Source organism: Diabrotica undecimpunctata, chromosome 4 (assembly GCF_040954645.1).
Source record: "Diabrotica undecimpunctata isolate CICGRU chromosome 4, icDiaUnde3, whole genome shotgun sequence".
Taxonomy (NCBI): domain Eukaryota; kingdom Metazoa; phylum Arthropoda; class Insecta; order Coleoptera; family Chrysomelidae; genus Diabrotica; species Diabrotica undecimpunctata.
In genome coordinates this window covers 143743359-143815447 of record NC_092806.1, presented here as the reverse complement: position 1 = coordinate 143815447, position 72089 = coordinate 143743359, and the positions used below count along the sequence as shown (strand labels likewise).

Here is a 72089-nt window from a genome sequence, read left to right as displayed (position 1 = left end):
TCGTTCTCAAATACACAACAATAATAAATTTGAAATTTATGGTATACAATTGTTGCAATTGTTTATGCATTTCGCATCTTCGATAGTTAGTTGGATTGTTTCCTTTGCAGTTTATGCACTTTGGGTTTTCATCTCGAAGTTTTCTTGTACAGACCATAAGCCTAGCATTTTGTGCATTGTGGAATTTCACTTTTTGTATAAGGAGCTTTAATTTGCGCCCCGTTTTTGGCTAAAGTTTTAATTTCAAATATTTTTCTATTATTATCTGCAGGTTTAAAGTTTATGCACAAAAATTGGTAGTGGTGGTTTATTTGTTTTATGTTTGATATTGTAAATGATGGTCACTTCGTAATTCAATTCTTTAAATCCTTGATCTTTTCAGCATTCGTTCAAAGTACTTTTTTCTCATTTAATTTCTTTATTACAGGCTCGTAATATTAGGCTTGATTGAGTTGAATTTTCACTGTGTCGGTGCATAATCATTTTTTGCAATTTTTTAATAAGTAATGTATATTGTTTGCAGTACCTACATTGTAGATGGTTATTAGTTTATTCTTTATTTTCGGTGCTTTCGTTCTCTTGTTTAATTGATTCCTTATCTTCTTTTATCAGTTTTTTAAAGCGATTTTTTGTTTTAATAGGCTTTTGAAGCCAGTAGTTTGATATTTTTTGTTTCTTGCTTATTTCATCTTCGTCAAAAGATCTTAATCTTGTTTTACTTTGTACAGTTTGCCATTTGTTTTTTATTGTGGTTTTTTTATTAAAGCTACCAAGTATAATTGTATTTGGGACACTTGGGCAAGACAGTGTGATGTCACTGTCGGTAAGCGTTGAATCTGTATTACCGTCCGAGCATGAACCTTAACTCAGACCGGAAATATTTGTTAACTGAAAATTCTTCTGCTTTTCACTCCGTCCATTCTTCTTCGTCTGTTAAGTGTCAATATTAATTAGACACAGAAAATGATCAAAGTTATGTTTTGATCACTAATACCATACATATTTTACCGTTTAGGGAATTAACAATAAATATCCTTCCGATTTTTGAACTGATCACAAGCGCTTGCAGCACAAATTATTTAACTTATGAATTCAAATAATTCGCCTTGTTTGCAAGTGATTTATAGTCCAGAAATATACAAATTTAATATTAAAGACAATTTACCTAACAAATGGTTTAGCATGTACGCTGCCACTTTAATGACTTCAAAGTTTCTAGTTGCATTATTTTGCCACCAACAGCGTTGTGAAGGAAGACGATTTTAGTCATAACGAGAGATACGGATGCGGTGGAAATTGATTATGGATGTACGAGGTGAAGCTTAGATCCGGTAGCAATTTAAAGGACAGGGACTTTGACACTTACCACGCTACTAAATAATTTATTATATGACGGGAATTGTAGCGTATTTATTTAAAATAGTTGCAATACGCTGACCAGTAAGCTTGTAGTATTAAACTTAATGTTGAATATTCATTCGAAGAAATATTTAAAAATAACATTACAATTTTACAATAAAAAAACATTAAATTGTAATTTAACTTTTTTTACATAAAATGCTTTATTGTGATTTATAATTTTTTTAATACATTAAATCCAATTATCAAATCATGTTTGCATTTCTCTTAGATAACAACCGCTTAAGCAATATTTTAAATTTATCAACGGCATTTTCTACCCTGAAAATCGATGTGGAAGCAATTTGTTGATGTTTACTATTAGGGAATAACTATAAGAAGTACGTGAATATGAGACCACCTGAATTCACATAGACTTTATAACCGTTTATCAGAGATATTATAACGCAAGTACCACTCTTATTTTAACCAAATTTCACCATGAATGTAGTTAGTAAAACAGCTTTAACCAACAACAAAATATTCTTTAAAATATAAACAAGATAAACCCTCTAATGACATAAATGGCAGACATAGTTTAGAGTTTACCTTTCTCAAACTACGAAAAATTTTACATACCTAGCTGAAACCACAGGAATACAACTCCATTACAAATTAGCTACGTTTTGGGCCAAAGCGTGAATATTCAGCAAAAGATGTGTACATTTGTATGATCTATAGATGTGTGATATAGTTAATTATGAGTGGTAGTTGTTTATAAATTAAATAAAATTTTTAGAAAATATAGAATCGAATTTTTATAATTCTAATCTCCTTAACCCTCTTAAGATAAAACGCCGTGACGGAACTCGGCTATGATTTTTCCACCAAACATATTTGTGGCAAAACCTCTATGTTTCGTTGAAAACTAAATGAATTTAATTATTTTTCTCAATCCAACACAAAAATTATCCATCAACATGTTGAATAGAACTAACATTTTTAGCTGTACGTTTAGACATCTGCCTAGTTTCGCTCTAGTGCTCTAGTTTTTCAAATGATGATGGACAGTATCAATCTTATCAAAACTTCCAAAACCATTTTAAACAAAAACGGATTTAGGATATGCTTCATGATACTGATACATGCATTTTGAAATCGAAGGCTGCCATTATTTGCGATTTGCAATTGTTACATACAACTTAGAATATAGTTTATTTGATAATAAAAAAAAGCATAAAACACAAATCTTTCTTTTTGTTAACTTCCACATATTATAAGTTAGGTTTAGAAATTAGTTTCTAAAGAAGGTACTGTTACAGAAAAATATGTAAAATAATTGTCTCGTGTGAATATTAAAAAAAAAGTGGAACAGGAGGCGCTACTGTAGACTAGCGCGAAGCTTCATACGTATGTTTTCTGTATTTTTTTTTAAATAATATATCGAGGGGTTCGAGCGAAAACCCGATAACTAACAAAATCATTGTTCGGAGATAATCGCGAACATTGAAGAGGCTTTAAAATCGTCATAGGAAGTTGTTTCAAATATTTGTTAAAGCCAAACAGTAGAGAATTTAATGTTTAGTTATAATTGGTTTCAAATGAGTGTAGAGTAATAAATCATGAAGTGTCATAAAATTTGCCTGAATTTCGGTGTCGTCATGGGCGTAGGCAAATGGACGGATGTCAACTTCGTCGTCAAAAATTGATGTACCTCAAAATATCATATTTTGGATATTTTGTGATAACCAATTTTATTTAATTTTTCGATTAACTTATTCTTCAAACTCGTATTCCATTATATGGTCATTAAAGCTAATTACATTTTTATTTATAAAAACAAATTCACTTCCTTACTGAACGAATAAAAGCATTAGAAGAAACTGATAAGGGTATGACGCACCTCCTAATATTATTAAGAACTAAAATAAATCAACATGAAGACTAATAACGCGTAATGAGGTTTTACTTACACTTTCATTATAATCCCTCTTTTATTTTATTATTATCATTCGACATTCGACATTCGAGTTAGTAATTGTTACTACACCAATTAAACGTACAGTAATATTGTGATATAGAAATAGTGAAAAAGTTATAAAATGGCGACATTTACTCCAAAGAAAAGAGGTGTAAAAAATTCTCCGCTATCTGTTAGTGAAAAAGTTATAATTTTAAATGTATATGATTGCATAAAACACGATCACCCTAGTTTGTCTGTGCAAGAAAGTGTTGAGCGATGTGCCCGAATGACTGGAATTGGACAGTCCACGATTTTTATATTATTGCGAGAAAGAAAGATATCAGGCCAGTTAAGTCCATGCAAGAGAAAATCAGGAAGACCAATAAAAATCTTAGGTGAAGACACCAAACGTGACATTCGAAGAAAAGTTCATTCGTTTTATTTTAAAAAGGAAATACCCACCCTTGACAAAATACTAATGGAGATAAGCCAAGATAACGATATTCCTTTGATATCCAGAAAACTTTTATGGAAAACTTTAAAAAGTATGAATTTTTCCTGGGAAAAGCACAATCGAAAGGCACTATTACTGGAAAGTGATGAAATCATTTGCTGGAGACGAAAATATTTGAGAACTATAAAACAGTACCGCAGAGAGCACAAGAATATTTTTTATCTTGATGAGACGTGGATAAACGAAGGTTATATAGTCCAAAAAATGTGGCAAGATAAAAATGTAACAAGTGCTCGCCAAGCTTTCATAGAAGGCTTTTCGACGGGTATTAAAGTGCCTTCGGGAAAAGGGAAGAGGCTTATAATTGCTCACATTGGAAGCGAAGAAGGATTTTTAAAAGAAGGTTTGTTAAGCTTTGAGTCGTGTCGGACGGGAGATTATCATGAGGACATGAATTCGGATGTCTTCGAAGACTACTTCGGGGAAATGTTAAAATTTCTTCCAGCTGATTCGGTCGTGGTTATGGATAATGCAAGCTACCATTCAAGGCGCATAGAGAAGGTACCAACTTCAGCTTGGAGAAAGCAAGAAATTATTAACTGGCTGTCAAATAAAGGTATTCAGTTTGAGACGAATTCAATAAAGAAGGAACTACTAGCCGTAGTAAAACAACATAAATCTCGCTTCATAAAATATGCCGTAGAAGATGTAGCAGAAAAGTATAAAGTAACTGTGCTACGCCTACCGCCATATCATTGCGAATTAAATCCCATAGAACTTATATGGGCACAAGTTAAAGGATATGTTGCAAGGCACAATACCACATTTAAAATGAAAGATGTCAAGGTATTGTTTGATCAAGCCATTATGGAAATCACATCAGAAAACTGGCAAAAAGCAATCCAGCATGTTTTAAAAGAGGAAAATAAAATGTGGGAACTGGACAACTTGGTCGATCAGGTGGTTGACCCTATAATTATAACACCAGGGGATGATGACAGTTCTTCGGATGAAGACTATAGTGATGTAGAATTGTAATAACGTATCCAGTAAAGTTTTTTTAGTTTTTGTGAATAAATTGATTTAAACTCCCCACAAGTGTTTCAATATGTAAAGTTCATTCGTGTGTGTTTGTGAGTATTTCCCGATTTCGGTTCGTATATATTTTATTGTTACATTTTATATTTTTTTAATAACACTGTTCTGCTGTATTACATTTTTATTTCCTTTAATATGATTTTTAAGAATGCATATTCTTTTGTCAATTAACCCACTAGCGCGCCTCTGGCTCAGTGTTTATCTGTCGATAACAATGGACTAATCCCTTAAAACAGGGTGATACCTACCTGCTCTTTATGAAACGACAGAATTTTGCAATGCGGACGGAATTTATTGACGGATTATTGACGGATTACCCTGTAGCGCTTTTGAATACTTCATGAGATTTTATTACTCTACACTCATTAGAAATAGATTATAGAATAATTTATTTTTAGTTTAACTTTTTAAAAGGTATTTACAAAAAAAATAAAACTGATAAAAATGATTTTTATCGGGTTTTTCCTCGCTGAATGAGTACAACATTTGATTTTATTGGTTTTTATTTTTAATTTTGTTAATTATAAAATAAAAATGAACTGTATTTTATTCAAATAAAACAGATAATAATCTACATTCTTTTTAGGAAATTAAAAGGTAATATCTTCTTCTTCCGATTCTTCTCCCATCATTACGTCTGGAATTCGATCTAAGACATTATTCCCTGTTTTTAAACTTGATATCCAAGCATGCAGCTCTTCCGGAAAAATGTTTTCTTGGCACATCTTCATTAAATCCTTTTTTTTGCTTCGCTTATTGAAAGAGTACTTTTGTATAACTTTGGTAAATTACCCGGAGTTGGTAAGTCTAGGGTTGCTTTTTGGGATAAAATTTGTTTTTGCTTTTTAGACCGTAGAGTAGGAGTTTTTTTGAAATTCAAACCAATATCTTCTGATATGTTTAAACACTTTAATTCTTCTGAGAGATCGTAGTTGAAAAAAAATTTCCTTCTTTAACCTTTAATATATTTTAGTCTCTTGATTTTTAACCACTGCACAGTATTACCGTCAGAATCTACTGTTCTGTTTTGTAATATATTTGCTGCAAGTGACTTTAATTCTAAAAATTCATTAAATTTTATTTCTTTTACCTTGTATGGGCCTATATTATGTTTCACATTGTCTACTGTCTACACTTTCTGTTTTCTTGCTGTTTGAAATATATTTTTCGTCATTCATGCAAGTTACATTTACATGTTTACTTGCAGATTCTATTGCCGAGTACATAGAATCCACTTCCATATAAGTATGTCCTGCTTCTAAGAACTTTTGTTCTATAATTTCCAATTGGTCGATATTTTGTACGATCTACAACAGTAGTAAGGCTATAAATTGATTGCGGTTTTGACCGCTACAAGTATCTGAAAAAATTGTTACATGCTTAACCTCAGGTCTTAAGCATTCACTTAAATAGTAATACATACAAGTTCCGATTTTAGAACTACCCTTTTTGCCATGCATTTCATTCCAGCAGAAGCAATATGCGTTATTGGGTGGCGGTGATTCCCAAATATGTAGTAATATTGTAAACTACCAATTTTTTACGATAGTGTAATTGACTAATAGATCCTTTGGGTATTTGTAAAATTGCTTGTAAATCCAATGTTACAGACATAAATGTCTTGTCTTTATTTATTCTTTTAGCGGCCTGACAAATTTCGTTTCTTTTTTTATGTTCTTCGTAGATTATTTCAAGGTTTTTTCTCTGCTGCTCTAGATTAGCCTTAGCATATTTGGCACAGATAAAATACTGGTCCTTTTATGGAGTGAAAAACTTATGATTATACTCTTCACAAAAAATAGATCGATATTTACGTAAAGCAACAGGGTCTCGATTATTTTCGATGCAGTTATCTAAGTAAAGCTGGTACATTTTTTTGATATTTAGAGTGGGATCTAAGTATTTTCTAATGGTATCCTTTCGGGTATAATGAGATTCCATAACCGGAAAGGATTCAATACGACTTTTAACAAATTGAACATCTTCAGCCTTTGTTGTGTTAACTGGTTCCTGTTTTCCGCGATTGTCTTCTTTAAAATAGCAACCAGTAGAATCACTGTTAGCTACAGCATTTATTATAACATCTGGGGATATACACAGCGTTTTTGTAAAAAAACTTTTGGCACACTGGAATCCGTTCGTTATTAACTAGTGGAAAAAAACATTTCTTGCTAAATTTTCGTTCCTTTCTTTTGGAAGTTTTAAGGACAAGTCTAGTCATAATTTGTTTTACAGTTATATTGTGCAAAATAAAATTTTTCCTAGATTTAAAATGTAGACTCCAGTAATTTCTACAGAGTTCATCACAATTCAACATCAAACTATACTTGTTAGAGAACGCAACGTCCGTAATCAAGTCCAGACATGAGCGAACTAATCAGAACTACCGACCCAAAAAGGTAAATCGTTGTACTTCGTGTAACCTAAAATTGATTTACTGTTAATTGATTTTGTTAAAATTAACAGCTTTGTAATCTTCATATCCGATAAATGTATTTATATATTTTTAAAATCTTAACTTGTGAATTTATTTTAAAAAGAAAGCAGTTAAGTTGTTCTAGCTTATTTTTCCTAGAACTGATTTTATATTTCAGACATTTATTATGAATTTCTATTTCCGATAAAATTAATTATCTGTTCTTAACTCAGAAATATTTTTAATAAAATTAGTAACTTTACACAGGAAAAGAAGATAAATGATTCTACCGGATTCTCATATTATAAATATATTTACTTCAAAGTATTTTGATCAGTAAAGTTATATATCGGGTTTTTATCAATTATTGTGCTTAAAATGTTAATATCAATTTAAAAAATTTGTCAGTGATAGAAGACGTGTTTTTAATACAGAAGAAATAAAAATACCGGATTTCATAATTTTGTCATTTATCGGGTTTTCGCTCGAACCCCTCAAATTTAAGATTATTGGATGGAATTTATGACTTTTATTAAATTTTGACAATCCTTACCAACCGAATCTTTTAGTAACAGATAATCTTTTAATTTTTTACTTCTCATTTAATTTCTATATTTGTTTACATTCTTTAAGTCAAACTCAACATCATTTTTTGTTGTGTACCTCATAGTGGCAATATTGAAACTGAATTAGCATAAATACGGAACAGCGTTGGATCAAGTATTGACCCTTGAGGAACTCCACACTTAATATTAAACAATTTACTATTCACCCTGTTAACAAAGGTAAACTGTGTTCTTCCTGATAGGTCCTCATTAAACCACTTTAACACTATACCTTTTATACCTAAAGTTTCCAATATAGATAATAACAGCATGTGATCAACTGTATCAAAGGCTTTCCGCAAGTCAAAGGATACAAATATACAAGATTAGCCTTTATCAACTTTATCAATAATATTTGTTAAAAGATCAGCTGTTGCTGTTGTCGTGCTGCTGTTTAAATCCATATTGGCCTTTATACAGTATGCCCGTAAAGTATGGAATACATTCGATATTTCCTAAATGAAAAGCCTTTTTAAAAAAATCTAAAATACGTCGATTTTTAAATTTATTGTTATACATTTTACAATAAAATTTCATTATACAAGGTAATGCACATTACAGTGATGACGTCATCGGCTCCTTTTTTAAATGAAACACCTTGTAGTTTAGGACATTTTTAGATCGATAGAAATGAGCTAATTCCAAAAAAGTATAATACTGGAGGTCTAACGGATAAAATTTGAAAGATATGCGCTTAGAAAATAAATTTTTATTGATTTATAATAACTTGAAAGTAATTAATACTTGACTTAATCTTAAATGTTCGAATTGTAGCCCTTGTTGTATTTGGCAGTAACCCAAACGTTGTACAAATTTTTGTAGAACCTTGTTTATGCTTTCTTTAGAAATATTGTTTATTTCTTTACGAATTCTTGTTTTTAAGTCTCCAATATTTGCAGGTTTCGTTTTATAAACAACATTCTTTAAATGACCCCACATAAAATAATCCAAAGGATTGAGGTCTGGTGACCTCGCTGGCCATTTAATATGTCCACGTCTTCCAATCCACCTGTTCGGAAAAATTTCATTTAGGTACCTTCGAACATCTAAAGCATAATGAGGAGGCGCACCATCCTATTGAAACCATAAACTTTTATCAAAACCTCCAAGATTAATTGTACTGGGGAATAAATTAACTAAAGTAAGTACGAGATACCCACTTAAAAACTGAAGGTATGCTGGCCCGTTTAATTACCTTCGAAATAGTAGGGTCCAATGATTTTATTTCTTACAATGCCAGCCCATACGTTTATCTTTTGCGGGTATTGTGTATGATGTTCCGCATCCAGTTGGAGTTTTTTTGTGCCCAGTATCTACAATTCTGACGGTTGACCTCGCCATTTAATTTGAATGTAGCCTCATCAGAAAAAATAATATTTTGAACCAAGAGAGGGTTTCGTTGGCTGTTATCCATCATTATTTCGCAAAATTGTATTCTTTTATCTGGATCATCCTCGTTTTATTCCTGTAGAACTGTGCATTTTACTTACTTTTATGTACTTTGTGTACCGTTGTTTTGCCAACATGGAGATCACTACTAACCTTACGAACAGAAGTGTGCGCATCTTCTTCAAAAGCGAGTAGAACATCTAATGTTGTAACATAATTTACAATTTTCTCACATTTTATTCGTATAAGAGGACTTTCATTCTCTTTTATCAAATAGATTTTCCCATTTCTAACATTGCAGATCCATAGCAATCTCCAAAACTACAGAATTAGCACTAACCTCTTCCTTTAATTGTGAACCCATAAATTCAATATTGCATAAGATTCTGGCACACTCTAAATCATTTATTTTTTCTTCAAGTATTTTGACATTGGATTTTACCTGCATATTTATATTTTTATGCTTTCATTTCAGCCAGGAAACTTTTCAGAAATTAGTTTACCAAATTTTTCGGACATGAAGTCAACAGACTCCTGTAATTTTTCCACAGATCGCTGTAATGAGTTATTAATAACAGGGATTTTATCATTTTTTTCACTAATACTCTTTCTAGAAGTAAGTTTTATACTGTTTCCAGGTACCATAACCTCGCTTTGTTTACAATTTAAACATCGGATAATATTATTTGTTATTTGACATGCCCTTTCAGCACAGCTTTTCTGGATAGCACTTTACTTGCAAATACTGCATAATATAGCTTTTAATACTGATTTATTACAATAATCACACACTTAAGTTGTATTGCACATGCTTAACCTCCAAAATCTTCTTCTCTTTTCTTATTTCGTGAAAAAGGAGAAAACGTAACGGTAATTGGTTCCTGGAATATTGAACTGGTGGTTGTGATACATACGTATAACATACGTACTACTTTTTCCAGAGCTAGATTAAACAGTATACAGAAGAGGGTGTCTCCCTTTTGCAGCCCGTTATTTGTTTTAAAAGGTTCAGACAGTTTCCCCTGGAGTCATACTCTACATTAAATTTTTTCAAGGGTTAGTTTTGTTAAATTTCCATCATAGTAAATAAAACAACAAAAAGAAAAAGATTACATTCTAACACAAATCAGTTCCATTGATTTCCATGGTGCACAGCTGTAGTCTTGACCTTGAGCTATAAACGAGCCATATTATGCAAGGAAATGCCTAACACCATCGCCGTCTATTTGCCCATTAACTACATTATATGCATAATTAATATATCTAAATTACACGCAACGCTAACATGAACTTGCATAAAAATTTAATCAGACAGTCTATCTACAGAATAAAATTAATCCATCGCGGTCAATTTTAAACATCCAAGCTGCAGGTCACGAATAATGTCGCGAAGTTTTCGTGATGTAAACACTCTATTCGGTCGTGTTGTACACTTCAGCTGTCTTGTTTACATAATCTTAGGGAAATTTATGTAGTAGGTCAGGAGGTTTATAAACAACTCGATTAAACGGGAAGGGAAATTGCAAGGACGGAAAGTCATTTGGGAAATTAGGCTAATTTGAATTATATTTTGGCCACAAATATGAGACTTGTTTTTTATTCAACAAAGGGATGGGAGCAAGTGAGGAAACGTGAGTCCTCAATGTTTGATTTTTATGAATGTTAGTAAGGTTTCACTTAAAAGACAAGGATAATTTTATTTAATAAGAAACTGCCAATATTTGCATCGATATGAAACAATATCAATTGTATCAAAACTGTTAGCAATATAATAGTGCTTTATATGGTAGCATTCATCCATCATCTGCGTTTTTTTATTTAGAAAAAAACATATAATCCACATCAACCACGCAGGGTTATTAGTGGAGTAACGTACACAAGAGTTCATTTTATTTACATTAAATAGATGTATATAAACGTAAATCTTTTAAATAATTTATTACATGGTCAGTGTTTATGGTTAAAGCGGTTTTGATGTCATCTGAGATTCCATATTTTCTTCTTGTTTCTTCGTGGTACTGGCAGTCAATCAGAATATGCTTCACCGTCAATGGGAGAGAACAGTTTCTGCAGGTTGGAGAAGATTCTTTGTTGATAAGGAATTTATGGGTCAGTGCAGTGTGTCCAATTATTAGTCGGTTAGTTATTACTTGGTCCCTTCTATTGAATGGATTTATCAAGATGGTCTTCACAAGGGGATAAATCTCATATAGTTTGGTTCCTGAATCTTTCCAGTAGTTATGCCATATGTTCATACAGTGGTCTTTAATTAAGTTTTTGAGATCGAAGTGTGGGTAATTTCTTGATTTGGTTGTGTATTGTGTTTATTCGACTTGTGTTTGCTAGGTTGTCCACATTCTCGACGGTACCCAGATAAATGCTACTTGTTTTGGAGTTGATTGAATTATATTTATCTAATTTTTTATAGCCCGAAATATTGGATTTGTAGGGTATATTTGTTTTAAACCTAATAGAGCTTTTAATGAGTCAGTGATGATGACACATTTATTCTCACTACGCGTTTTGAAGAAAATGTCTGTAGTCTCGCCTGTGAGGATGCAGAAGTTTGTAGGTATGGATATAGTGTGAGTAGTCTATTTACAGTAGTATGCAGCAGCGTGTCCGTCATGAACTTTAGAGGCATCACTGAAACAGTTGGAGATAATGAGATATCACTTTGGAGTACAAGTGTTTAATGAAAATCGGATTTGTAGTTGATTTGGGGTATTTTGTGAGGGTTAAGTCAATGATATGTGGTTGGATTGTCCATGGAGGAAAATTTACACTGACTTGTGGAGATCGATTCAGCTTATCCATATCAAAGTTAGAAGATTTTATTCGTTCTATAAAGGGAGTACTATTTTTAGTTAGTTTTGTAGAACCAATACTGGGATGGCAAATTTGGGAGAATACTGGATGTTGTTTCTGTGCTGATATTTTCCCAATATAGTGTAGGGAGAATCAGTCATCCCTTGATTATCCTTCAACTAGTGATGATTCGTTAGTTTCGTTAGCTGAAGAAGGGTTAGGGTTTATTTTTTTTCTTTAGTCGGGTAATATTGTTTCTTAACCTAAAATTTTGTGTGTAACAATAAACAAAATTAAGGATCTGAATTAGTTCCTCTGATTCATTGGAGTAATCTTTAGAAGTTAATTCAGGGTTATGAGAGTTGATAGATAGATAGGTGATCTATTTTCGATTTTGGTTTGGGTTTCTTTTTTGGTTTATATTGTTTAGGGGTATCAAAAACGGATGAGTCGGTTTTTGGGTTGTCTTCGTTAATTTTAGGAGATGATATGTTATATCTTTTTACCTGCTTAGAATTGACTGCATTATTTAAGGTTATTGGTATTTCTGGTGTCGCAGTATTTTCAGTGTTATTTACAGCTGGTGCTGTTGTTTTGGAAGAAGAAGATGAAGTGTTTGGATTATCTTTAGACATGTTTTGGATCAGGTCGATTTCCGTAGTATTTTCAGTGTTATTTACTGTTGGTAATGTTGTTTTGGAAGAAGGAGACGAAGTGTTTGAATTATCTTTAGATATGTTTTGGATGAGGTCGGTTTCCGTAGATTGATATATTTTATTATTAGGTTTATTAGGTTTAGATAATGACGATGTGGTTTGAGTTGAATCTCAGAGGTGAGTTAAATTAGTTTGGTTTGAAATGTGAGCGCAGTCTTATTCTTGATGACCAATGGTTTTACATTTGGAGCAACTGAATCCGTCTATAAAGAGAAATACCAGGTACGAAGTATTATCATGAGTTATGGTAAAAGAGTCACGTATAGACATATTTTCCAGGAGTGTAATGAATATGTGTATGAGCTTCTAAAGCTCATAACATGACTGTACTCACTTTCGGACATATCTACTCAAAGAAAAGTCATTTTGGATACAGTATGAATACCAAGCTTTTGTAATTCTTGTTCAATTATTTCTTTTGGGATTGTAGGATATGCATTAGATATTAGAAGTCTCTGGGCTGGAGAAATTAATCTTTTTACTTCGACTTGACATCCATTTATTTCTACATATTTATAAGAATGAAGAAGAGCATCAACAATGTTTTTTGAGGAGAGGTATATGCATATCCTATTGTTAGCAATTCTGGAGGCAAAAAGTACATTAACTGGACCCACTAGTGATCCAACAGCTACCTACGACGTAATCATGGATTTTTGTACCTTCAATGCTGAAAATGACTATTGCTTGTTTTTTTGTTGAATGTTTAAAATAATTTACGACATCTGAGTAAATGTGTTTAGTGGAGTTGTGTGTAGTATTATTGTTGTATGAAGTCATTTGATTAATTTTCTTGATCAGAAGTTGAGCCGGTCCTGTGGCCGGTCGCAAAAAACTGGTCAAAACCCAACTGGAATTTTTTTTATCTCTTTACGTAGGTAATGTTTATAGGTTATTTTGTTTTTGTTAGAAAAATAGTACGAAAAGAAGTGCTACTCACTTGAGATAATATTGTCAGCATTAACTAATGCACTTAAATTTGTAGTAGAGGTATAAAATATTAAATTATGATTTGTTTTTACCATTTAAAATGACTATATTTCAGGACAGTTGATAACGTGGTGAATTTGATGGCTATCAGGGCCGAACTCCCATAATCTGTGTTCTGTTGTAGAGGTTGTAGGTATTTTTCAGTTAAAACTTTTTGGGTAGGACGTTAACCTATTTTTATCTTTAACCCTATAACCGAAAAATCTGAAATAGTGCATATTTTCATGTATGTATAATTTTTGTTTCTAGTAATTATTGTTGCTATGATAGTGATGAATATGAAGGTCCGATAACGATTTTTCTATTGACTGATTCGCTGGGCCAAAAAAAAAAAACAAAGACGTTTCCAAGGACGACATAATGGTCTCGATCTCTCATAAACTCTCAGTTTATGAGAGACCGTCTTTATTATAGGCTTAAAAAAACAAAGAAAGAACTGTGATTTTTTACGCATTTCATATCGTCTTAGTTAAAAATTCTTTGTGACAATAAAAGATGTCTTTTAGAATTTGATTGAACACTTGCAATTTTTTAATCCATCAATACAAGGCATAAACACTTTATCGTGACAAGACGCCACCGACGCAGATATATCCATCATTTCCGACATCAATAAATAATTTGAGAGAATGAACATGTGCGATACTTTGCGAACAACTCGACGGAAGTGATGCTCGGAGAGTGTCGACATTATGTTTACTTTTCTATGATAAATATTTCTTTTTCATAACACCAGCGTGTGTTTTTATTTACAAGGCATGATAGAAGTGTTTGAGACAATCGGTTAAATGGAACTTTTTGTTTCAAAATAGTCCATAACTGGTATTCTGCGATATGTTATAAGATACTGAATAAACTATTCTACCTCTCACAAGAAATTAAGAAGAGTGACTTATGATAAATAAAATATGATATACTAATTGTAAGAGATGCAAATCAAATACGCTCTTTAGTAATAGGAAAATAAAAATAATATCGGTACACAACATTTTGACAGCTCTTCGTATATTTTATGGGTAATTAAATTAAATTAACGGTCCTTAAAAAGGAGCCGGCTGTAACAACGAACATATTCACGATCATCATCATCATCATCAATTAGCCCTGAGTTGTCCATTATTGAACATAGGCCTCCTCTAGACTTTTCCATCTGCTTCTGTTTTGCGCCTCTGCTATCCAATTGGTCACGATTCTTTTAAGGTCGTCGGTCCATCGCGTTGGGGGCTTCCTAGGCTTCGCTTGTCAGCCCGTGGTCTCCACTCAAGCAATTTTTTTGTCCAACTGTCGTCTTTCATTCTTGCAACATGTCCTGCCCATCTTCATTTTTGCCTTGTAATAATATGTTTGATAATGTCTTCCACTACGGTTCGTCTACGAACTTCCTCGTTTCTTATTCTATTTCTTAAGCTTATTCCAAGCATTGATCTCTCCATCTTTCGTTGTGTCCTTCGCAATTTTTTGACTTATGTTTTTGTGAGAGTTAAGGTTTCTGCTCCGTATGTGAGGACTGGTAGAACGCACTGGTTAAAAGCTTTTCTTTTTAAATGGATCGGTATATTTGTTTTAAATACATCTCTCATTTTTCCGAATGCAGCCCAACCCAGACTTATTCTTCTGAGTAGCTCGCATGTTTGGTTATCTCGCGTTAACCTTATTTCGTGACCCAAATACACATATTTTCCCACAAGTTCTATGGGCGACTTTTCAATTACTATTAGCTCATTGGGGACGAGATTGGTCATCATTTCTGTTTTTCCATAGTTTATTTTTAAACCGACTTTCTGGGTTACTTGCTGTAGTTGTTGTAGCATAACTCTGGCTTCTCCTAAGTTGTCTGTTATGAGAACAATATCATCGGCATATCTGAGATGATTGAATATCTTTCCATCGATGCTAAAACCCTTTGATTCCCACTCGAGCCGTTTAAATGCGTACTACATAACTGTTATAAATAGTTTTGGCGACAAGGTATCTCCCTGCCGCACCCCTCTGCCAATTTTTATCTTCTCAGTCATGCTAGTCTCTCAGTCATATTCACGATACGTTTTAGCAAATTAAAATGTGGTCAATACATTTTGATTCTGTATAGATGCCTCTTGAAGGCATCTATAAAGATGATGAAGATAACACATCTTGAAAGTATTATCTGCATCAAAATTTGAATTGATTTAAGATTTGTTCGCCCGATTTGAATCCTAAAAATTCTTTTAATTGGGGATACTTGAAAAGTAAAGAAGGATTTTATTTTGTGGACTTTTATATTCAATAAAAAATAATTTTTAAGTGAACAGCCATATCGCCATTTATCAGCTACTAGTTTATTGTGTAAGTAATGCTAATGTTTCGTAGTATTATAAAGTTAAACTAAAGAGTTTATAAAAGAAAGACAGTTAATTGATTTTACGTATGGTGCCTCTGTATATTCGCTAATACGTATTTCATTCGAATAGACTCATCAGAGGGACTGCTACAGACGCGCTGAACGTGAACAAAATCTTTTCCGTCGAAAAGAAGTAACAATAAAATGGCTTCAGTATGGACGCTATAGCGACATCTGATAATAAATCGCGAAACTAAAAATCCGAAGATTTCTATTGACGAAAGAAGAATTCAGATTCTTGCTTTAATCTGTGCCTTTTAAGAATTTCAAGGTTAAACAGACGATTCTAAAAGATGTAAAGATAGATATGGAAAATCTAAAAGTTGCATTCCACAATATATCCCCTCATCTAAGCAAAAATCCTTGGCAAATTGGTTTCTAGTACTCATAAAAAGTATATCAAAATAAAAGAAAGACAGTTAAGTACTGTTAAAATGAAATACGTATAAGCGAATGTACACAGGCACTTTATATGAAATCAAATCTTAACTATCTTTCTTTTATTTCGATATACTCTTTGTGAGTACTAGAAACCAATTCGCTAAAGATTTTTGCTTAGATGAAGAAAAAGTGGAATACAACTTTTAGATTTCCTATATTTCTCTTTACATCTTTTAGCATCTGTTTTGCCTTGCAATTCTAAGAAGGCACAGATTAAATCAAAAATCTGGATTTTGGTTTCGTCAGTAAAAATTTTACTGACGACCGTCAATTTTGCATGTCAGCTACTCAACATGCAAAATGCTTTTGCATTTTTACCCCCTCAGAGGGGAAGTTTTAAGGGGGAAGCCCGAGGGTAAAAGTAATAAATTCTTTTGCATCTTTTTTGGGGTCCCAAAATTAATATGCTCGACAAAATTCACCTTGTTCGTATGATTTTTAGAGGTTTAGTGGCATTTTCGTGTCTGACGACTGGAGTACAAGTATAAATGAATCAGTTATTTAAGAAATATATTAAGTCATCCATTTCCAGAAATTGACATTTTGACAGAAAACCAATGTTTGCACATTAGCGCATTATTTGTTGATAAAACATATTAAGTACTATTGCACGCACTTTACTAACAGACCCGTATTTTATTCAGATTATTTATGAAAGATATTAAGTCACCGACATAAATAAACGTTCATACTTATACATGCACATAATTCACAAGTAAACGTTCATCTATCAATTTGAGAAAATACATACAATCTCTAACCTAACTTTTGTGTACTACACACTGACTATAAAGTCAATAGAATTAAAAATACAACACTTTCTAGAGCAGAGTATGTTAATTATAAAGGCAATATAGTACTCGCAAGAAAAACCAGAAAACCGTGCAGTTGTAACTAGTATACATAGGCAAGTTATGTTAAATTAGGTTATATTTTAGCTGAAAAATAAAATGCTGGGATAAAATTACGGAAGAGCAAGGTCAGGACATTTTGAATAACATACATTCCTTTGTTCTCAATACAAGTCTTATTCCAGAGATGCAGAGACATCAACTGCGACGTATACGCATGTCTGGTTGATTACGAGAAAGCGTTTGATCGAGTACAGCGCGCCAAGATGACGCAAATACTAAAAGAAACAGGAATTATTAACCAAGATCTGAAAATAATTATAAGTCTCTACTGGAATCAGACAGCAAATCTCAGAGTTGAAGGTGAACACACTGACTATGTGAAAATCATGCGTAGAGTGAGGCAAGGCTGTATTTTATCTCCTCTAATCTTCAATCTGTACTCTGAAAGAATATTTATCGAAGCTTTGCATGAAACTGAAAAAGGTATTCTACTAAATGGTTGCCGGCTAAACAACATCAGATATGCAGATGACACTATAGTATTTGCGGACAACTTAGAAGACCCACAAGTTCTTATGAACAAAATCACGTATGACAGTCAACAATATGGACTCAATATAAACGTTAAGAAGACAAAGCTTATCATAATTAGCAAGAAAAGAATAACAGAAGGTCAACTCTACGTCAACCAATCCCCTGTAGAAAGAGTGACGCACTACAACTACCTCGGCACCATAATAAATGAAGAATGGACCAACAACCAGGAGATTAGAGCACGCATCGGAAAAGCTAGATCCACCTTCAATCGGATGGGGGCCTTCTTTAAGAGTCACAACCTCTTTCTTGATACAAAAGTAAGAATGCTGCGATGCTACGTCTTCTCTGTCCTTTTTTATGGTGTTGAATCGTGGACCTTGAACGAAGATATGTGCAGAAAACTGGACGCATTTGAGATGTGGCTATATCAGAGAATGCTTAAGATCCCGTGGACTGACCGAGTCACAAATGAGGAGGTCTTCAGAAGAATGAAGAAGAATCGAGAAGTACTAACCACCATCAAATCTCGAAGGTAACAGTTGTTCGGAGATATTATGCGAAATGAATATAGATATGCTCTTCTTCAAACCATCCTGCAAGAAAAAATATTTGAAAAACGAGGTTCAGGAAGAAGAAAAACATCTTGGTTAAAGAACCTCAGAATCTGGTTCAATACAACACCTGTGCTATTCTTTTAAGACCGAAAACGAACATGATATTTACGTACAAAGTCTAATCAAGACTATACGTCGATAAAACGCCATCAAAAATCGAAGACCAAGAAGATTAGAGAATAAGAGGAAAAGATCATTTAAAGAGAGAACCAGTTCATTTGTTTATAACGTTTATTTAGGAGAACGTAAAATAATGATTTACAAGAAACCGTTTAATATATTCCATGACGTAACATCGATCTAAATTAATCGCTTACAAAATTTACTACTTTTGGGAAAAACTTCTGAAGATAAGAGAGGGCAGCAAAATAACAGGAAATCCATTCCAGTCAACACTGTTGCTCAAATAATGGATCACATTCAATGTTTTCCCTTAAAAAAGTCATTATTCTACCCAATAATCAAATATCTTAATTCAACCCTGATCACAAAAATTATGTATGATCTTTTTAAAACTAGGTACCCTGACACAAAAGTAGGATATCCATTCGATTACAAAATTTTTAGAGAGAGGTTTAACTACCACTTTGGACGGCCACAAGTGGACACGAGCTGTGAATGTGAAAGACTAACTTTAAAACTGAAAAACCCAACACTTAACGATACTGCAAAACATGTTGCTGCTGCCGAATTGCTTGTTCACAAAAAACGGAGTAACAAATTTTACAAATCTATAAGGGATACAACAAAACTATGTAAAGCGAGTAAGGGCACATTAATTTATTTAACATTTGCAGAATATTTCATTTCCATGCAATCCTATCCAGGAAATGTACTATTTTGGGCAATTATCCGTGCTTCCATTCCCAATTCCTAATGTTGGAGATGTACCTGCTATGTTTTACCTACACCATGAAGGCCTTGCTAAGAAAGCAAACTTCGTTTGGTCCTTCCTATTTGATTGCGTGAATATTTATGCTTTGCCTAGCGTTAAAAATTAGTACCTGTACAGTGAAAACTATGCAGGACAAAACAAAAATCATTCAATGATACGTTTTCTCTTGACATTGACAGATATGTGTCGATTCACAACATTTTCTATAGATTGCCTTTAAGCGGTCATTCATTCCTCCCGAATGATAGAGACTTTGGTTTGGTTAATCAAACATGTATGTATTGCATGTATTGAATCGAACAGATCGCCATTACACTATCAAAGAAGTCACGGAACTAATACTACGTCCGGAAAGAAACATAACTTTTAAGTAAAGCTAGTTGGTACTACAGACAATCTTGATTTTCAAAAATCATTGCCCAGTCTCTACAAAAAAGTTACCAATTCTATTGAATGTATTGCTAACAAAGCACAAAGAAAAGAAACTTTTAAAATTTCAGAATACAACGAATTTGTATTTGACTTAAAAACAAAAGGTACTGTTACTGTTTTTAATTTAACTTTAATTAGTTTAACTGTAATTTTATTGGTGGCGCTATTAGGAGTACGTTCACTTTAAAAAAGCCAGGGCAGTATGATGTTCAACTACCTACTACTCGAGCTTATTAATCGAAGTGTCCCATTTTTAAAGAAAAGATAGGCGATTTAAATAAGACACTTCAGTACTTACCAGAAGAGCACAAAGAATTTTATAATACGGTACAAGACTAGCCAACTTGCCAATAGAGAATAGTTTCTTACATCGTTACATGTAATTTATAAAACCACATACATGTTTTTGGCAATAGTTTCTTGTTATGTTTTTACGTTATTATCACGTCTTAGAAAATAAGATTCAAAATTTTATAATTTTACCCTTATTATGTTTCATTTAAACCCTATTGTCATTATTTTAAATAATAAAAATAATTTATAATATCTAATCTCCTGGTAACGGTTTTTTGTTCATCCTATAAAATTTAAGTTGTATGACTTACTATGTTGCATAAATAACTGTTTCAAATATACTGTAGATCCAATATAGAGTCGTGTCTGCATAAAAAGAAGAAGGATAATACATTTAAGTTAAAATATTTTCTGTCTTTGTATATTCAGGAAGCATCAGAATAAATTATTCCTTTAGTCCTACTTCCAAATTCTCAAATCTGATAGATCTGATCAGCAAAACTAAAAATACTTCCGTTACAACCTAAATAAACTAGTAGTACCAATACAACATTTTGCATTTTTTTTAAATCAACTTACAATCCTCATTTAACGATAAAACGTTTGAACAGCTAAGCATAACTAAAAATATCTACATGATAATTGAATTCAGAAGAACCTTTTTATCCTTTGGGTCCACTGAGCGTGGAAAGGGTCGATTAGCAATTACGGAGGCCATTCTGGCATTTATTGAATTTACGCTAAGGGTTTGTTTCGTTTGATTGCCCTAAAATTACCAAAAAATATATTGGGTAGAGCTTATTAAATGAAACTACGTATTTTCTGTTTACTTAACATTATATGCTTTACATAACACATTTGCGCAAGAAAAGGTTACTTTATAAACTAACATTATACCGTGATAAAATGTACTGGGTATTGAAATATTCGATCCGCAACGGTTTGCTTTAGAAACTCTCATTAATCGATAAATTTTAAGGCATTATTCCGTAAAAGGTGACTAAGATAACTTAAATATTAAAATTAACAATTTTCCTTTGATAAAGATTTGCCATTTGATTTTTTTTAATAAAATTAACGTGTCTCAACATCTATGGCCATTGACACGGGTACAAAATCATCTCTAGTATTACATTATACATATAAGATTATAACATTATATAAGATAAATACAGTAAGTTACATTAAATTTGGAGAAATATAGTGCTACAAACTTTGTTTTTTGTTTTTAACAAACAATGTTACAATATTTGTTACAAACGAAAATATAATCTGCAATCTTTTATAAAGTCAATTAGAGCACTGTACACTGCACTAAACGAGTAAGTGTTCTACTGTAAGGCGGTGAGAATCACAATGTTCACAAGCATGATTGATTATGTACAGTTTTGTGCTTTGTCCATTCCAATGATTTTGCCATGTTTTACGAGTGTTTTGTTTTATAGTTGCTGCTAGATCTTGATGAAGTTGAATTTTTTCTAGGCTTGGGTCAGAACAACTTGCTTTTCTTGATGCGATATCTGCAGACTTATTTCCAGTGATCTCCAAATGAGATGGGGTACAAAGAATGGTTATTTATGTTCCTCTGCTGTAGTTTTGATGACAGATGTGTTGGATTTTTTGGACTATCGGATATAACGAGTCTCTCTCTCTCTTGTCGTTTCCTCATTGCTGAGGATCATGATTTCCTACAATGCCAATTCTCTCCATCTCTTGCGATTTTGGGCCGCTCTTATGGACTCGGAAAACGTCTCTCATACAATTAGTCTTTCTAAGTTGTCATTGTCTCTTCTCGCAATGTGGCCAAAAAACTTTTAAACATTTGCATGACACTGAGAGGAGAGTCTGGTCTGAATGTTTAGCTCTTCGAGAATCGACTGATTGGATCTGTGCTCCGTCCACGAGACGCGTAGCATTCGTCTCCAGCACCACATTTCGAATGCGTCAATCCTTTTCCTATACTCTGATTGTATTGTCCATGTTTCGGCACCGTAAGTTTTTTGGATAAAGAGCGGTCCTTCCATATTTTTGACAGTCGACTCATCGCGTTCTTGGCCATCCCTATCCTTCTGCGAATTTCCGTATGGGAGAAGGCTGCATTGCTTAAGGAAGATTCTAGATACGTGAACTCGTCTACTTTCTCGAATTGATTTAGGGCGCCTGTTGTTTGGAGGATATTCGCGTGGTCCACAATTATGATTTTTGTTTTCTGATTATTAATCTTGAGCCCACACTTGTTGCTTTCGGTTTCTACTCTCTTTATCAGTCTCGACATCTCCTCTTCAGATGTTGCTCCTCTTATATTTAACGAGTATATGTTGACAATAGATTGAATTGAAGGAAGATAATCAATCAGTGCATATAGCTAAAGATTTCGTATTAGGAGAAGTCATTTCAATAGCTTTAAGGAGACCATATAACTTTGCAAAGCATTCTAATGTTTTTTAGGAATATTTGAAATGCCTTGCATTTGTTGCCAAAGCTCAAAATCAATATTTTACGTTATAAGTTTTGAAGATAAGAGTTTAACAATGGAAATTCCATAGTGACCGGTAAATGGAAGTTATCAATTTGATTGATATCATGAGAATGGTAAAAAATTTTAAAAAATGCGCAACTTTTAATTATTTAACAGCTTTGGAGAAACTGACTTTTTTGGTCCAGTTGATTTAGCATTAGACTATGCCTCGCAGACAGTTAAGATCCATATCAAGGTATTTTTTAGAACAAAGTCGTTTATTGCATTAGCTTTTAAATTGTTGTGAATCTTTTATTTAAGATATGCTCTTTTTTAAATTTACCATATCTTTAATTTCAGCTCGTTTATATTTCTTTATGTCGCTACTTAATATTATGCAAAAAATTTATCTAAACAATGATTCCCGTTATTTTATATCTTCCAACTAAATTAGTTTTAATGTTTAAGCATAGTATTTGCTATGGGATAGAAGTAATATCATGTCTGGGTCAAATCTTAACCTTTAATCAATTATACTATTTATCTTTTATATTTTATAGTATTTTATTATTTTTTAAGTACACAGGAATTAAAATAAAACAATGATATTAAACCAGTTTATTTCTATAATTATTATAAACTTCTTGCATTCGACAAATTGGTTTTTAAAAACAACGTCCAAGTTTTTGATCCAAGGTCCAAATATTTTGAGCAGTTTTAGTACCGGCGCTAAAAACAAAATTAAATAGTTTATATATACATATTTCAAAAGTGCCTAAAAAGTATTCGACCCTTGTTCATGATTTTTTTTCCTTATGCAACTTCTGACATTTTTCTATTTTACCTATGCTTTACTATTTTAAGTGACAATTCATTTGAATTTTTTATGCCATCAAAAATTTCCTGTTTAAGCGATGTTTTCAATTTTATCAGGCAAAACAATCACACGCTGTAGATAAATATGTTGTAGAATTACCGTGATAAAAAATTCAATTAAACGTAATAATCTTTGTTTATTTTCTGACCTCTTAAAGTTAAGTTATTGGTTTACAATCAGAAATCCATGATTTTTTACTGGTATTGTTTTTTACATAGGTGTTTTAATAATCTCTAAGTCCTTTTCAGCTATTCATTCTAAATCTATAGTTACAATTTTCAAAAACAACGATTTTTTTAAATGTTAGTACTGATTTCTAGTTCGTACACAGTAGATTGATCATATTTTTTAAATGCAAGTCTCACATATTTGATCAGATAACCAAGCAGAGTAAACGGACAAATTTGCAGTGCGTTAAAGTGAAATCTTCTAGTGGAAGTGCGTTCGAATTCTGGCCTGGTATACAGACAATTAAAAACTTACGTAGCAGATTAAAATTCTAAATGAATCTTCAACTAAAACTATACTACCGTCAGTATACTAAACTATGAATACGCTGGTGTCAGATCGGTCTATAGTGAAGTAGTACGGCAAGATATATGGGCTTGCTGCTTGGTGATACTCCTCCAGAGATTCTTCTCAGATGAGAATGATCCCCAATACATCGGTGTCTATATAAGAATCACAAATTTTGCATTTGTGTTATTGTTGTGCTAGAACTCCAACTAGACCGTAGGTCACTCAAACAATTGTACATGTGTCTGTTGTCCAAACCTTCTCCAACGGTCTTTTGCGTTTTTGAATAATTTTATTCTTATACATTTTTCGAGATTATTTGCAAACTTAATGAGACTTAATTCAAATTATTTGTTCTCATGTCAGAATATTTTTAATGATGGCAAGATGGAACATCATTAATTTAAACAAAACTCATAGTTTTTGTTTTTAATTGCCTTCCTTATTACGCTCGTACTCCACAGAGGACAAAGGTCGAATATTTAAAAAATAAATCATCACTTCTTTTTAGTAATAGTTTTAGAATATGTATATTTTGGTATCAGGAACGATCAACATATGCATAATTACCATTAAAGAAGGAAACACATCCTTCGATGAATTAACAGCTCATAATAAAAAATATTACATAATACATATTACATATTACATTACAACACATAAAAAATGCGGAAACGCAACGCTACGAAGAATGAAAGAAGATAAAGAAATACTCAACACTATAAAGAAAAGAAAAATGAGCTACTTTGGTCACATACTGAGAAACGAGAAATACGAATTGATGCGACTGTTTTATGACCAGGTGGGAAGGTGAGAGGCAAAAGAGGACCATGGAGAAGACGCACGTTCTGGTTAAAGAATCTGAGACAATGGAGTAGGAAAACGTCAATAGAAGTTTTTAGAACGGCTGCAGATAGAGTCAAATGAGCTATGATGATCGCCAATCTCCTTAGGGATGAGGCACATTAAAAAGAAGAAAAATAAATATTAAGTACATCTGAATAATAATGTTTAATAACGCTATGATACGTAAAGAAAAATATATTATACAAAAATTATTCAACTTATACCTAATTGGTCAGACTTAATCTTCCAAAAAAACTTAGAAGTTAGATAAGAGATGTAGAAAGAAAAAATACTTTTCAAAACATTTTCGGAGAAAAATGGAATAAGATAACAACCTACAATGACGAAGAGGGACAAATAATATAACTGTATTTATAAATAGCAATAACAAATATTCCCTATAAATGCATTCAACAGTGAAAAAGTAAAAATGCATTCAATAAAAAATTAAAAATAGCAATAGCTTTAAAATTCCAAGAAGAAAATTAACAAATTAATGACAAAAAGAAATAACGAAATTATAGGATAAAGATGGAAATGTCATTACGAACATTGATAAATTACTAAGGTTAGTAGAAGATTTCTATACAGAATTATAAAGAAATCCACAAGGCCATAATGAGCAACTAACAGAAAGTTTAGTGTCAGTTATTATCAAGGATTAGAATTGATACCTGATATATTAATAGACGAAATAAGAAAGGAAGAAGGTATAAAAAGACCTTAACACAGCTATTCCATAAAATAACCAAACAGTCATCATAGGCAGAATGATCGCCAACGTTCGGAACGGACTGGCACCCTAAGAAGAAGACTAGATACAAAATTAGATTTTTATCGACCTAATAAAGAGACACGAGACTCCATTGCCTAAGGGGATTAAAGAAATATACATCTAGTACAAGCGAACATTGGTTCTTGCTTTCGTACACTTTCGCACAGCATTCAATATGATAAAAGTTAACAGGTAATAAGTAAGTTGCAGAAAAGCAGAATTTATTATTAATAATACAAAATGATCAAAAAGGCTCACAAAAATGCAACTATAACTGCAAGATTACACAAATATACAAAATTTAGAATAACTAAAAGAGGAGTTAGATGAAGAAATTAAACATGCTTTTAAACAATTGGAGTGGGTCGTCAAAGGGATCAAATTCAACGGCGAAATGATCTCCCACTAGTAACAGATATTTTAAACGAGATTGGAACAATACCTTTTAGTTTAGATGCCTACTACAATAAATTTTGTTTAAATATACGCTTGGAAAAGATACAATACATGAAAAATCTGGTACCAAGCGAAAATCCAAAAGTCGGCAGCAACGAAATAGAATTAGTTTATAAATATATATACTTAGGTCATAAAATACAAATTGACAGAGGCAAACATATTGCTAAACTGCGAGAAAGAATCACTTTAGCATAAGCCACATATTAAGCCCTATCGGGGCTCTTTAAGAGCAAGACCACATGCTTCGTGTCATGACTTACTGTACACAGCAACCAAATTTAGAGTGACCCAAAGAAGAATGAAATGGTCGTTACTTAGACTGACTCTTAGAAACAGGGTAAGAAAAGAGAAAATAAGAAACGAACAGGCGTCACAGATATCATAGTTGAAATTAAACTGGACAAGCTATATAGCCAGAATAAATAACAAGTGATGGATACAAAAAACTACAGTTAAAGATCGCTAGCATACAGAAGAAGCAGAGCTAGACCACCTACAGGATGGATAGGATAGGCGATGTCAAAACAATCTGGGAATTAGATGCAGGAAGCTCAAGACCTACAGAACTCCCAGAAAATCAAAAATATTAAATAGATGTAAAAATTCATTGGCTTGTTTCAAAAGCACAAATACTTACTCCAGATCGGCCAACACTCCAATTTCCACCAAATCTTTTCTTGCGCTAAAACAAAATTTATGTTATATTAAACTTTTTTAATCATTTCCTATCCTTGTTTATATACAACTTATTTATACAGACACCAGGTTATCGATAGAAAAAACTTGATACTTTAACGATTTAATAATAATAGTAAATAAGATTTGTGTGTAAAAAATAGTAAAACAATATTGTAAAATACATTTTATAATATAGAACAAAATTACCAACACATACAACCCAATTTAAGTATTAAAATATTTTGTACAAGTTTTAAGACTAAAAACTTTTTTGATTTTGACTGATTTTTTGAATTCTAGTAAACAAAAAAGTAACATATAAAAGAATAAAAAAATGTAAAAATGTAAAAAAAAAGAAAAGATAAAAAAATTAAAATAGGCCATAAAAAATACAGCTTAAAATATGATAAATCAGTAATAAAATTTCAGACACACTCAGGTTCGAACTTTAAACGAAGATGTGTTGTCTCTAATTAATTACTATTTGATCGGTGTTTTTACAAAACAACCATATTTACGTTTTAACAAGTTTCTTTTTTTCTTTCAATAAAGACTAACCCCCATTAAGATACGCAAAATGTCCCCAGTCCCAGAGGTCAATTTTTTTAAATTTAATTACGTTTTATGTGATTAAAAAATGAATCTCAGCGCAATTTTAGCCTGCCACTTCGCTTCTTACACCCTCTACCCCCAAAAACGTAAATTTTTCGTTTCTATTTTTTTTTTGGTGCAGTGAAGTCAATTTAACTTTTTATAAAAATTCACACGCATAGTTAAGGCTTTTACACAACTTATCTATCTATTTCTTATAGACCGTAGGTTGTACATAACCTAAAAATATATTTGTTTTAAAAAACGTATAACTTTTTTTGAGATGGTTGCATTTCCAATTATTTTTATTTAGTGTATTTAACCAAAAAATATATTTCTTCCTGTTTTTTTTTTTGGTTTTTCCGTATGATGCACCATCTTCAAAAATCTTAAAAATTGATTTTTTAGCGGATTTCATTTTACGGACTTCAAAATATATCAAACCAAGGTTTTTTATAGGTTAAAAACAAAAAAACCAAGTATATTACGGTTTTTAAGGGTTTTGATGGGGTTAAACGAATTTTTTGACATCGACACATCCTGTATTAATCTTCTAATATTTTTACTTTGCATGTGAATAAAAATTAATACTCAGCTCAATTAATCTATTTTTATAGTGTAGATAACTAATAATGCATTTTTTTTTTGAAAAAAGCGTATAATTTTTTTTTTGTAGGTAGCTGGAGGTCCACTTTTTTTAATTTTGTTTATTTTAGGAAAAACTGTATCTCTAAATTTTTTCCAGATTTTATCGTGTGATACGTAGTCTTCAAAAATCAGAAAAACTGTCTTTTTTAGGGTTTTTAAGGTTTTTTGCTTATTTTATAGACTTTATAATAGATCAAATCAAGGTTTTATATATTTTATATACATCCTAAATTAAATAATGTCTTTAAGGATATTCAAAAATTATGCAAAATGCCTTTAAACCCCCCCAAAACATGTTCTTTATAATTTTTAGGGGTTTTGGCGGATAGATACATATTTTTTTACATCTACACAATCTGAATCAATATAAGATATTTTAGCTTTTTACGTGATTAAAAAATAAGGCTTTGCGCATTTTTTTAAAGAGCCTTTGGTTAAGTACATAACCTTAATTTTTAAGAACGTTTAACTTATTTTGGAGGTGGAAAGTCCATTTTTTTTTATTTTGTGTATTTGATCAAAAATTATATTTCAGTTATGGTGCAACAGCTTTAAAGATCCAAAAAACTGTTTTTTGGGGAATACAATATATTTTGACGTCTTATTTTTTAATTACATACAAATTAAAAATATGTGAAAATTGGTTTAGGATCCTAAAAATGTGATTCCTCTTGCAAAACCCTTAAAACCAAGAAAAACATGGTGTTTTTGGGAAGTTTAAAGGATTTTCGCCCAAAATTTGAATGTCTTAAAAACTCTTTTAATTTAAATTATATATAATCTATAATAACACCTTGATTTCATTTTATTTTAAAGTATATAAAATAAAAAAAATACTCCCAAACCCCTATAAAATAGTTTTTCGGAAAATAGTTTTTCGAAGATGGCGGCGGGCTAAAATTGCTCTGAGCCTTACTTTTTTATTCACGTAAAACGTAAAAAATTAAAACAAAAATTAATTCTGTTAGTGAAGGCATTTTGCATAATTATCCTATCGGTAGGTACGCAAGAAACATTAATTAAAACAAAAATTGGTTTTACTTTTGAGCATAATAATTAAAGAGCATTACTAACCTTTTCTCCGTCTTCCTCATGTCTTTGTTTGTGCTAAAATAAATACACATTATGATATAAATGATTTAAATCATAATATTTAATTTAAATATATTCAATAGAACAAATTTGAGAAAAAAAACAGACAAACAAAAAAAGTTCTTTTAAGTATATAAACGGTTATTGTCTACAGAAAATAAAAGCTTTATGGCTAAGTCAACAAACAATGTTGGTACTTTACTGGAAGCTAATTTAAAGGTAAAATAAAGCTTATGTGTATACTCACCAATTTTATTCCTGAAATATACTTGGCTGGATGCTAAAACGATACATTTTTATAATATATTTGTTTTGCTTTCCGAAATAAATATAACTATTTTAATACTCTACACCCCTCATAGAAAGAATAAAGCTCACAACTTTCGATATGAATCATCTCAATGTATCACTAAATATAAATTTAAACTATCCCCTATGGACAAGCCACCCATTAACTATTGACGTAATACTTGCCAAGTATCCCATATCAACTACAAATTCCACAATAATTAAATCTCTCTTCATGGAAATTCTAGACCACTATCCTAATTATTTGCAAATCTTTACTAAAACTCCAAATGGTCACGATGCTGCCTACTACTGTAAAGAAAATTCTTATAGCATATCGATACCAACCAACTGCGGTATACCAACAGGTGAGGCTACAGCTATTTTGGAAGCCCTAATCTTATTCGAAAAGAGTAGAACGATTTAGTGCATTATCGCAACAGACTCATTAAATGCATTACTGGAAGTAAAATAAATATATACCAACAACACTATTATACAAAGTATAAAAAACGAACTAGTAAAATTTTGATCATTAAGAAAGGAAGCGGCTTTTATTTGGGTACCTTCACATACAGGTATTTACGGAAATGAAAAAGCAGATCAACTAGCTAACAAAAGTCAAATGAACTCAAAACATCCTGCAAAATTGAAGACATATCCGTACACCGATCTAAAAAAACCTTGTTAAAATCCACTGTATTAATACTTGGCAAAATTATTGGGAAAAATTAGGTACTAAATTAAATGTAATTTGCCCAAAATAAATGATGTCCTGGAGACTCCTTTAAACAGAAGAAACCAAGTCATTATTAATCGTTTAAGAATTGGCCATACTGCCTTAACACACAAATACCTAATAACAAAAGAACCACTACCTATCTGCTCCAGCTGCTCTAACCCACTGACTGTGAAACACGTCCTGCTTGATTGTCGTCAATTCAAGGAAAAAAGAAGATCCCACTGATTCACAGATGATGATCTCAAGACAGTTCTCACCAAAAAAAAATTCGACAATGTTAAGGTATTTAAAAGACACTAAGTTATTCAATTTTATTTAATGTAATATTTCATGTATTTGTTATATCCACTAATAACCTTGCGCAATTAATGTGGTTTTGTGTTTAAATAAAAAAAAGAAAACTATTTTAAAATATGTGGAGTATGTTGATTTCGTAGATTTTAATAAAAGAAATTTTCACAAATAATATTTATACAACATAGTTTTTCCATTAGTCATTTAATTTTTGTTAATAATAAATGTCTTATTATATGTATTAAGGTCTGCTAAGCAGACCTTAATACATAGCAGCAGTCTGCTAGCAGACCTGGAAAGATACAGACCAATCAGTCTCCTTAACCATCTTTATAAATTATACATTCGAATAATAACGAACAGATTAGAGACAAAGCTGGATTGTTACCAACCTCGGGAACAAGCCGGTTTCCGCCCTAATTATGGCACAAACGATCACCTGCAGTGCCTAAAAACCCTTATAGAAAAAACTAACGAATATAACCGTCCCTTGGCATTGATATTTGTAGACTTTAAAAAGGCGTTTGATACAGTGGAACTACCGTCCATCTTAAGAGCACTACAAGATTGTAGGGTCATTACAGGGGCATTACCACAGATATTGTAATATAGTTAAAAATATATATGAAAATGCCACAACAATCATAAGTCTACATTCAGCAACTAATAAAATAAAGATAAAAAGGGGAGTCAGGCAAGGTGATACCATGTCACCAAAGCTGTTCATTACCGTTCTTGAGTATGCATTTAAAAAACTAACATGGCAACAGAAAGGAATATCCATCGATGGAGAAAGATTAAACCATCTACGTTTTGCGGACGACATCGTGCTTCTGTTAGATAATCTGGGAGAGATCAAATACATGCTCCAAGAACTGAATGACATACTACAAGAAACTGGGCTGGAGATAAATTTCGAGAAAACCAAAATAATGAACAATATGGTTCCCAGCGAAGAGATACAGATCAATAACAACAAGGTAGAATTAATCGATAAATACACATACTTGGGTCATGAAATTAGAATAACCAGAGACAACCAAACCTGCGAGTTAAATAGACGAATCACGTTGGGATGGGCGGCATATGGAAGGATGAGAGACATTTTTAAAACAAATACCCCAATTCACCTGAAAAGGAAGGCATTTAACCAATGCATCTTACCAGTCTTGACCTACGGAGCAAAGACCCTAACTTTAACGAAAGCTACTGCCGAAAAACTGAGGGTAACACAAAGGCGAATGGAGAGATCAATGCTGGGCCTGACCTTGAAAGATCGCGTGAGAAATGAGGAGATACGCCGACGAACTGGCGTAGACGATATTATACTGCGAATCAATAAACAAAAGTGGAGGTGGGCTGGACATGTTGCTAGAATGGAAGACGGAAGATGGACGAAGAGATTATTGGAGTGGAGACCAAGAGCCGACAAGCGAAGTCGAGACAGACCACCCATCCGATGGACCGACGACCTAAGGAGAATAGAAACAAACTGGATTGCAGCAGCTAGAGATAGAGAGAACTGGAGACGTTTGGAGGAGGCCTATATCCAACAATGGATGTGAAAATGGGGCTGGATGATGATGATATATGTATTAAATAAGAGTCATATTTTTTCAATAAATTTTGTTATAGGTATTATAATACATAACTTTTCAAAAAGTTGTTTTGATTTAATAATTAAAAAAAAATAGTTACCTTTTCTTCGTCATCATCGCCTCTTCGTTTGCGCTAAAATAAATATACATATATGATATAAATGGTGATTTTTAATTGTAATGTATTAAAATCAAAAAATTTGAGAAGAGCAAATTACCAAACAAATATTATTTAGACTATTTAAAAGTTTATGGTCTCTAACATTAAAAACTTTATGAACTGAAGTCAGTAGTTACAAAAATAATAAAGATATACTGTGAGCTAATTTAATGGTAAAAGAAAGCCTCTGTTTACACTCACCGAATTTACTCTTGAAATATACTCGAATTTATGCTGAAATATAAAATTTTTAATTATCTTATTATAAATTTTTTTTTATATATAACTGGTATATACTAATTTCTAAAAATATTTAAACTTAACCCCTTAATCGGCAAGACCGTCTGGAGACGGTCTTTACTCTAACCTAAGTATTTTTTAAACTACGGGTGTGATTGAGCTGAACGACAAAACCGTTTGTAGGTACTGTAAATACGAAACAAACGGTACCAGTTTAAATGTTGTAGCTTTATTTAATTTACAGCAGCTGGCATTTGTGTCCAGACATTTGTATGATTCAGACGCCAAAATTATTTTTTTTTTGTTACGGGTAACAACGATGAATTTAAAAAAAAGTATCTTCTAGTTGAGAAATAAACAAGAAAATTTTTGTGGTAAGTAGTTATTATGTGTATTTATTGATTAACTACTGGGTGTGGAAAAATAAGCAGTGGATTTGAAATACCGCGCATTTAGTAAAGGTCGTCTGCAGACGGTCTTGTCGCTTAGTTGCAAAATTTTTCTACTCTTTTCTTATTATTACGCGTATTTTTGTTCTTTATTTTACTTACTAAATGTGCGGTTATTTTTTTATGTAAAAAGTGGAGCGTAAACGTGGTGTAGAAGGATGTAGGAGAGCATGGGCGACAGGAAAAGGATTAGATGTCTCTACTCACTAAGTGAAGAAAAAGTAATAGACAGTATGGAATCATTTACGTTAAAGATGTTAATGAGGTAGACAGTGATCTGAATTGCAAGCGTGATGAAATTACACCCAAGGATGATGAAATAATGACTGAATGCATGCAAAACATATATTCAACCGCTACATTTGTACAGGTACATATCACTGAATATCAGTAGTACTTCACTCATTTCGACCGATGCTACTCAAATCATCATTTTGCCAAAACCAGAAACATAATTTTGCTTAACACCCCAGACATAGGTGTTACAGGAAACGTTATCAGGTTATCGCAGACAGTGCCAGACTTCCTGAATCATGTCATTTACTGTGATAACTTCTACAACTCATTACCTCTAATGGTTTACTTGAGAGTCCGTGGCATTTTTGCTCTAAGTACTGTTAGAAGCAATCGAATTCCTATCTGCAAATTGCCAGGAGACACCGATAAAGATTTAAAAAAAGAAGCAAGAGGTTATTATGTCGAATAATGCGTATCAGCTTATGGTGTCCATCTGGACACAGTTCTGTGAAAAGACACTGAAAATGTTAGACTTTGTTTGACATATGTTGGTGTAAAACCTTTCTTGAAAACCCAATCAGTTACTCTACAGGCTAGGGTGGCTCGTTATGATCAAAAATCAAACAAATACATCAATGTTGGATATCCACAGATCATTCGAGAATACAACTCTCACATGGGAGGTGTAGATCTCATGGATTCATATATAAGTCGAAGTGGACTTAGTATCAAAACAATAGTCATGGCCATCAGAATTTTTTACCATCTACTGGACATGGCGATTACCAATGCCTTCGTTCTTTATCGACGCGTAAATGTCGAGAAACATCGGAATGTCTCCGATAAAGGTAAAAGACAAAAAGACATGACGATGCAAAAATTTCGTAAAAACGTCATGTTGGACGACCATCGTCCGTTCCACAGCAATCTAGTAGTTCTGCCGTCGGTAGACGAGCTGTTCATCAGGTGGATAAAGTAAGATACTACGGATTCAATCACTGGCCTGAATGGGGATCGAAAAAGGCGTGAAAACTGTATATGAAGTCTGACACTCATTCCTTTTGCACCAAGTGTAACCTTCATTTGTGTAACAAGAAAGGTAAAAGTTGCTTTACACAGTATCACACGAAAATCTGGTACGTTTTTGTTTATTTACTTTTCAATAAAAATATTATTTTTCTGCAATAATTAATAAATTAAATTATGGTGTTTTGAAAAATTTTCCTTCTGAACGACAAGACCGTCTGCAGACGGTTTATCATTTATTAAGCTGGCGACCAAACACACAAACAATATCACCAAACTGACCTCAGATTCGTTTTTCTCACACCCAAATTACCCTAAAACCAAAATTCCTGAAACATAAAACCTGCTATTTCTATCTCCTGCCGATTAAAGGGTTAAATGTTTAAAAAAATATATTAAAAACTTGCAGTTATACAAATCATATACCGCGATAAATCTCACCACGTTTGTCACTAATATTTCCTAAATTTGCAGGTATAATCCAAATGGGATTAAAGAAAATGAATTTTATGAGACATGACTCATCCCATCATTTTGTATGCATATTTCTCTAAAAAATTGCCAAGAACCAAGTTAAATGTTAACACCTTTGCTAAAACTTCTATAAACGCAGCATTGCTAAATAACTTTACTTTTTTATCATTTAATTTTGGGAATTTTTGCATAAAAAAATTAAAAAGCTTCTCCTGATTTGTGCGATGACTTAAAATGTTTTATTTACTCCAATTTTATACATAATATGTGGTTTTTTCTTTAAATGTCAAATAATGATGACATTACTTATCTAACTTAATCCTGTCAAAGTTTGATGTCATGTTCCCGACTCTTGATACGCATTGGTAATTGTTGATGATACTGATGGTCGAGAACAACTTTCAGCAGCCATTCCCGATGTTGGCGAATCATTAGGGTTTAAAATTTTTTGAGCATTATCGTTCTTATTTCTTATTGAATCCTCTATATATCCTTCGGCAACCGGCCGATTGATTGATTTCCAGCCCCCATGTCGTTTGAGGCATTCTAGATTTCCGCCTCCATCAATTATTAAAAGTGTTGCTGAAGTTCGTCGCAAAGAGTGACCCGTGTATGCGCTTGCATCGTTTAAATTTAAATAACTAACTACTTTTTGGGCTACTGCGCTGATCAAATGTATTCCCATGACGCTTCGGTAACACTTTCCATTTTGGTACTTAATAAAAAATCGGTTTTCTGTGAAATTTTCAGGCCGCAGTGATGCATACTTTTTATACAGTTTAATGTAGTTTTGACCAATTATCGTAAAAGATCTAATTTGTCGTATTTTACTGTCTGAAATTTTGATAATTATTACATTTTCATTATCCTTATCGCCACAATGTCCACAGTCTTCATTTTTACCATTTCGTCGCATCGACAGGCGCCGGTAACCCCAATTAACAAAACAATCTGAAATATTTTTATAATCTAGTAGAGTATACTACATGCTCTGCAATATAATTTTTTTTACCTTTAATCCTAAATACAACTTATCTGGCGCTTCAAACAAAAATTTATCAAACTTGTCTTTAGTGAAAACTTTAGACTTCTTTGCAGTATATCCTTCGCTTGTTTTTTTCAGCAAGGCACGTAACTTTAAAAATTTGCTTATATCCACATTTTTTCTAATAACTAACTCGGATTTTATCATAGAGTATCGTGACCACATTGTAGAAGATTTCCATTTATTTTCATTTTCCATTATATTAAAATATGATAGTAAAACGTCTTCGGTAACTTGCCGTACTCCTCTTGTATCGCACCACTCTTGGAAGTGCTTGTACGCTAACCGATACTTTATTCCGGATTTGGAGGGCCCCAAACGTGCTACTGCATCATTAGTGGCTTGTGGTTGCAACAACAATAAGCTGTCTTTAATAATTGCAAACAACTGTCAAACAACTGTAACCAGGGAGACGCAAATTCCACCGACGACTTAATTATTTTAATTTCCAACATCTAGAGACTTTGATAGTTGTCACAGTTAATTTCGCGTAAAAATAGCGTATAAATTGTACTATTTATGGTTGAAAATTGCTACGTTTGAAGAAAAAATAGTATACTTTATTCGGCAAAGAAGCGACTTTTCTTGACTTGCCCTCTATTACGCGCCTCACTTCGTTCGGCGCGTAATATCGGGCGCGTCAAGAAAAGTCATGCTTCTCCGCCTCATAAAGTAATATATTTACTATTAATAATACTGGGAAAGGATCAGTTTCAAGGAATCTATCAATATAGTCCACTTTCGAGTCACGCTCTTTCTGTTTAAAAAAAATAATTAAATAGACATATCCCTACTTTTACGATTCTAGTGGTCTTCGATGGTTAGTGTTTCTGTCGATTTTTCTTCTTCTTTTTTTTTTCTTGACGATTATTTCGAATATAGTGTTTATTAAGTTGATTTTTGGAGTTTTACTTTTTTTAGTTTGAACTTGATGTCACCGATTAATAAGTTATGATCTGAGGGAACATTCACTCCAGGTAGTGTTTTAGTTATATTGATTGAATTTTGGTATCTTTCAGGAATTGTTATATAATCAACCTGATTTTTTATTATATTGTCTTTAGTATCTACTGGCCACTTCCAAGTGTATAAATAACGCTTGGGTAGCTTAAAGAATGTATTTGTCATTACTATTAAAAATATTAATAAAAGAAAATAATAATTGCTGCTTAAATAATATTTAGGATTAAAAAAATTAAGTTTATACAAATTACAAAGTATTTTTTAATTACTATTTAAATGGGAATAAGCCACAATTAAAGGTTAAAGTACGTTTATTGACGTTTCAATATTCACTTCGAAAATTGTTCTCAAAATACAAACATTAATGTTTGTATTTTGAGAACGATTTCCGAAGTGGATGTTGAAACGTCAATAAACGTACTTTAACCTTTAATTGTGGCTTATTCCCATTTTAATAGTAATTATTTTAACATCCCACAAGATAATAGCTTCAGAACAAAGTGTTTTTTGTAGCAAATATTTAAAACTAGTGTTTAAAATAAGGCATACGGAAAATATTTTAACCATTGTTAATGAATTTCCAATAATTAACTATAATATATTAAATGGAAAAGGTTTATCTACTTACCACCACTTTACGGCCTTGCGAATTCTAAAATAAAAAGACATTTCACAATGTATACATATATATTTATATATATACATATATATATATATATATATATATATATATATTTATATATATATATATATACATATATATATATATATATATATATATATATATATATATATATATATATATATATATATATATATAGTAAAAACCATTGAATATTTTCCAAATATATATATATATATATATATATATATATATATATATATATATAAAGTAGTTAGGTATTATTGACTGACACGTTATGTAAAATAAAGTTTTATTTTGAGGTTGCAGTCATTAATAGGGCAGGAAAGTAAAACTCTTTGTTCTTTATCAAGCTTTCGCAAAATTTATTTGCTTCTTCAGGATATGCTAAAATATGGTATCAGTAAATACAACGAAATTAGAACTAAATAGCATTGTATAAAACTAGTATAAAAACTTACAACATGAGGTTAATCCATTAAATTTTCAAATTTGCAAAACATTAAAACTTAACTTATTTTAAAAATTATACAGTTATGTAAGTAAATTAAATTGGAATATTGTACTTACATAACTGTATAATTTTTAAAATAAGTTAAGTTTTAATGTTTTGCAAATTTGAAAATTTAATGGATTAACCTCATGTTGTAAGTTTTTATACTAGTTTTATACAATGCTATTTAGTTCTAATTTCGTTGTATTTACTGATACCATATATTTTAGCATATCCTGAAAAAGCAAATAAATTTTGCGAAAGCTTGATAAAGAACAAAGAGTTTTACTTTCCTGCCCTATTAATGACTGCAACCTCAAAATAAAACTCTATTTTATATATATATACATATAGCAAAAAATACGACCGTTGATTAAATTTGGAATATATTCAATGGTTGAATAGCAGAGGTTTTATCGGTCAATAATTGGCAAATAAAAGTCGTCAACTACTTTATTGATTTATTCGAATACGTTTCGCTTTTATTTTTAAAAGCATGGTCAGTTCACTACAAATAAAAAAAAATTTAGAATATAAGTAAACAAACTAACAGGGTTCATACTTACAAAAACAATTTGTAGGGTTTTTTTTATAGATGTTATAAAAACTCTACGATAACTTAACATTAAATATTAAAAACTAAACCAGAGAAACGAAACAAAAAAATACAAATAAAACTATAAGAACATTAGTACATTTAATTTTAACCGATGGCTTCATTTGAATGTTGGTTTAAGCTCTTTCAAGGGTCAAACCACACTAATCTTTTCGATTGTTTTCAATCAGCTCTAGGATGTCATAATTTTCACATGTGGCTTATTGTCGTCCATGTGTTTCTTTGGAGTGCATGGTGCGGTTACGATTCTTGAGGGAATTAGCAAGCGGAACAGGAACGGACCTTTTTTAAAAAAGGATTCGTTTATACCTTTTTCTTTAAAAAACAAACAAACAAAAAAAAATGGAAAGAAGAATGGGAATGAAGTTACTGTCTTGTAAGGGGTTTTTATATTTATTTTGTATGATGAGGGAGTGATATATCTGGCTCAAGTTGTCGATGTCGGTTCTCTTATTTAGGGACGATGGATGTTTTAGAATTTGACACATTTCAAGGATGGATCGCTTATGATGATTTTGTTGTTTGCACAGTATTTTGGTATTCGTGAAGTCGATACTGTGTTTGGTTGAAATGGCATGCTGTGCAAGGGCACAAGATGGTTTAGAAATCCTAATGTTGCTTTTGTGGGACGTTAGTCGACCTTGAAGCGAGCAGCTGGTCTGGCCAATGTAGCAGGAGTTGCACTCTGCACAGGGTACTTGATAGACGGCATTAGTTTGTTCTAGAGGGGCCAATGGAGTTTTTGTCTTAGAAAATAACTTACCTAAGGTTCTGGTATTTTTTAAGGCTATTTTGGCAGGTAAGTTTATAAAAATTTTGTTAAGCTCGGTAGTGATTTGTGGGAAGTACAGGAGCGAAGCATATTTAGTGGTTTGTTCAGGAGTGAGGAGGGACTTATTAATCTGTATTTTGTTAGATATGGCTGCTAATGTTAGCCCGTTGTATGTTTCGGTAATGGACTGCCCATAGCTTTTGGAATATAGAAATTTATTGATGAAGGATGCCAGATAGGAGTTATCTATGAGAATGGACTTCAGTAGATTGAGAGATTCTTCTTTGTAAAGCGGGTGTGGCAACATGTGTACTCTAAGACTGAGGGCTTGTACCAGGTTAAGTTTATATCTGATTGGGTGTGTCGAATGGTAATTTAAGAAACGGTTGCTAGCCATTTCTTTTCTGTATCAGGTAGTGACTAATCTGTTATCCAGTGTGCGAATGATTCGCATATCTAAAAGCGGGATGCTGTTATCAACGTCAAATTCACATGTAAATTGTAGGTGATAATCAAAGCAGTTAAAAACGAATAAGGTGTCAACCGCCTTATCAGACGGGGTTGCTAAAATCAGATCGTCGACATAACGTTTTACAAAGGGAACCTGGAAATCTAACTTCTTGATACTCTCAATAATAAGATCATCTAGTACAAAGTTGACTAGAATCAGAGAAATCGTGGATCCCATAGGAGATCCAAAAATTTGCCGATAATATTTGTCGTTGAAAATTAAATAATTGGTGTCAAAAATCAATTTTAATAATTCGGAAAAAGTTTCCCAAGATATCAGACTATGGGGTTGGATTTGATTCCAATGGTTACGGAGAAGGTTAATACACTGGAAAGTAAAAGATTTGTGAACAAGGATACTACGTCAAAACTTACTAAGACAAAGCCTCTGGGTAGTTGATCATTATTAATAAATTCACTGAACTGGAAAGAATCTGTTATGTTGAAATCATTGTTATAATTGTATACTTTTAAAACTATGTTCGTCAGGAATTGGGCTATATTTGTTTTCGGAGCATTTATTGACGATAATATGGGTCCCATAGTTAGTTGTGGCTTGTAAATTTTGGGAAGACAGTAAAATCTGGGAGCATAGCCATTGTAATCATGGGGGGATTTGGCTAGTTTCTCGTCAATCATTTTTTTGTTTTTTAGTTCAGTGTTATATCGGTTGATTTTGTTGGTGTAGGTTGAAGTAGGATTGCGAAGAAGTGGTTGATAGTATTTGCTATTATCTAGGAGTTGCTGGCTCAGGTTAATATATTGCTCTCTCATCATAAGGACTGTGGCATTACCTTTATCACAAGTTAATACCATTAGGTCAGGGTGTTTTTTTTAGAAAAGTGTATGCTTGTTCATAAATAAGATCAAAATCGGTTTTGACGTTGAAAGGTTTATGCGAGAAGTTAGTGAGAATGTTATTAGCAGATGATCTTAATTCAAGAAGGCCATTGGTTTCAGACTAAGCTAGTATGTTTAGGTCTAACTTTGGTCCGAGAGAAGAAGTTTGAGGACGTTGTTGGGTATTTGGATGTCTGTGAGATTTTTTATCCATTTCTCGTGAAATGGTAAGCGATTGAACGAAGTGGTCTCAAGCTTGTTTAATTTGTTTTGGAGATGAGATAGAGATTTCTGTAGAAAGAAGTTATATTTTTTGCTTAGGGAAGATTCATATTGATCGAAAATGGCGGAGGGAAGAAGATGTTCAAGTTGGATGAATATGTTTGACATTTGTCGATGAATGAATGCTATATCGGAATGTACGGACGAAATATGGAAGTTCAATAATCGTGCCCTCTCCTACAACCTAACCTAAAAAAACCTCTCTCCTAAAAAACCCTACACATTGTTTTTGTAAGTATGAACCCTGTTGGTTTGTTTACTTATATTCTAAAATCTTTTTTATTTGTAGTGAACTAATGATGCTTTTAAAAATAAAAGCGAAACGTATTCAAATAAATCAATGGAGTAGTTGACGACTTTTATTTGCCAATTATTGACCGATAAAACCCCTGCTATTCAATCATTGAATATATTCCAAATATATATATATATATATATATATATATATATATATATATATATAAATATATATATATATATAAATATATATCTATATATATATATATATATATAAATATATATATATATATATATATATATATATATATATATATATATATATATATATATATATTGTTTGAGTTTAGTTCTTGAACCTTAATATATATTTTTTTAGTGGATTTTCTTGGGCTTAGGTTCATAAAAAAATTTGATTTGATACTAAGGCATTTTTATATATTTTTTCGACGTTACTTGTTAGTAACAAATTTTTACATGCTTGTCAATATTACTTCTTGAAAAAGGCATGGATTTCCTGCCGAAACGTCGAAAAAATATATAAAAATGCCTTAGTATCAAATCAAATTTTTTTATGAACCTAAGCCCAAGAAAATCCACTAAAAATATATATATATATATATATATATATATATATATATATATATATATATATATATATATATATGTTTTAGTTTGATTTATTGTAGTGAAACAGAATATTTAATAATTGAATTTGCAAGAAATTTAAAAATTATTTTAATTATAATTACCTCTTTGGGCGGCCTATATTTGGACATATGCTGAAAAAATAAATGTATCATGGTATTGTACAATACACTGTCAAGTAAATGTATAAAACAGCAGACTTATGTAGCATTGGCTTATTGTGCACACTGAATTCCCGAAACATGTTTCCCCACGATACTCCTTTATCACTAATATTATTGAATTAATTGATAATATGAATAATATTATTTACAAAATACACATAGTTAGATAAAAGTTAAGCATCACTTTAAATTTTCTCTAATATTGACAACTATGTTCAGAAACTATCAATAACACTACTACTAATGTTATAGATCATTTATAAAAAAAATATAATAACGTTGACACGTAGTTTATCTTTTAAAAGAGAGAATGTATTTATCAATATATAAAAAATTACATAATGACGGTATTAGATTTTTTTTCTATGCAGGGCAGCGACAAGCCGCTTATACGCATTTCGACCTCTTTAGTTCTCCTCAGAACGGTATAGCACTGCTGTGGCTATACCGCTCTGAGGAGACCTAAAGAGGTCGAAATACGTATAAGTGGCTTGCCGCTGCCCTGTATCGAAACAAAAATCTAATACCCTTATTATGTTTTATTACTTTACTCCGTTTGGAGTACCAGAAACTGAATTCACTACGAATTTTCACCACGATGAACGGCATGTGGAATGCAATTTTAGATTACCTTGCCGAGTAATTTATCAAGATGTTTGCTTTGCAAGTTTTAGAAAGCACAGTGGTAAAAATTTGAATTCGGTTTCGCCAGGTAGAAATCGTTTGATTTCTCTTTTTATAAAAAATTAATTTTTAATTAAAATGTATTTACCAGATTTAAAACTTGAATTTCAGCCACGGGAATTGACGTAAGCCTAGATTCTAGCTTTAATACTGCTAACAAATCGATCAATCATTTACTGTGACAAATTATCACATTCTTGGATGAATGATGAATTATTCTTTAAGAATTCCTTCGGGTATATACAGCTCAAGAGAGTACATCTCACGCATGTTCAATAGGGCTTATGTATGGAGACATCGCAGTTCACTCCATACGGCAAATTCCTTTTGTCTCTAGATAGTCAAACTTTTCACCCACAGCTTGTCGCCATAATGTCACATTAAGTTCTAAAATCCGTGTGGTGTACCTTTGTCCTGTTAAAGTTCTGTCAATAAGCACCAATTCCGTGCGACCACCTGCCATAATACCTACCTAAAACATATCACTGCCACCAGCGAAAGTAAGTATGGGACGGATATATGCTAATTGTGTAGCTATTGTTGTACTCGCCAAACACGAATTCATTGGTTATCACTATTTAAACAGATTCTGGTTTTATCTGAAAAGTCCAAAACTGTTGAGAAAGGTGTATTGTTTTTTTGAGCCCGCTGGAGGCAGTTCAAAACGTGTCTAGGTTGAAGCTGAAGAACACTTATTGGTCGATGATTCCTCAAACCTAACTCTAAAATTCTTCTTCATATTGTAGCCAACGATACTTTGACTTCTGTAACAGAAGTCTCTTTGGAGAGCTGATACAGACATAGAAGAATTTTTTCAAATGAAAATTATTGTACATCTATTATGTTACCCATTGGTAACTTTGAATCTACCAACGCGAGCTTCATTCTATAACAAATTTGTCTGAAACCTGTTCAATATCCGTGAAACAACACCCACTCTTTTCGTCACGGACCGCTGTAAATAGCCTTTAGCCCCCTTTCAGACGAGGATACTGTATCCGAGATACTGTATGCTAGATACAGAATTTTCGATGGCGGCTGTATCGGATTCACGGGCATGCTCGTCAGTATGAAAATAGTAGCAGTGCAGTGCGGTTATATTTTTGGATTATGGATGTAGAAGAGTGTGTTATGCTGTGGTAATAAATATGTAATAAATTATGTATTAAATAAAAAGAAAAAGAAACTGAAAAGACGACGTAATTTGTGGGTTCATCCTATTGTAGAATTAAGAGAAACCAAGGGAACGTATAGTTTGCTGTATCAAGATTTAGTGCAAGATCCATCGAAGTTTTTTAATTATTTTCGAATGTCTGTGAAGTCGTTTGAAGAACTTCATAAAATTTTGGAAATTCAATTGAGTAAAAAAGACACAACTATGCGTAGAATTATTTCATCAAAAGAACGGCTTTCTATGACTTTTTAAAGTTAAAGTCTATGACTTAAATTTAAAATAAATATGTGTACTTATCTCCAATTTGTAAATTGTTTACCTCGCCCTAAATAAAAAATGACCGTATTCCTTTCACAATAATGTAGTTTGATATTCGTTAAATAATCAAAATTCCAATTAGCAAACTTTTAAAACTAAACTGTATACGTATGAAACAAAATATTAAACTATTCTACTATGTATTTATAATAAAAACATGTTTATTTCTTACCATATTCATTTTGCTGTACTGCAGTCATGGCCTCAAAATTGTCGCTTAGAATTTTCGACCCAGCACTGCTGCTTTTTATTTCTATTGCAGTAATCTGGCGATGCTGTATCCCATAGACAGGGATTTGATTGTACCAAACAAATAAATTTGTCACTATCAAATACAGTACGCTCCATTATTTAACTATATTCAGAAAACACCGTCTTTCTTTCGTTGCTCATTCACAATTATTCGACAGAAAATCGCGCGTCTATGGAATGTGGTGCAAAAGTATTCGTGTCTGAAAGCGTTCATTTAACGTAATGTTTCTTCTGTATCTGGGATACGCATTCAGTCGTCGGCGACAGGAAAGTCCGAGATACTGAATTCGGTATCTCGCATACTGTATCTCTCGCGCGTCTCGTGTGAAAAGCTCCATTTGAGTCTATGTAATATCTGCGTCTCGGATACGCGTATCTCGGATACAGTATCCCCGTCTGAAAGGGGGCTAACTAAAGCGATAATTCTTGCACCATCAACTCAAAAATGGAATTACGATTCATTATAGTTCCAGTTTTCATAAATTTTACCTTGGCAAAACCAGATCAATTAAATGGGTTTTAAATAAAATTAAAAAAAAACAAAAAAGGTGTATTTTATATAAAAAAAGGTCTATTAAATATGTGATAAGGATACCGATTTATAAAGATTTAAAAATCGTAAATAAGAGAAGTAATGCACAACTTTTAAAACTATGTTTATAATTTCCTCAAGATAAAAATTTATGGTTATTCAAATATACAATATAGAGCCTGCTACAAGAGTTAACAGATCTATAAATTTATAGTATGCTAAAACAGATTATTATAATATTTAATAAACTATGCAGCACTTACCCATTTTATTCCTCGAGCATTAACATGTGAGTGCTAAAACAAAAAAGACCAATTTAACTAGTTTTCATACACAATAAGTTTTGAAAGTTACGGAAAACATTTCTTTTATTGATTTTAGCAAAAAGATATTATTTATAAAATTTTGCAAAGACCAACACCTTAAGTTTAGTAGGTTAATAAATTATTTATTTAAACTTTAGTTAAACTTGTAAGCAAATACTTTATAATTTAAATTTATTAAAATAATTATACTTACACCTTTTACTCCGAGATCCTCGTAGTTGGATAGCTAAAGCAGAAAATAAATAAATAAATAAATAAGTTAATAAAAGTATTTCCGATATGAAGCGATAGAATATGTTTTTTCGTTACTGACTAATATTGGAATTGTCTTTTTGGTGACTTCTTTTTTAGTATTGGTAACCAAATCCATAATCTAATAATTTATGACACAGTTGATTTCAGTTAATAAAATTAAAACTGTTTTTTTATTTATTGTAACAATCAATCATTGTAACAATTAATTACAATTTGTGAACAATTGAACATTTGTAACTATTAATTAAGTTAAATTTTGTGTAACATATTTATACATTTTAAGTAACCTAATAAATTGTTCGAAACTAAACTTTTGTTGAGGAGTGCTTTCAAGTTATTTGGCAAATTGTAAGACTGTCTTTGATTTACATATTTAGGACAGTCTATCAAGAAGTGCTTTATACTGTCTACTGTATTGCATGTTTCGAATTTTGGAGGTTCACTATTTGAGAAGAGATAGGCATGAGCATACCTACAGTGTCCAAGTCGTAGACGTGTAATAATAGTTTGGCATCTTCTACTTCTGGCTGTTTACTTCCATGAAAAAATATCACTTTTAATGGTTCTGAGTTTCGAACTAGAGTCATTGCACTCCCGATTCCATGCACTTAACGCCTTATTTTTGAAATAAACTTTTAGATTGCCTGCGATACTCCGACACTCTGTTTCTGATACGTCACTGGTGATAGCATTACGCGCACTAGTATCTGCTTCTTTATTCCCTTGTATGTCTATATGAGATGGTATCCATAGGAAGTGGACTCTTCTAAAATTTTCTTGAGCTTTTATTAATTCAGCTCTGATAATTTTCTCAATGGGGTGTTTAGGGTATACATTTTGCATAGCTTTGACTGCGCTGAGAGAGTCAGAAAGGACTAGAGAACAAGGGATGTTTTTAATATTTACTTGCTTGATGGCTATGAGCAAACCAAATAGTTCAGCAGTATATATGCTGGAATTAAGAGGAAGTTTAAATTGAAAAGTGTCATTTGTGGTTACCACTGCTACTCCAACGCCAAGTTCACCTAGACTTGAATTTATTGTTGGCTTAACTGAGATGTGTCGCTTTCCTCTTCCGATGCCTCAGTGTTAAGATAATTATGGATTGTTTTCCTTATGGACGTGAATTTACGTTTTATGGATCTTTCCTTTAAATGGGGATAAACTTGACTGAGCATATGGGACAAAGCTGGTAGGTCTGTAGTTTATTCTTAAATTGTGGTTATAGGATCAGTTGACCTCGTGATATTCATTAGGAGCATGTTAAGTTGATCAACGTTTAGAGGGAAAGGTAGAGGATAATTTTCTATAAAACTTTTAGCAGGATCAAGTAAGAGAGAAAATGAGCATTCAGAAGTGCTTGCTGAACTAATTTTAGCTTTTTTAGATTTTGCTTGGACTTTAGGTGGTAAAAAAATGTTACAATCTCTTGTAGATGGATCTGCTTCAGGTGAAATAATTTCATCAAAGTTTCTTTTTGGTTGATTAATTATCTGACTGTCCTTATTTGATGCATCTAATTTGTTCGGTATCTCCGGAATATTAGAAATAGACATTTGTTCACACTGAGAAGGGTTTGTGTCATTGGATGCTTGCAAGGATATATTTGTTGAGCTGGATACTGATGCTTCATTGTTTTGGTTTGGGTTTAGTTGAGCTAGTGGTTCGGAGCACTGTGAAGCGATGTGTCCTGGCTTCTTGCTTCTAAAGCAAACTAAACTGTCTTGAGAAATGAATATTTTATATGTCGTGTTGTCAAAAACAAGAGGAAATGACTCTGGTAGTGTTAGGTTGTGAGGAATGATATAGATTTGATTTCTCTCTTTTAAGAATCTATTTTTCTCAGGATGATTAATGAGAAGTTTTCATCAATCCTATGTTCTTTTTCTTATGCCTGTTTATATGTGAGATCGGTTTTCTGTTTTTTATATAGGAACTAATCTGGAGTAGAACAAAAAATTATCCTGATAACTTACACATCTTTGATTCAGCTCAGGTTAGATTTTGGCGATTTCTTCCAAAATAAATAATATCCTAAGTCAATATCTCAAGCACAAAACACACCCCTTAACTCTCCAACATATTTTTTTAAATATTGTTAGCGAATTACACTTTAATCGAATAACCTACATTAATGGCTCCCAGAAAAAATGACAAAGTTAATTGTGCACTCTCAACGTTAACAAACATCATCAAAATATTGACCCTTCCATGGTTTTGCAGGATTTATAGAGCTAAATTGGTAGGAATGCTTCACGCCCAATTTGCACTGACATCTTAGCAAATTATTAACTTTGATAAAAAATGTTTTCACCAGACATCCAATTGTTCAAGCCATCCATTATTCAATCAACTTACTGGCCTCTCAAGGAGTCTTTATGACAATCATTTGAGTACCCTCCCATTAAGATATTCAAGTCAATGAAAGATCACACACCGCATTAATATCAGCACTATTATTAACCAGTGAACCTGAAAGTATTCAAGTATATATAGATTTAAAACGTAGTTTTAAACCATAAAATATAGCAGTAGTATATGCCATTGCTCTGAGAGAGCCGTGGTTCAGAGCAGTGGCATATACCGTTCTGATGAGACCTAAAGTGGTCGAAATACGTATAAGCGGCTTACCGCTGCCCTGTATCGAAACAAACATTTAATACTGTCAATATGTTTTATCTATTTACTTGTTTGGAATACCAGAAACTAAATTCACTACATATTTTGATCACGATGAACGGCAGGTGGAATGCATATTTTAGATTTCCTTGCCGAGTAATTCATCAAGCTGTTTCCTTTGCATGTTGTAGAAGGCAAATTCAGTTTCGTCAGATAGAAAATCGTATGATTTCTCTTGTTGTAGTTTTAAACATTTAACACTCAACTGTTGGCAAACTTATTAGAATGGACTATTTTTAAAATTTAAACAAATCTAACCAAATACTCGTATTCGTATATTTAACACCGAAAATGTGCAGAAAATCAAACGTAGTATTTAGAAAGCCAAGAATTAGGTATATCAAACTTACACATAGATACTTAATGGCTTTTTAAATCCCTTCTATGTGCCAATATTGTAAATGTCAGCTGTCAGTTAAACTTTTTCTTCGATTGTCCAAAATACTAACATTAATGATGACGTCATGGACTCAAGAGCAACCTCAGTGAAGCACCAAATACACCAAGCTATCTCCCGAATTTAAATATTTTAAATAAAACATAAATATTCACGTACTGCAATTATTATATTCTGTTACCATATTGTTTAATAATGTATGTATATCTAATATTGTCTTACCTGTGTCAATGATAACTGTACGAGACACGTTAATTCAATAAAAAAATATTACATACTCTAACATTTAATGGTTTTGGAGTGTCACCTAGTTAAAAGTCACAACTTATGTTATAAGAAAAATATTTTGTTTTTGTCCTCTGTCAGGTACATTTGCAAGAGATGACGCAAGATGATGCAAGAGAAGATTTTAAGAATAAACCTGAAATTACATTTTCTATCCATCATTTGTAAAAAAATCTTCGAGGGAATAAAGAAATATTTACAAAACAGAACTATGGTAGTACCATATAAGGACACAAACAAAAAAATAGTTTAAAATAAGAAATAATACTGGAACAACAAAACTAAAAAATAAAATCTTAAAAGTATTGAAAAAAAATATGTTTAATAAATGATAAATAGGTGTTAATCCTTCAAGAAAACAGAAATCAGTCATAAATTTTCTATATTCCAAATACCATCATTAATTATGGATGTAATGAGGATTAAAGATGAAATATTGCCAAGAAGAGTGTTAGGTCGTAAACTGTTGCAAAAAGAGCAAAAGTTGGTACACTAAAAGATGATAGAAAAATGCCATTAGAACTTTTATTGGAACAAGAAGAAAAAATAAGTTTTAAATAGAAATTAAAAAAAAACTGCAACTTAAATGCAACACAGATAAGGTCATTTACACATATGTATGATAATTATAGTAAAGATACTTACCCCTTTTACACCCGCATTATGATTTGGTGACTGAAAAAAAAATATTTTTAATCAATAGATAGAACATGTAACTATTTTATTACATAAATATCATTTTTAAATTTAAATGTTTTATATATAATAATAAAACTTTTAATGAAATACAAACAATAACAAATTGTATTCCTTCAAAATATACTTAATAGAGGAAATAAATGAAGATACATACAAGATACAAGAACATAATTTGAATGGAGAAGCATATCTAGAATTATTAAAAAGCATATTATTTTTGACACATTTTTTTGACACAATATTTTTACACATTTTGACAGATTTATTCGAAAATGATAACACGTAGGTACTCAAGACAGAGCACTGTTTTTCCAAGAAGACAGCGCACCTTCGCATTATAGCATAAACGTAAGTCGATGCGCTAATGAACGGTTTTCTAGGAAATGGATTTACGATGAGGTTTTATTGAACCGCCAGGACGTTATTCTATTAAGTTATTTATTAAAATTACAAAAATAATTAAAGATAATAAAAGGTTAAGGATTTAAATGAACTCCAAGTAAAAAAAATGGTAAGCATTTTAAAGTCAGCAAGCAGATTAACAATAATATACAAACGTAAAAGTTGCTTTGTACAATTTTTTAAATGCCCTTAAGAGCGTAGGCGCAAAATTTCGGGCCAATGCTTTTTAAATGCATTTATTTTTTTCGAATCCTGAAAAAACTAATAAGTAATTTTGAAAAATTTAAACGTAGAATGAAAGACTACATTATTACTGAGGGCCAAAAGTTCCTGAAAACTTCTATAATGTTTATTTTAATAAGTTACAGGGGTAAAAAAAAAGAGAAAATTTAGTGTGATTTTTAATTTCAAATATCTCATTCAAAAAAACTTTTTGTTTATTCTAAAGGACTTTCGGCCTCGGTAATAATGTACTCTTTCATTCTGCGTTTAAATTTTTCAAAAATATTTGTTAGTTTTTTCAGGATTCGAAAAAAATGAATGCATTTAAAAAGCATTGGCCCGAAATTTTGCGCCTATGCTCTTAAAGGATCCATATTGTAAATCATAAAACGGTATAAATAAAGATAAGAATGGCACAATGCAAAAAACTGATACTAATCACAATAAATAGAAAGGGAAGTATATAAAAGGACATATTATTAACAAAGATATACAAAAAACAGATGAAATTGAAAAAAAAAAGATCAAATCACCATAATAATTAAAAATGGTTTAAAACTAATGTTAACCTGCATTAAGATTTTGTATAAATTAGTTTTGAGAATTCCATCTAGACTTAACTAAATTTCAATAAGCGATAACAGTATATTATTAAGATCACTTTATCAAATTTTCCCTTTTCTCGATTATTATTTTTTATTGCACAGTATATAAATTATTGTAATCCCTGAATACATAGTTAGTGAAAAAATATTTATATTATTTAAATTAATGAGTAATTTATTGTCCGAAAATATTCAAAATTAAACAAAATAACCATCCCTATTTCGCTGGTAAAATTGCTACTCGACGTCGTTGGAAACTGATACAGGTTCGGACCGGATTTACTATTTTGGTATTGAAGTGTATTTTAAATGGATTTGTTAGTAATATTTCGGTCGTTTTTATGGTTAAAGGACAATTTATGTTTATGCTGTTAATATTGAACTAGTATTAATTATTTGTTGTGCATTTTATAACTACTAAAGTATTTACTTTTATCTGTATAACGACTTGAAACTGTATACGTGATTTATGTTGTTGAAAACAAAAATGTCGTCCACTGATTCTGCTGGTAAATTAGTTAAACATACATGGAGTAATTCTTGAAAACGAACTACAGGAAGTTTTCTTAGCGCTAAAGTAAAAGAAATAATTTGAAATGTATTCCAATAAGAAACAATAGAAAATCACAGGTTAGTGTTGGATTAACAACGGGATTAAAAAATCCTTCAAGTGATTTATTACATTCTACATATTTCAAATCTCAAAACTTACAAATACATTAAATTTTTAGTAAAAAAAATGATCAGATTCAGAGACAGATCAATCTTTAAAAAATTGGTGAAAATTTTCAATGTCTTGCTAATAGAAGACAAAGCTATCATTGCTCTCGACAAAGCACCGTACCATTCTCATAAAATAGAGAAAATACCAACAAGTGCATAAAAAAAGCAACATCCATAATTGGCCTCTTTCCAAAAATAGAAAATTTAATCGACATATGCTTAAAGTACAGCTTCTTCCAATCACAAAAAACACATACCATACCAGAATAAACTGGTATTGAGACTTCCTTTGTATCACCGTGGGTTAAACCCCATAGAACTCATCTGGGCAAATATTAAAAATGATAGTGCATGTAAAAACAGCACCTTCAAATTTTCAGATGCTATAAAACTATTTTATAATTTAATTTCATCAATAACATAGCTATATGCTCAAAAAAATGTAGAAAAGAAAATGTGGCGACCGGAAAATATAATTGAAAAATATTTTAAACCATTTGTTATAAACGGTGATGATAGTGACATATTATCCAGTTCATCAGAAAGCCAAGATCTCGATCTTTGCCATATATTTACGCCGAACTTACACGAAATATGAATTACTTTGTATTTTTATTCCAAAAAACTAACTGTTTTGCAATATTTAAACTTTTTTTAATCGCACAAACAATTAAAACAAAAATTATAAATAAAATTTTTTGGTCGTTTTTGACCTAAAAATATAATTTCTTGGTTTTTTTCCTCCTGTAAAAATGGTTTCTATTGTCGAATATAAACTAAAAACAATCTATTGTCTCACATTTTTGCATATTAAAATAAATATAAATTTATATTTTACAAGATAATACTTCTGGCCCAACGAAAATATAATCGTAAATGCGGTCCTGCTAGATGCCTACACGTGCTAATATCTACGTCCACTGCATTGCTTATTGAAATTTAGTATAGACAATTTATTCTTTATAATACAATGAATTTTTAATACATACTGATTTGCTTCATCTATAATTGCTATTAATTTTTATTTAGTTATTTGTTTATATTTCTTACCTCTTCTAAGTACTCTGCTTCGTAGTCAGGATTACATCCCAACTGCCTTACACTAGCAGCTTCGGAAAAACATAAAACTGTACAGAGAAAAATCAGATTAATTAGAAATAACTTCATGTTGAATGCAGAATTGTTTCTCTTAAACTGACCCTCGTTTTAAGTCGTTTTATATCTTAACATTTGTTATCGAATGCATACATAACAGATTTCCGGGTGCTGTTATTACTTTTGATTAATGCTATCTTAATAAGTATTAGAAGGTAATTAAAACTTATCAAAAACTGAACGATATTTTCCAGAATATACAAAACTTAGGTCTTAAAAAATAAAAATAATCGATAAACAAAACGATTTGTTATTTAAGCAATATTCCGATTTAAATTTAGTTAAGTAAGTAGTAGTTTAGTAAATAGTTAAGCTTTTTTTTTAATCCGTTCAGAATTGGTGGACCCTATAATGTACATTTAATTGTACAACACTTAAGTCCAACTTTATGTAATGAAGAGATGTGGGAATGCAGTGAATACTGTAGAGTCCCTGAATATATATATATATAAATATATATATATATATATATATATATATATATATATATATTCAGTGATTCTACAGTATTCACTGCTTTCCTTAGCTCAATTGTTTCCATCTCTCTCTGTTGTTCCATTCTCCATCGTTTAGGCCTCTCTTACTCATGGCGTCGTCTACTTCGTTCCTCTAGGATTTTCGGGGTCGTCCTCTTTTCTTCCTTCCCATGGGGTTCCATTCGGTTATTCTCTTTATCCATCTGCTGTCGCTAGTTCTTCTGACATGTCCATACCACTTTAGTCTTTTTTGTTCTATATATGTTAATATGTCTGTTTCTATTGATGTTCTTTGCTTTATTTCATTATTACTTCGCCTATCCATTCTTGTTACTCTGCAGCATCTTCGCAGGCATTCCATCTCTGTTGCTACTATCTTACTGCTGCTTTTCTTGTTTATGATCCAATTTTTAGCCCCATATGTCATAATACTTCGCACTAATGTTTTATAAATCTGTGTTTTTGTCTTCATATTTAGGTGTCTATTCCACCATACTGAGTTAAGTTGTCGGATTGCTGCTCTTGTTTGTCCTAATCTTTGTGTAATTTCTTCCTCGGTTGTTGCCTTTTTCGTGATAATAAACCCCAAGTATTTGAATTTATCCTTTTCTTTGATTGTTACGCTGTCATCAATCTGTAGATCTTCTATGTCTTTTTCACTTGTAGATAGGTACTCTGTTTTCGCGAGGTTAATATCTAGGCTAGCCTTGGTATATTCTTCTTGTAGTTTCTTCATCATGTAGCTGAGGTCGTCTTGGTCTTGTGCAATCACTACTTGATTCTCTGCTAATCTTAACGTATATAGGTATTCGTTCCGGACCGGTACTCCCATGCCTTCACATTTTCTTTTACATGTAGTCAAGGTTTTCTCTAAGTATATTTTGAATAGTGTTGGAGATGTGGAACAACCCTGCAGGAGCAGGGTTAAATGAAATGAAGAGAAACTTTAGCAAAAACAGTTATTTGTATTAAAGAAACATATTGCTTAACATCTTGCATAAAAGTTACAACTTTCTATACTGTACATCAGAAAGGTAGTAAATCAAACCTACTAGGTATGGAATAAATAATAACAGAAATGTTTTCTTTAGAAACGATAAACGGAAAGGTTTATTTATACTTTTATTATTAATCATTTGTCTCTTTCACTTAACATCCACCAACAATTATTGTATTTACATTACGGAGCTCTTTTTCAGCGCAACGCACCCATTCAAGGTGAATTGAATGGGCAAGTTCCTAGTAGATGGACAGGAAGAGAAGCACCCATTCTTTGACCAGCTGGATTACCAGAATTAAGTAAAATCAACTTATTCCTCAGACATATTAAAATCTAGTGTCAACCTCCAATAATATTTGATGGCATGAAGGTGATTGGAAACGCATTTAATAATGTTCATTCATTTATTAAATACACACTTTTCACTAGAACTAATACCTGCAACACTATTAAGTATAGGCATTGGAATTATTTAAAAAAAAATTAAACTACACTTTTTTAGCACGTTTCATTGCGGATTGCCTTCCATCGCGTTCTGAAGAAGATTCATAATGAAGTAAGCATCTTTCTTTTTCTATAATGTAGTGTCGGACAGACTGTTCTTGTTGTGGTTCGGGAGCACCCTAGCGTATACCAATGATAAAACTATTTTTTCTCAGAAAGAAGTGATAGGTATTGTGTTACCCAAAACATAATTGTAAAGCATATGCGCAAATACAACTGCCGTATTAGTGAAAAGTTTGATACCGACTTTCCGGTACCATTTGATACAAATGGGAGAAATGTATGTCGCTTTTTGGTCCGAAACATCAATAAAGGCTTTCGCTGCATTGTTTTCGACAACAGTCGATGGCTTAGTAACAGGTCCACGTTTAGTCTCTACTTTAATCATTGAAGGAGGATCCATAGCAGTTAGAAAGATAATGTTTCTCTTATATTTCCACTTGCTGGTAATAGCTTTTGTGTTGCTCTATAAAGATTTAATTTCTCCTTGTTTAAGCTTGGCATACGACAGCTTTTGGATTGCGTTTCCTGTTGGCACGGAATGTATCAACTAAGTGTGTACTTTGTCTCTTTAACTCGTGTGCTAGTTCAACGCTTGTATAGAAATTATCCGTAAATAATGTTCTTCGGGTATCGAAAAGAGGTTGCATCAGTTCCATAACTACCCTAGAAGCTAAGGATTTCGCTGATGGTATTTTTATCCTGTAAAGTTTTACTGCATATGTATAACCTTCAGGAACATAAATTTTAAATAGCTTGATCCCATATTTATATTACTTTTTAGGTATATATTGAAAAAAACTTAACTTTCTACGAAAAGGCACCATTATCTCATCAATACACAGAATATGGTTAGGCATAAAAATTTTCTAAAACTTACTATTTAAGATTGTTATACAAGGTAAGATTTTGTATAGTTTATTATTTAGTAATCGGAAATGTAAAAACAATGTAAAATGACTTCGAATCGGTTTCTGCTAAAACCGCAACTTTGAGAAATTGGATTTTTATAAAGTGGATTGTTGCTCCAATAGTCTCTGAACTTTGTTTTCTTGTCCAATCCCATCCACATTATAACTGCTGAAAAGCGAAGTAATTTATCTCTATCTGTGTCTTACCATTTGCACAAAAGCGAATACTTTTTGATGGTTTCATTACTTTCTTTAGAGCATATCCATTTGTTTCTGTTATTAACAAATCTTGAATTTCATTATTAACAAATAATAAGTAAAAATCAATCGGTTCATGACCACGTACTTGCTTTTCGTCAATGTAGAATCCTGGACTATCAGTAAATTCAAATTTATATAGTTCTTCTGGGCCATCTATTCTTTTCTACATTATTTTATCTGCTCTTAAATTAACATCGTCTATGTCCACGATTTCTTCAGATTTTCTGGGTTCTAAATAATCAACAAATGAAAAAAATTCAAATAAGACATCTTACCAATTACTAAATTATCGAATAAATTAGAAGCAACTGCTTCGTTATACAACTCTTGTTTCTTTCTTGGTCTACTAACGTCACCTCTTTCTATAAAGTAAGAAAACAATCTATACACCAATCTGTACTGTGAGCAAAATCAGTTACCTATTACCACTTTATAAATAGAATTACTGGGACCAGTTTCTTTATCACTACTCAAGTAAAGTTGATCATTGTCATTCCCTCAATAAGCAGGATCAGCATCAGAGTCATAATCTGATCTATTATAATCAATAAAATCAGATTCTTATAGTATTCGTAAAAGTTTATCTTTTCATAATACTTTTTTGTTCATTATACAAAGATATGAATACTTTTCTACTGCAGAAAATGAATACAATTATCGCACACGATGATACCACAGTGAAATACAAATGTCAATAAAAATCCTAACCTACAAAAACTGGAGGCAGGTTTTACTGGAACAAGACAGATTTCCGTTTTCTACAGACCAGACTTGGTAATTTATCATATAACAATACAAAAACTGCGTCTCTCACGTGGCCACAGTCTCTTAAACACGATGAAATACTTAAGCCAAATTGATACACATGGTCTGTGGTAAAAACTTGCTGGTACACATGGGGCTTAACGTACTAAGAACAGAGTTTTGTGGTAAACATTCATGCTCTACTTTGAAACCAAGTTAAATATTGCACTGAAATAATACCTATCTATTAAGAAATAAATTTGCTAACATATTTGCACTAATAGTTGGAATCGGCAGTCTTAATTTTTCTAAATTTCAAGTAACAATTAAGTTTGATGTTAACAAATCCCAACGAAAAATATTATATGTGCCTAATTCGATTGAAAGACGTACACTGAATCGTTTCGCTCTTTTAACCGAACTGATAATTATACCATATAAATTTTTATAGCCCGTGACGTTACCCACCCTCTCAATCGATTAAAATTTTTATTGTTTATATTTAAAAATATATAATGCTTATCTTAATTAAGAATTTAATTTATGAGTTAGGTACGGAAATATCATTAGTTTCAATGCAGTTTCGCATACTAAACACACAAACTTTATTTCAGTATTGTAAATAAATGTTATGAATTCATGACTACGTAGCAAAAGTTAAAATATGAAAATCCTTTTCTTTTTGTTTTCACTTCTTGCCGTTTTAAGTGCGAAACTACAAACGACACAAGGACATTGGCATACGGGAAAGTTCATAGAGCACGGTAATTTTTACATTAATATTATTTACAAAAAATATTTGGTTGTGTTTTGGATAAATAAATCTAGTTACTATAAATTATTGAAAAATTTTGTTTTAACACGTACCAATAAAGTTCCCCGAAAGTTCGCCAATCATTGTACTGTAAGTAAATGTATCTTATTTAAAACATTAGAGGGTTATTGAGAAGAGAGGTATTTTAATTGTCTTTAATAAAAGTAACTTTAATCTATTTTTACTATTAATTTTTAACTTGTATTATTGTCCTTTAATAAATTCAAGATCGTCTGTATTTAAATTAAACAAAGTTCAGAAAACTTTAAATATAAATTTATTTTGACGTAACTTGTCAAATTAGGTAAAAAGAAGAGAGACGTTTAGCTTCATTTTTATTTACCACATCCCACCTCTGCTAAATAAGAGTCACAACTCAACAAACGTTATTTTGAGAAAATTGATGTGTTAAAGATTTTATTTCAGTTGAAGATCTGTTTGTCAGTTCCATGACTACATGCCAGCTGATATGTTATTTTATTGTAAACTGAAATATATTAGGTCAGTGTTTTGCTTTTTTCTTCTCTTTTCTCAGAAAATTCAAGTTTTGTAGTTCCTAGTGAACAAATAAAAACATGCCGATATTGTGACACTTTTTTAGAATTAGAACAATTATCATTATAATCTTAAAAATCACATTGTTAGAGTATAATAAAACAAACACAGAAAGAAACAAAAAAGCTTTTGTATTTATTATTACATAGAGTTATAGAATATTGAATAACAACTGAGAATGTGACTATTCTTTACAAAGTCCAAGAGATCTTTTTTCTTATTCTCTTTAATGCTAAGTTCACTTTTTTAGGCCTGTTGTAAGGTACATAGAATGTATTGTTTTGTCTTCGGCAGAGATCTACTTGCTTGAACTCTTCATCTTTATAGATGCTTTTATAACAGAGGGTAGTATGATTTTCTTGATTTAACTTAAAAAGCTTTACTTCAGTAATCTTCAAATATTAGATGCCTATTATACGTATTTTAAACCATATTTGGAGAATTTGCATTTGAATGAAGAGAATCGCCTTCATTCTGACTATGTCCACTTTTCAGATATTGGTAGGTTATTAAACGTATTTTAGGGTATTTACCCAGAGTATAAATATACATAGCAAATATAAATCTATTTTTTTGTTGACCACTATAATTATCTAAAAAGAAAACGGAGTCAATTCCAGCTTCATTAGAAGAAGTGTATACTCAGTTCTTTTTCTATGAAATTAATTACCCATGAACCTATTTCTTCACTCCCCTATTTCCATGCCCTTCATGGTAAAAGTAGCATTCCGTTGAACCATTTTTTAAATCAGACACCGTGAAGTTTTAGCAATTTAACTTTATAATTAAAACAGATTTGTAATAAAACACATATACAGTATCTTATTGCGTAAGAAGAACTGCTTTTAAGTCATAAACTTATACAGTGTAACTGGGATTAGCATTCGCTGTTTTTTTGGTCTTTTCTTTTCTCAATAACTCTTTTTCTTCCAAATGTCATACACACTTGTATTCCAATATTTCCTTAGCTTCTCCTATGGCATTTTCATACGCATCATATAACTCACAGCGATCTTTTCCTGGCATAAAGAAACTAATATTAAACGCTGTGTTGAAATTTTCTGAGAACATCACTAAATTTGCGTGTGGTAGATTGTTTTCCAGGCAATTTTGTTTTATAGTCATTAAATATATCAGTTAAATTTTTTCCACCTTCGATGTATTCCCTATTGGTATTCTTGCAAAGATAATAGCTTTTAATACATGAAATCAATTGAATGTGCTCACGAATTCCGTCTTTAATTGATGTATCTATTTTTTTATGGTTTTTGTGTTTTCCTCTTAAGTCTACTTCCAGGAACTCCTTTTCAGCTTTGTCAATGTAACTCGATTATTGATATCTAGCGTAGCTATAAAAAGTATTTGCATACGCAAATTTCCTCATTATTATTTACATGAAAATAGTACGCATTATTATGTTATCTAGGCCTATCTGAACTGCTGTACCTTTAAGCTGGTTTAACTAGTTTCATGTATTTGTAAATGCAATCTCTCTGTCTATTTATATTTTCCAGGATCCACTATTTCTTAAAAATATCGTTGCTGTTCTTTTTTCCATTTTATTAGAGTATTTTAGCCGGCATTTCTCTCCACAAGCAGGTCTGGTAACAATAGGTTTTTGTGATTTAGATCTTAAGGTATATGCTTGGCCAGAGTTTCGTAATTTCTTGGCTTTGTTACTTAACCAGTTTTTTGCCACTGCTACTTGCTCCCTCTTCTTTTTTTAGGGCTGGCAATTTTGGTGTCTGTTGGTTGAGTGTTTGTTGGTTGGGTTGAGAATCTCGTACTTTAGGTCCTGGTGATTGTAAGTTTGCTGCTAAATTGTCTGCAACTTCAACATCTGGTACTTGAATACTTGCTGCTGGAGTATTTGCTATTTAACAATTTGCAAGTGAAGTGTCTTCTACCTAGCTTACATTGTTTGAATTCGACATACTATTGCAACCTGGACTATCACCACTGCTTGAGCTAGAACTATCACTTGATGTAGAAAAGAGGATGAAACAGATCTACTAGAATCTGATTCAGAGTTTGGATCTTTTATTAAATCATTATCATTAAGGCTTACATAGTCCAAGATTTGGTGGTCGTCTTTCAGTTCTGGTGAAAGGCCAACCCGTAATAATGATGCACCAGGCTTATTATAATCGTTATCGATAGCTATAACATAGTTTGCATTATCATAAGTAACAAGTGCAGCATTTTTCTCTTCTAAAAGATATATTTCTAAGATTTCGGAAAAAGAAGAAACATTATTATAGCTAAAATAAAAACTTTCTTATTCAGACACACTATTTTTTTATTATTTAATATTCAGATTACCTGTATTTAACACTTGATCTAGTGCATAACGCCCTGATTTTATTTTTTTGCAAAGGCGATAATTCTACATATCCTTGAGCTCGATAAACTTTGCATGTTATGGAACTAGCCCGTTTGCTGCAACAAAAATAATAATAAAAAAAAACTAGGAAGGATAACACACAGTCAATAACAAAAAAATAACAGTCAATTTTTTTAAACAAGCGCCATAATTAAAAAAACGACAGTGGATTTAAAAATCGTATGTGCCCGTTCTGCAAAACAGTCATATTCCAAAAATAAATTAAAAAAAAAATTACATACACATTCAAAAAAAACTGGCACAATTCAAAATGAAACACTACTCCGCACCACGCAAAAGTACTTTCCTCGTTTATAATTTCGAAAAAACTGTCACAACACAAAACAGAACAGTATCATATTGGGACAATATTGACAACTTTTCAGGATTAAGCACTACGTGTAAATTGTTATAAAGTCAAATGTGACACTATAGCGAAATGCATGCTTAGCTAACCTGTAAAAAACAAAAGTGTCATATCGCCATCTCTCGGTAAATAGTTCAAAAATAATAGTGACGCTTTTTTGGAAGAAAGTAAGATTTATTTCAATACTTGTAGCATGTTTACCTCAATAATGGCGATTTTTGAGTTGTGACGCTTTTTAGCGAAGGTGCGACATGTTGTGACTATCTTCTAATATTTGATCAAATTTTTTGTATAATTTGTTTTATTTAATGATAATTGTTGTCAGTATTACTATTATTCAACGTTTTTACTCTTTTTAATGTTCTTATTTTAATTAATTATCATGGGTAAAAATAGGATCTTATACAGTGGGTACAGTATAAATCTCGATGCATGTCACTATTACGTCAGAAATTTAAGTTGACATTGTTGCCAAATTACAAAAATATTCCTAAATTAATTATAAATTAAATATTTCACATAATTATTGCAGAAGTGGATTGTATAACAAAACAAAATAATATTTATAGTAAATATGTGAATAAATAAAAAAATTAGAAATAGAAAACTACAACTTGTACAAGTTTTTTTCATTTTCAATTTGAAATTGCCGCTAAATCATTTAACAGTAAGTAAATCGAATGCCTAGCCCGCTTGAGTGTCTATCCGATAAAGATCTAAAATATTTACAAGAAGTTTCTAATCGAAAAAAAAAATGTAAAACAGTTACATTTTTTGTTTAAAACATTTTTTTCTACGCCGTATAGATTTTTGATAAATCGGTGTTTTACGTTTTCGTATCAGCAACTGAGACAAGTTGAGTTGCTTCAATAAAGTCCTCGTAGACACACCGTCTCAGGACTTGCAACTTCAACGGGAAGTCATATGTCGCCATGTTACCTAATCCAACGGTAGCTTTAACATCTTAAGTATTTATAAGATATAATGGCGAACAAATGTAACTAATTATTTGTTAACGGGTTTTTACCCATATATTTAGTGGCTACATTCATGTACTCCTAGACACCGATGATGGAATGATGTATTCCGAAAACGTTCTGTCTAACACAGCCCGTTTGGGTTTTTAAATATATACCTTTTACAAAGGATTTTAATTAATTTTCTTTTTTGTTGCAGATTGCTTTTTTATTCCTTACATACCTCCCTGCTCCGGTACTGCAGCCGACGATTTTATTTGGAAATGGGAGATACAGAGCAAAAAATGTGTACGCGTTCATTCGAAATTGGGTTGCCTTCCCACCAATAATAATTTTAACAGTTCGAAGGATTGTGTTTTGATAGCAGGAACAGCTTGTAAAAAACTGATCTTTATGAATGCTCCTATATTGTTAAAAGCGTATTAAATCCTAAGAGATACCATAGTTTTTTGCTGTTTAAACTCCCCTTTTATGCAATCTGTTACACATCAGTTTTATGCAATCACAAATGCCTTCTATTTAATATTTTGATATTTTTACTACTCAATTTGTTGTGATTTCCCGAAATTTTCATTAAAATTAAGATAAGATTAAAAGTTCAGATTTTTTTTCAATATAATGCATCCACTATTAGCCTATATGTATTTCGTTCTATAAGGACTCTACAAAGCGACTATGCAGAAGTACTAAACGTGAAATTAAATAATAGTCCGTCAACAAAAGTATTAATAAAATAACTTTATAAAGACGCTACAACGCCATCTAAATAAGAAACAAGATAGTTTAGAAGAAATGTCAATTTCAAAAATGCTTCTGCAGAAACAAAGAAGGGAAGATTTAATCTTTAACACTAGAAAGTCGGAGGTGCCAATTTGGCCCCTGTTGCGATTTGAAGTTATTGTAGTTCTTTTATTTGACACAATAATAATTTCATATTTTATGACTTTTAATATTTTGATACCAAGTCATATTTAACGCAAAAAAATATTTTTTACTAAATTTATTAAATGGATTTTCTAACAAACCTACCATAGAAGTCTGAAGCGGCCAAACTGGCCCTGTATTAATTATTATCGTTTTCTCGGAAATTTGACGATTTCTTTTAACTTTCTGTCGGATAGATAAAATTATGTTTATGTACGTTTATTCCTAGAAGGTATTTTGTTACATACTGTTTGTTCCTTGAAAGTATTTTGTTTATTGAGCGGTTTATTAGGTTCTGCTGACTCTCGTTTCAAGAATATTGAAACATTCGTTCAATTGTGAAAATTCATGACGACTGTAAAGATGTCTCGTCGTGGACTATCAGAGCTTGAACTTATTAAAGAAATACGAAAAATACAAGAAGATGTTTCGGGAGGTGAATCTGAATTTGCAGAAAATAATGAGTCAGACGATGAACAATACGTACCACCACAAAATAATGATTCAAGTGACTCTGATGCTTCAGAGCAGTTTTATTTTATACAAAGTTTTATTGTACAAGACTCACCAATTTATGTAAACATTGCTTCTACAACTCAACAGCACGAGTCAGCTAATTTTATCGTGAATCCAAGTGCATCTAAGCCAAGTCACAAGAGAAAAAGAGGTCAACTATTCAATCGGAGACATCGAACAATCGAAAGACGGAACAACGTGGAAAGTTATTGATTCTGGATCAGTACCTGGTAATATTATGATTTTTAGTATCTTAATATTCATTGAATGTTTGCTTATTACAGGACGCCGCGCTCAGCACAACATTTATCGAGAGAAATCAGGTCCTACGTCGTATGCAAAAAGGAACGTGAGGAACAATTGTGTGGTAAGTGCTTGGCATCTAATAATCAACGACAGCATGTTACGTCATATAAAAGAATGCACTATTGCAGAAGCACATCGATGTTTAAAAAATGACACATGGACTATAACTGCCCTTGCTATTATGTACGCAAGAGGAGTCTATGGCGCCAAAAATTTCCCAACCAACAGCTTGAGGTCAACAGTATGGGGTCCTCAGTTTTTTAGGCAAACTATGCCACGAGACAGATTCAAGGATATTATAAAATATCTCAGATTTGACATAAAGCAAACAAGATCTGAACGATTGAAAACCGACAAATTTGCTCTAGCCTCTGCGGTTTGGAATGGATTTATAGAAAATAGTGGTGCATGTTACAAACCGGGAGTAAACCTTACTGTGGACGAACAACTACTGCCTCCTAAAGCCAGGTGCCCGTTCATAAAATTTTGGCTTTTGACATGCGTGGAATCAAAATATATTGTAAATGGTTACCCTTATACTGGCACTGATCATCTACGCAAGAAAGATACAAGTGTTGGTGAACATGTTGTTTTGCGGTTAATGGAAAATCAACTTCAAAAGGGCAAAAGTGTTACGACAGATAACTACTTTACATCGTTAAAATTGGCCAAGGCATTGCAAAAAAAATCAACAAGTCTTGTGGGTACTTTGAATCGCAACAGAAAGGAAATCCCTCTAAGCCTAAAGAGTAAAAATGGAGAATTATATGTTACCTATATATTCCAGAGCCGACGAACAGGTAACACTTACTGCATACCAAGGAAAGAGTCACAAAAATGTGCTTTTGTTGAGCTCATTACATCAATCAGTGGATGTTGCTGTCGATGGAAAAAAACTTCCTCAAACAGTAAGTTTTTATAATAAAACAAAATACAGGGTTGATGTAGTGGACCAAATGGCGCGTCTTTATATTACAAAAGTTGCTTCAAGACGATGGCCAATGCACGTGTTTTATAACATTCTTGACTTAGGAGAAATAAATGCATGGATTATTTATAAAGAAGTTACTGGAAGTAAAATCAGTCGTCGTAAGTTTATTCTTTAGCTGTGTGAAGAATTACGGGCACCATACCTTGCCCCCCGAAATCTGGTACTATACCCAGCACCACCGGATTTACCAACCACCAGCACTGTTACTAGCCAAAAAAGAAAAAAAAGTCAGTTAAAAATGTTTTTTAAAGGAAATCATACTTCCAATGAGTGCTACGGCTGTAACAAGGCAATGTGTGGCAAATGCCAAAAACTGCAAACTGTATGGTGTTCCAAATGTTTAAAATGAAACTAAAAAATTAAATCAAATTCTATCGTCAAGAGTTTATATAATTTTTTAAAACTGTTTATTTTTATTTTTTGTTTATTCCCAAATAAATAGTTAATTCTAAACTTGGTTTTTATTGATTTAGGAACTTGGGGCTAAAATGATCCCTTCGGGCTTTCTAGGTAGGTATGCTAAGCCCGACTTTCTAGTGTTAATAAAACGATAGAGGAAGGAGTTATGAAGAACGAAGGAAGTAAAACATAAGACATGGATGACGAGAGACATTTTGAAGCTGATAATTCTACATATAAAGCATTACAGTGAGATAGACAGAGGAAGATTAAATAAGCCAAAGAGAAAGAACCAAGAAGAAATACCAAGAAATCGAAACTCTACAAAGTAAATATGAAGAGTTTAACGTACTTTAAAAGCTAAGAGTACTAAGAGAACAAGTAAAAATGTAAAAAATGGTATCATTGTTTAGAACAATATTAAAGTAATCGTGGGCAACGAGCGTATTGATAGTACATGGGAAAATTACATTATGGAAAAATTATGAAAAAATTACATAAGTACATGTAAGTAATGGATTTTCTAAAGAACTATAACGTAGTAAATAATTACGCAGATTCTTACTGTCAGCTATGCAATGGTAGGTTAAAGTGAAAATTGAAAAAGTTCCAGACATTTATGGTTTCGTATTAAAGTTCATGCGAAGTGGGTAAAAATGACATAACAATTTAATTGCAAAATATAATTTAAACAATTAAATAATAGGCACACATCAAATATAAAATTATATATTTAATATACTCAATAAAAAAAGGTAAACTTCTTACTAATTCTAAATATTAATGTTAACTTTGATTGATATTTAAATTTAATGCCCCCATAATCAGCAAATGAACATATTAAAATCTTTTAATAACAATGTAAAATTAGCTTTAGATAGCTTTTAGGTGTCCAAGAAAAATAATTAAGGGCAATTAAAGATCATTTTTTACCAAAACAAGACCTTTGTCAATATATTTCAGGTAATTGTTAGTTGGAATAACGTGATACTGAATGGCAAGTATAAAATCCTCAGTCTCGGGAAACATCTCTCCTGGTGTCAAAGAATAATTCGACGCTGTATTGTCGACATATTCTTGGCTGATCTCATTAAGATGTCGCCCATGCAGAGGTTTACTCATCCAGGTACGCATTTTTTGTTGCTTAGTCAAGTGGTTTATGCGCATTTCTTGTTCCCTCAATTCAGGCGACGCTGTATCATCTACTGCGCAAATTGCTCGATTTAAAGTAGATGTCTTAGCCTATACCTGAAAATACGTTCTTAAATAAGCAACTTGTTTATCCAGTTGCTCACCTATGTCCATAAGTCCTCTTCCACCTTGATACTTAATTTGGAAGACTAACTACACTCAGGTGCAAAAAAATCGATCCATTCCTTATTTATTTGAAGTTGTATAATTTTAGAGACATTAAATTACGTATATAAATTTAGGTGTACCCTCGTATACGAGAAATAAAATAATATTTTTAATATTGTTTTTTATATTTCTTAAAACAAATTGGTATTTCAGGTTTTTGTCAAAAAGGGTCATACTAACCATTTTAAACCCAATGATAAAATTAACATCTTTCAGAAAATGCAAAAAAGTTAACAAAAATGTACTCTTTATGTACAAAAATGTACAAAATTTTAATCTTAATTTCAATTTTCATTGCAGTATTCGCAAATCGGTTTAACATGCTCTAAGCATAGCCATTTTTGGCATTTGACACAAAAATATCATGTTTTACCGTTTGGACAATAGGCGCAACGATCTCGTGTATTTGGAAGCGGAGGCGCTAGATCTTCATGTACTACATGAATTTTTGGGCGATATTTCTGATATTCTTTTGTAAATGATGGTCTCTTGCTCTGGTTAGCATGTTCCCTCTTGTCAAGGCTAAGCCAATTGATTTCAGAAACAATCTTCGTTTCGAAATGAGGTCGTTTTCATTTGCATTACATTTATATATGACGTGAGAGTTTATACCTGCAATGTTGAGTAAATCATAAGCAATGACCATTGGCCATCATTGGGTGTTTCTGTTTACGTTATAAGCCGCACATTTCTAGTCAACTGAGTCAACGCTTGATTTTTTAATTTTATAAAAAGTAATAATATTGGGCTTACAATTATCCCCAAAATTTTCATCAATCGAGTCATCATAATGAAAAGATGATAACAGCGTCACAACTTTTTTTCCTTGAGATATACGACACCAAAGTAATGGATTTAAAAAATGTAAACATAGACGAGTCGAGTACTGTGGTGTGCTGGGATCAAGAAGTTCCTTTGGAATTTCCGCTTTATTTTTTTCAATTGTTTCAACAATTGTAATTTTGTGTTGCTCTAGCATGCGTTTTACAGTTTCTTGTTCTTACTTAACACCTTAACGGCGTCACGTATCCCGAGGGGCATGTGCGTAATTTTTCAACTGTGCTGTAGTGAAACTGACCAAACCGTCGCATCTTGCGGTAGCGATAAAAATGGTATTTGTACGTCGTTTTAAGTGTAACAAATTGCTATCGATAGCAAATTTTTAATTCTCGCTATCGATGTCAGTAATATGAGACAAGTCCCTGGAGACTCCTGTCGCAACATAAACAAAAATTTATTGTTACTATGCGTCACAGACCCCGGGAGGCATGTGTCATTGCCATTCGATTCAACTTGTTGGTGCTTGTCGCTGTATATATTCAGTTTCAGTTTATTGTGGTTCATTGAAGTGTGAGCAGTATTTGTTAAAGTGTCGAAAAGGACAAGATATATGGTTAATATAGTGAAACAAAAGGTGATAGAAGTTGCAAATGCCAATAGAGAGAGTTCTAAAACAGATACTATTTTAAATGAATTACATGATAATACAGGGTTGACTGAAAGTCATGAAAATTTTAATAATGAAAACGAACAACAGTTTATGCAAACAGAAATAGAACACAAAATGGATAACTAACAGGCTGATGAACTCGATATGGGGAATGAGCAGACAGCAACTCAATCATCATCTGATGCCGAGAGTATCGAAGATCCCTTTGACAGTGACGGTCCATTGCTAGATAAAAGTTATTTTCCTAAATCTTCTTTATCCTCCAATTTAAATTCTTCTAATGATAGTGATGACGAAACTATTACTACACATTATGAGCAAGTTCCATCAGATAATAATGAACAGAGCGCTGAGAATAGTGATAGTGATGAATGGTGTGATTTACAAGAAGATGGTGACAATTTTGTAGTAAAAAAAATTACATTAGTTGGTATTTAACCACATGCGGTACAAAAAAAATTGACGTTTTTAGTCATTTGGTAACTGATGAAATATTTGATATTATTGTTAATAAAACCAACATTTATATTGTTCAACAATTAAGTATGAAACACTTAAAAAAATCTAGGGTAATTTTAGACAGCCACAAACCAAACTGAAATAAGAGCCTTCCTTGGGGTAGTAATCGCAATTGGTCTCACGCAGGTACCACATTTAAATTTGTATTAGCCTATATATATTATACACCGGTATTTAGGCACCTCGCTCTTCCGGTAAAGATCTATGGAGGAGTATCACTGACCCGCAAGCCCTTATCTCTCGCCCTACTGCTCCACCATAGGCCGATCAGACACCAGCATATTATAGTCTAAGCCGCAGATTTATTTTAGAATTTTAAACTGCTGCGTTAGCCTTTTTGTTTTCGGTACACCGAGCTGGGGATCGAACTCACTTCCACTGAACCACTCGCAGTGAAGCGAATGAGAAACCGGCCACCCAGCCCGCTTGGCTATCTGACCGACCTTTGTACCTTTGACCTTTGTATTAGTCTAAAGATGATATATTCCATAATAAATTTATCGCTAAAGTTTTAACTTGAGATCGCTTTTTGCTTTTAATGAAACTTCTTTATTTAGAAAATAATGAGACATCTAATACCACTTAGAGATTATGCAAAATAGAAAATTTAGTTACGAAGTTGATTCAAACTTTTCAAAGAATAATAAAGCCTGGCAACATTTTTGTTATAGATGAATCTATGGTACCTTTCAGAGGGAAAATTCATTTTTGCCAGTACATCCCCAACAAGACTCATAACTATGGAGTAAAACTATACAAACTCTGTTCTCCTGAAGGCTATACTTTTAATGTAAGTATTTGCATAGGAAATAATAAACAACAATCAGTTAATGCAACATACTCTGAAGCAGTTGTTCTAAAATTACGACAGTGTATCACAGATAAAGCTGGCAAAATATTATTTGCTGATAACTTTTATTTAGGAATATCTCTCGTTAAAAGATTGTTAGCAGAAAATATATTGTATTGTAGGACTCTAAGAGAAAACAGAAAAGGAATACTACCTATTTTTAACCAGTCCAAGAAGATAAAGTCAACAAAGGTCATTGGAAAAACGAAAGATGGACTAAGAATTATTAAGTAGATGGATAAGAGACCTGTGTTAATGATTTCAAGTATTCCAGTCCATACTACACAGTTTATTCCAACAGGAAAGCAGAATAGGCAAAAAAAAAGATATTGTGAAACCAAAATGTATAATTGATTGTACGTCACATGCCATAGGGGGCATGTGATGTACAGACAAAATAGATCATTACATATCTCTCGGGGCATATGACGCAAAAACTGGTATATTAAGTATTTAACCACCGCAGTCACGGTGTTAGTTACCATAGTTAGATTTATAACATTTAAATTTAGATCACTAAACCTGTTGAAATTGTTTTAGTAAATTCAAGGATTTTGGACTTTCCCGAACTTATGTTAAAAAAATCCACAAGGAAAATAATTCCTGTAGCTGGCTGTATACCACGTATAACTTATGTTAAACCTTACACTTAAAAGTGTATTATACATCATCTTTTACTTGGTTTTTTTGCTATAGGCTTGGATTTTTAGCTTTCTTGTAAAGCTCACGACAGAATTTACATCATTATTAACCCATTAATTCATTAAAAAAAAGAACATAGGTCTCAGCCTGCAAAAAATTTTAGGATCACTTCAAAGAGACATAGTAAATAAACTCAATGCAGTTCAAGTAAAAAAAGATTTAATTATACATTGGGAATGTCAATCGACCAAAACTATTAATTAACGATAAACTGTTTTATTAACTTATGAACCAAGATCTAGAATCACATCTATTAATCAAGAAAATGTACATTAAATTATTAAATATTCGCTTATAAAATTATTTTATGTAATTTAATTTATTTTTTATTAATTTTTAATTTTTATGACCGACAAATTTACTCCGGCCCACATTCTATTTACGATTTTTTGGTTCAAATTAAAAATATCAAAATATCAACATTAATATAATTTTTATCGTTACTAAAATTTTATTTATCAATTAAGAAAGTATATATATTTAATTTACATGTAGCTGCTTATTCTAAATTTATAATCTTTATTTCATTGTTATAAATTAAAAAAATTTAATTTATTGCTGCTCTTTCTAAAGTTAAAATATGAAGTTCATTTGCATATTGTTGTCCGTTGCCGTTGTGTTCATTTTTCCTTCGAAGGCTCATGTTGATAATGAAGACTTACATTGTGATTTTATGAGGAGTGGTAATTTTTTTATTTTAATATATAAGCAACAATTTAGTTTTCTTTAATTAAAGTTATCTACTCTCAAATTTTACTACAATTTGTACAACTGTGATCTCCTTAATTAAAGTTTACTCATCGTTGGTGTTTACTTCAAACTCCACTTTGAGCTATATATAACTAAACAGTCGCCATTCAGTTGCAGTATAGTCTGAAATTCCTAACTCTTTCATTAAACCGCGTACATTATGGCAAGACATAAATTCACCGTCATTACGAAAGTATTTTTTTTTTATTAGAAAAAGATGTCGCATCCACCAAAAGGTTATTAGCGACGGAACAAAATATAAATAACAAAGTTAAACACCTACAGATTATACAAAATGTTTATGGATCTAAGATAATTCACTTTATTGTCACAGGAACAGTTTTGACCCAAAGCCTGTGGTAGAGCGAGTGGATCTTGTAGCGCTGTCTTTCTTGGTCATATTTACTACAAATTGTTAAAAAGTGTTCGACTGTTAATCGGACGTTACACTGATCACATATAGGTGGATTTTTCTTTGTGAAAAAGTAGGAGTGCGTTAATCTGGTATGTCCTAGACGTAAACGCGCAACCGCAATTTGTTCTCGTCTATTGCGCGACGATGGAAACCACTGAGACACATTATTTTTGATTTTATTTAAATTGGAATTAGTTTGAGACCACTCATTTCGCCACAAACACAACACTTTTTAAAATAAGCTTTTAATGCACTGGAAACACAATTGCCTCTCGTGCAATCCTGTCAGATTCTTCATTTTCTGTTATTTCGACGTGTGAAAGAACCTCACACCTGAGAGTGAGAGAATACTGAACGATTGTCTACAGAAGAGTCACTATCTAAGTCAGAAATCTCTTTCCCTAAGTGGTTGTGTAGTTTCTTTTGAAGTTTTGTAAACTTGCTTTTTGTAGATCTATCATTTGCATATTGATAGCTGCTTTGTAAAAGATGGAGTAAACCAGCCATATCAGTTGTAAATTCTTTTACGACGCTAAAAGTGTCGGGGGAGCCTTGGACATTATCAATCAGTAAGGACAATTGGTGGAAATTTAAAACAAATGGTGGGGTATGATTATCAATGAAATTTTCAAGAGTTTTCCGTGTAGATTGGACTTTAGATGAGCGTGGTTTTTTTGGTTTAGAGAGTTTGGGTTTTGCAAACAGATTTTCTGATCAAATTGCTGAATCTGAAGGAGGCGTGTCGATCTCACCAATACTGCGTTTTATGGAAGAACTTGCGTTTTCGCAATTGCTATTAGAGTTTTCACTTAGATGATGTGGCTTTGTTACATTTGGAAGTACTGGAGCAAACTCATTGGTAGTGACAGAAGTCGAGCTTGTAGTTTTATTTGTAAGATTGGTTGAAATGGTTGTTTCAAAAAATTGTGGTGATGTATCAGTTTTATTAGAATTTTCTGCAGTTGTATCTAATGGAAAAGGAACTAATAGATTGGAAAATATTGCTTTCGAAGTTTGTGAAAACGGTATTGCTGCTGAAGGAGGTTGATTAAAAGTGTTGCTATGAGTAGGAGTATTAGTAGTTTCTTTGTCGTGGAGATTTGTAGGTGTAGGTGATATGCTCGGATTTGATAATGGATAACTTGATGACTGCTAGGTGTTTGGTACCTTGTGTAGTATACTTGTTGAAGCTGTTTGATTTGGTACTTCATTGTTTGACTCAATATGAGTTGATTCCGTTACTGAACTGGTTTTGCATTGGGATGATATGTGTCCTGCATTTTTGCAAATAAAGCAGGTGAGTGTACCTTGTGACAAAAATAT

The 72089-nt window shown here is 32.0% G+C and overlaps 1 protein-coding gene and 2 long non-coding RNA genes across 4 annotated transcripts in view; 2 read left to right on the top strand and 1 right to left on the bottom strand.

Annotated features, from left to right (window-relative positions):
* Positions 1–23285: 23285 nt before the first annotated feature.
* Positions 23286–52647, bottom strand: LOC140440136 (uncharacterized). 2 transcript variants are annotated; one of them, XM_072530432.1, is made up of 12 exons: positions 52489–52647; positions 49433–49462; positions 45365–45397; positions 45109–45141; positions 41826–41855; positions 37309–37332; positions 32448–32480; positions 32187–32219; positions 29412–29444; positions 29147–29179; positions 26793–26837; positions 23286–23411 (listed from the first exon to the last, which is right to left on the bottom strand). In XM_072530432.1, the coding sequence occupies exons 1-12, from the start codon at positions 52603–52605 to the stop codon at positions 23400–23402; spliced, it is 456 nt and encodes a 151-aa protein (XP_072386533.1). In that variant the 5' UTR covers positions 52606–52647; the 3' UTR covers positions 23286–23399. The 2 variants fall into 2 exon arrangements, with proteins under 2 accessions (XP_072386533.1, XP_072386534.1); XM_072530433.1 differs by lacking the exon at positions 32448–32480.
* Positions 52648–57050: 4403 nt separating this feature from the next.
* On the top strand, positions 57051–62024 carry LOC140438481 (uncharacterized). Its single transcript, XR_011950552.1, has 2 exons — positions 57051–57253; positions 61785–62024. It is a non-coding gene; the product is annotated as an uncharacterized lncRNA (long non-coding RNA).
* An 8085-nt stretch (positions 62025–70109) lies between these two features.
* LOC140438480 (uncharacterized) overlaps positions 70110–72089 on the top strand; it is a 13610-nt gene continuing 11630 nt past the window's right edge. Inside the window, exon 1 of the long non-coding RNA XR_011950551.1 lies at positions 70110–70284. This is a non-coding gene — a long non-coding RNA (uncharacterized lncRNA). The remainder of the gene's footprint in view (positions 70285–72089) is intronic.

Excerpts from the sequence above, each read along its gene's own strand:
- LOC140440136 (XM_072530432.1), bottom strand. The coding sequence starts at position 52,605 with ATGAAGTTATTTCTAATTAATCTGATTTTTCTCTGTACAGTTTTATGT. Across the intron at positions 32,220-32,447 it reads ATATTTCAAGAGTAAATTCG|CGCAAACGAAGAGGCGATGA; the intron begins GTGAGTGTAAAC and ends TATTTATTTTAG. Across the intron at positions 29,445-32,186 it reads GCGATGATGACGAAGAAAAG|CATCCAGCCAAGTATATTTC; the intron begins GTAACTATTTTT and ends GTATCGTTTTAG.